The 72089-nt window shown below is 35.1% G+C and overlaps 2 long non-coding RNA genes, 1 other non-coding gene and 1 pseudogene across 5 annotated transcripts; 2 read left to right on the top strand and 2 right to left on the bottom strand.

Moving 5' to 3' along the window:
- Positions 1-30529: 30529 nt before the first annotated feature.
- On the top strand, positions 30530-33683 carry LOC127075249 (uncharacterized). 2 transcript variants are annotated; one of them, XR_007786285.1, is made up of 8 exons: positions 30530-30800; positions 30989-31089; positions 31196-31682; positions 31782-32165; positions 32313-32401; positions 32494-32800; positions 32948-33319; positions 33404-33683. It is a non-coding gene; the product is annotated as an uncharacterized LOC127075249 (long non-coding RNA). The 2 variants fall into 2 exon arrangements; XR_007786286.1 differs by having other exon boundaries at positions 30531-30800; positions 32948-33178.
- Positions 33684-42476: 8793 nt separating this feature from the next.
- LOC127075250 (uncharacterized) lies at positions 42477-45622 on the top strand. 2 transcript variants are annotated; one of them, XR_007786288.1, is made up of 8 exons: positions 42477-42739; positions 42928-43028; positions 43135-43622; positions 43722-44105; positions 44252-44340; positions 44433-44739; positions 44887-45117; positions 45343-45622. It is a non-coding gene; the product is annotated as an uncharacterized LOC127075250 (long non-coding RNA). The 2 variants fall into 2 exon arrangements; XR_007786287.1 differs by having other exon boundaries at positions 44887-45258.
- Positions 45623-51160: 5538 nt separating this feature from the next.
- On the bottom strand, positions 51161-62781 carry LOC127137229 (delta(8)-fatty-acid desaturase-like; annotated as a pseudogene).
- Positions 55588-55661, bottom strand: TRNAI-AAU (transfer RNA isoleucine (anticodon AAU)). The gene has a single exon. It is a non-coding gene; the product is annotated as a tRNA-Ile (tRNA).
- Positions 62782-72089: the final 9308 nt, after the last annotated feature.

Genomic DNA, 72089 nt, shown 5'->3' with positions numbered 1-72089 from the left:
TCTTTATCTTACTTGCTTTCAGTTATCTATTAATGTTATACATCATATATTATGGATATACTTGTTGTATTCTCTATTGTGGGATGGGTTTTTGATATTATTGAGTGATAAGCCCATTACCCAGGATTTGAGAAAACACATAAGATAAGATGGTGGTTGTGTAGTACTGACTTATCCGATGTAGTTGTCTTGATGGGTTGGTTCAAAAACCTTGCCTAGAGTAGATTCCTTATGAAGTATTATTGGCTTGTAAGTCACTTTGAATTGATAACCATACTTTCAAAGAGGAATTTGTGACTCTAGGGACCTTTAGCAAACCTGTGGCTTTTAAAGTCAAGGGTTAACCTCACTTATAGTAGATTCCCTTGAGGGTATCATTGGCCCACAAGTTATTTTACGATGATAACGGTATTATCAACCAAGGATCTATGACTCTAAGAATCTTCATAAAGCCTTAACATCCACCTGTGAAGGTATATGGTTTTTTGAAGGAAACCTAAAACTCAACCAACCTCGATAATCATTATTCAGAAGTAGCGCCAAACCTTTGAATCTGAAAAGGTCAACCTACTTTAAGAATCATATCGGGTTTATCCAAAATATACTGAACCTTTTAATCCAATGTATTGCATACCATTGCATCCTTAGAACCTAAAAAGAAACAAAGAATTTCATAACATTGCATTCTTCATGCATCCGTCTACGTGCATGCATATTTTCTCACCAAACAGAAAAACCTCATATCACCTCTCGTTTCCAACCAGCTAGTTGATTATCTGACACACGTTTTGAACTAGAAGCATGTCTCAATGGACAGTGGAAGAAATTTAGAGAGGCCATGAATTATTTAGGGAGGAGGTCAACCAGTTTAAAACTCATATGAGTCTGGTCATTGAAATCCTGCAAGCATTAATGAGAAAGGAAGGCAATCCCGCACTAACTTCTGCAGCAGACATGGTCACTCCTTTGCATCTGCCTGGTTCCACCTCATGTCATGGGCTATCTCATGTATATCATCCGTAACCCATACTTCTAAGGATTCCGTATCAATAACCATTTATTATTCCCCGACCAAGTCAGAGGAACAAAGCATAGGATTAGAATCAATATCTAAATCAACAACAAAACTCTTATGCTCATCAAGGCCAACGAAGACCAAGGAGGCCAGAGAGAAAGTTTGACCCGGTTCCTATGCCTTAAATTCAACTACTCCCTCATTTTCTCTGAAGCTCATTGGTCCAACTAAGGTAAAATAGGCTTCCTCCAACAACTCTTCCTCCAGGCTATGATATGAACTCTAGGTGTGAGTACTACTACCGAGCGCCTAGATACACAATTGAGAATTGTAGAGTCCTAAAGCACAAAGTGCAAGACCTAATCTATTCAAAGGCTATCACATTCACACCAAACAACATGGACATACTGAATAATCACATGCCCCCACATGAGGGCATAACTCCAATTCCTTAACCACTTCAAGTGGAAGCCCGGGTAGATCCGAAGAGGCTGCATTCGTTGGAAGAATCTGAAGAAGACCCTTCTTGAGAAATATGATATCAACTTATACAAGTACAATAACCCCATCATATGGGAGGATACAAAGGCTAATCATGCCAGCGGTTTTTAGGTTGTTTAATCATTTTCATTTGTAATCTTTGTTGTTTGTTGAGTGTTATTCACTTGTAAAAACTTGTTTGTTTTCAAATAATAACAAAAATGAAATGAATATGCATGTTTTGAAAAAATCCATTGGTGTTCACTCATATTTTATTCATCAATATTAAACTCTTGTTTAAGAAAAAATTAAAAAGAGAATGATGAAGTCAAAATACATAAGACTATTGGTTGTATGCTTTTGAATAAAACCTTGTTGACGATGTAAGGCATTGTTTCAAATACCCAAACACAAGAGGTATAAGGAAGATGATCCTTAGCCAACCCCTTTGGGCCTTAGTCAACCCCTTTGGGCCTAGTAGTAGGAGTTTATTTCTATACAAAAAACTCCCAGTCCGAACCAATGACGAATAATCTCATTTGTGGTATTATATCCAGTAAAAATATAGTTGTAATCCCTATTTGTTTCCTAGAGAGTTAATCCTCGATATGTTCATCCTAACCGATGACGGGTTTCCTTCTCTTTGTGGTCTTCTACCTAGTAACCGGTAGTTGTAAATCCTGCTTTTCTCCCCTTTGCAGAGTTTATCCTTGATATGTTCATCCTAACCGGTGGCGGATATCCTCTTTACGGTATTCTATCCAGTAACTGATAGATGTAATCCCTATTCTTCCCCTCGGAGTCTATCCTTGATATGTTCATCTTAACTGGTGACGGATATTCTCTTTGATGGTATTCTATCCAGCATTCGATAGATGTAATTCCTATTCTTTTTGTTCAGGTGGTTTATCCTTGATATGTTCATCCTAACCGATGACAGGTATCCTCCTTAACATCCCCAGGAAAGTCTATCCTTGATATGTTCATCTTAACCGATGACGGATTTTCTTTCCTTTGAGTCGATCCTTGATATGTTCACTTTAACCAGTGACGGGTATTCTCTCCCTTTGGTCTTCTGCCCAGTAACTGGTAGTTGTAAATCCTATTTTTAACTTTTTCCCAGCAAGTATATTCTTATCCACTAACCGGTAATGAATTCACCTCCTGACGGCCCTCAGTGAGTCATCCTTGATATGTTTACCCTAACCGGTAACGAATGTTCTCCATGTCAGATTTTATTATCTCCTTACCCAGTGACAGGTAGGGGATAATATGTTTTCTGCTCCTCCTGTGTTTGAGAATTTGTTTCTTCCCCAGTTGAGTTGAGTGCGTATTTCCTTAGTGGAATCGCTTTTCCTGTATAGTTCGAATATTTCAGTTTTATTATGATCTATTCGTTTCCCCTGCAAATGTTCTTTCCCCCCGGCTGAGTCTTTCCATTTTCGTAGAAATCCTCATGTCCCCCAGTAGTTTTTATGTCGTAGCCTAGCCTACGCACAACCCTTTATCCCCCAGAGTCTCTGTCTCCCCAATGAGTTTTCCTTACGGAATGCATAACGCTCTTGCGGACTTTCAGTCTCTCTGAATTCTTTTCCTTTGTGGCAATATTCCCCCACAGAGAGTTTATCTTTCGCATTCATATCATACGCATCATGAGGTCTCTTAGGGACCAAAGTTTGTTTCTATATGTTGTTATTTAAGCCCATTCTACTGAGTCGGTATGAAGATTTTAACCTTCACCTCCTTAGTTAGAATATCCTTAAATAGGGGCAGCTGTAAGACCCCAATTTTGACCCTAAGACCCCTCATGTTATCTTATCATATGCATTAGCATTGGGATCATACCTTGGCATTCTCCTTCCCCTCTCATCCATTGGGTTTTGTATTGGGATAGATCACCAAGCACCATATGATTGTATCATACTTTGTATTTTATCATTTCCTAACCAAAATACCAAAAATATATCTTTGCATTTGCCTAACTCTTTTGTAGGTAGGGAACTTGATCACCTTTGATCTATCAAGTTCACATCTAGGGTTTAAGACCCTCATTGCTAAGAGCTCAACCAAGGAATAATCCAAATTGACTCTAGACATCATATATGAGTCCCTATTATCTTTACATATTATTTTGATCAAGAATTCTTCAAGAGTTTGGGATTGGTTTGCCTTGGAAACCCTAGTTCATCTGGGTATCTTGTGTAACTTCTTCACCAAGCTTCTTCACCAATTGATCAAATATTTCAAGTGAAACTTAAAATTTCATCATATTATGCATATATGATCTCCCATGAGTCCCAAAAGTCAAGAGATTTGCAAGTTAACAAGGTGGTTGATGGTGGTTGATCAGAGGAATTCATCTGATCAAAACTGGGGTCCCCTAGACCCTATCTCCTACACTTTTCATCATATGAAAATTATTCCAAGAGCAAAGTTACTCTAAATGACATTCCAAACAACTTTCATGTTGAGTTCTAGAGCTAGGTTTTCTTAGAAAGTCAATTTTTATGTTGAAAGATTATAGGTCATTTTGTCTAAACCCTATTTTGGAGGTCAACTTCCCAAGGCCATAACTTGCTCAATTTTTATGATATGAAAGATTTCCAAGTTGTACAATAAAATTAAAGGTGTCTACTTAAACTTTTATGCTTGGAGGAAGAGATAATTCAACTTTTATTAGCATGTGATATAAGGATACATTATAGGTCATTTTGGACCAATACCATTGAACAAGTGATTTTCCTCAACTTCAAAAATGCATAACTCATTCATCCCAAATCCAAATGGGGTCAACTTTGTGACCATTTTGAAGGTTTTTGAAATATATACAACTTTGATGAAGACACTTTTCTCATTTGAATCTCACATAAAAAGTTAGCCAAGGTGGAAAAATTGAACATATGGTTTGACACTTAGAAAACTTTTTGGCATGTTGAAATTTCCAAACTTCCACCACAAAATTCATCATTATACAAGCTTCAAATAGAAAAGTGTTCAACATAAGAGTTGTTCCTCTTGATCTAACCTTTCCAAAGAGTCCAATTTCATCCATTTTGGATAAGGGTTGAGGGGTTTACGCATGGTTTGAACATGGATGCATCATTTGGCAAGGATCAAACTTCAAACAGCTGCACATTTTTGCCTTGCATCCCAATCCACTTTCAGACTCAATTGCATGTGATTATGGACTTAATTGAGTAGCTTCATGGGCCTGTACACGCCCATGGAAGCATGCTTCACTCATTTGCCAAATTTGGAAACATTTTGGAAGATTCAAATAACATTTGAATTGGCTATAAATAAGAGCCTCTAGCATCAGAAATAAGGACCCTTACGCACCAGCTTTGCCTCTCACACTTGAAACCCTGACATTTGAAAGGAAAACCTGAGAATTTTCACTTGAAAATTGAGTTTGAATCTCACTGTTTGAAGATTCAAAAACTCCATGATCCAAAGCTTTGTACCAATCCTAAGCCACTTCTGCAAGCTTCCTAAGCAAGATCAAGCACGAATTGAAGCAAGAGAGATCAAGTTCTGCATAGCATTGAAGGTATTTTCCACTTTTTTTCTTCTCTTCAATTCTCTCGCATTTCTCATCAATTCTCTTGGATCCTTGGTTGTCTGAAGTCCTACCAATGTAGGCAAGAAGATTGAGTTGCTTTGAGGCTAAATCGAAGAAACTCAGTTCATGTACCTCAAATTTCAACTCCATGTATATCTCAATATACTTGGAGTTAGGTTACATTGAGCTCAGATTCGTGATCAGTGCCATTTTTTCTTTAAGATCATGTTCTTCTTTTTCATTTTTGTGATGGTGATGAGTGGACCAGTCCGGCCAAGGTCGCCTGAGAAGACGACCGATGCTTTGCTTCGGCAATGAGGTGGTGAGGTCCAGAGCCACATTATCAGTTCAATTTGTCTTAATCATAGGCGTTCCTTTTGATTACCAACTGTGTGGCGCACTTACTTGAGTGTACCATGAAACGCGTGTTTTCATCCACTTGATTTGCCACCTTAATTAATGAGGGAGATCAAGTGGTCCACATTTTTTCTGATTAATTGATTTTCATTTTATTTGTTTTATTTTCATTAATTCATATTAAATTTAATATTGATCCAAAAAATATGAGAGTTTCACCAAAAAAATTTAAATAAATTCCTCTTTCATTTTTTGAATTAAAATTATTTTTTGGATCATTATTAATATTTTTCATGATTTAATTGATTTTGTGAATATTTCTCATGGCCATTCTTTGGTGTTTTGATGAGGTTTTAGGAAATTGACCAACCATAATTTAATTTAATGCATATTTTTATTATTTTTAATTGATTAAATGCCAAATAAATTGTGTAGAGCCATTTTAATTGACTTTGTGAGTTTGACTTGTGTTGTTGGGCCTTGGACAAGGTTGATTTGACTTTGCTAGGTTAAGATCATTAGATTTAGGGGATTGATGGAATGTACATTCCATTTCCCGTAATGAATGAATGATCTTAATTTGGTAAAAGTCCTCCTTTGATCAATTTGTGTTTGATACACTTCCCCTCCCTCTTCATCTCATTCCCCTTCTTTATTCATTCATGTCATGGACTTATAATATCTATATATCCTAAGGCTAGTTAATTGCAAAATCAACATAAGTATGGATGAGATTAGGCCCCCCACTTTGCATATTATTTTTGTGTGTGGTATGTTTCATGAGCATAATCCATTATACTATGTCTCTAACATGCATTAACACCAAAATTCTATTGCCCGACCTCAAATAGTTGTGACTTCTACATAAGTCCAATTACGATTGCTTAACATAGCGCTAAATTTTGACACAAAAAGCATAGAATTCTAGTTAGTGAGATTGCAAGTCTCCCCTCTTTCATGGTATTGTGTGGAAACTTGGCCTTTTTTCCTTCCTTTGAAAGATGTCTTGGTTCAAGGATCCATGCTTGTGATAAGTGGGTTGAGTGTTCTCCAAAGAATGACTTAAACAAAAGCAAAGCAAAAGTAATATTAACTTATAATCAACTAACAACTAACATTTAATTACAAGTCGTTTACTTTTAATGCACTTTAATTTTTTAAGCTTTATCCATTTGCCATTATTCATACCATTCAAGTTGTTTACTTTAATGTCATTTTCCCTTTGTCCACTTGGACCATATTTTGTGATATATTTTGTTTGTATATATTTGTTTGCTTGTGTGGTCTTTTTGATCTTAATGTACATAATAAGAACAAAAACCCTAAAAAACATCTTGTGTAGACTGTTTGTTTGATTTGAGACTATTGGACTTAGAATTTAGGCAACATTCCCTATGCAAAGGACTTGGCCAATGCCAACTTTCATGAAACCAAGTGCTTGTGAAGTGAACATTCATCTGATACAATATTGGAGATCCATTTGAGTTCATTTGCAACATGATTATAGTGAAGCTGTTATTTTGAACCTGTGTCTTATGCCATCTTTGAAGTCATTTGATACATGGGAAATCTTGAAGAAGATCATGGGGCTAATAAGCTTGGATGTGGCTATCTTTATTTGATGTCTTGCTCTTCAACTTGCTATTTGTATATTGATTGTTGCTTGACTCTAAAGTCCAAGGGAATTTTGGGTTTCTATATGACATTCTTGTCTAATGGACTGCAGCCCATTGGTCAGATCTTTTCAACTCTCAACTTTTAAATTTTTGCTTAGGATTAGTCTCTTCATCTCCTCCCCGTTTCTTTAATTTCAAATCTCTCCCTCCTTTTAAAATCTTCTTTGCTTGTGACTGTTTTCTAAACTTGACCATATTGCAAATTAGAAACTTTGGCCTTACGCCATTGCATTTTCAAAACTCTTTTCTTAATCAAATTTGTAAATAAACTTAACTATGCTTGACTTAAAATTTCAAAAGACAAAAAGAACTAACACTCATTTAAACCATTTTTAGGCCCTTGTGCCTTTGTTAAACTTAAAATTTTGTTAAAAGCAAATGCACTCACTTTGAAATTGATACCACAAACTACGAGGTCTTGATCCCTCCTTTTTATGTTGGTACGTAGGCACAAGTCCAAAGGTCTTGTCAAACAAAAATATAATTAATAAATTCTTTTCTCATCCCCCACTCTAGTTATTGCAAACATCTTTTGTACAAAAACACATATGCGCACAAAAAAGGGCTCCTTAGGAGTACCTAGGACACTTTGGATGCTAACACCTTCCCTCGGTGTAACCAACCCCCTTACCTGTAATCTCTGGCATTTTATTAGTTTTGATTTGAAAACTTCTTATCTTTTGGGTTTTGTTTGTACTTTTCCCTTTTCCCTTGGATACAATAAAAGCGCGATGGCGACTCTGATTTTATTGATGTCAAGCTTATCCATAGCTTGATGGTCATGAATTTACCGCTACAAACACCATGTACTTGATGGCGAACGCCATCTTTGGCTGGGTGGTAGATGGGCCTTAAGCTATGAACTTTTGGGCCTTGGGGTCTCTTTGTTGTATTTTTGGTCCCTTTTTGAGGAGTCTTTCCATTTTGTTCAAGACGGTTGATTGCATAGTATATTTTGACATAGATTTACCTTGAATTAGACATATTAAAAATAATATGAAACATAATATAATGCTAAAAATAAGTGAAAAAATAAAAAATAAATGTTAAATGATGCATAATGGAAAAAATATTTGGAAGTAGCTAGAAAGACAACTAGAAAAAATAAGTCTAAATAACTCTAATAGTAATAATAACGGTAGAAATAAATTCCTCTTCAATGATGAAAACGTATGCAGTGAATGCTACTGGCCGGACTACAGTGGGTGTTCCGGAATTTGGGGTGATCTGGACGCCTGAGCTGTAGTAATCTAGCCACGAAGGTTATGGATCTCCCTGCACAGGAAATTTGTCTCCACGGTGTGAGTGGCGTTAGCCACTTCCATCTGTGAAGTGAGGTCACAAACTTCTTCGCGAAGGGAAACAATTTCCTAGAGCATGACATTGAGCTCATAGTCAATGTTGTGCCTCTGTGTTGGTCATGTGGAGGAAAATTCAATGGGCCTATCTGAGAGAGGTGATGGGTGGTATTCTAGAGTGGGAGGGGCGGTGGGTCTAGCTGATGTTTCTCCTTGTCCTTCTAGATCATATTTCCAATTCTACCTATTATAAATGTTGGTTCTCTCGGAGTTCGGCAAGGTAAACTGGTGAACCATCTCATTATTAATGAGTAATTTATACTCCTTAATCATGAAGTACACTTGTCGTACCAGGCCATGGTCTAAGCAATATTCTATATCGAGGAGGGTAAATCCGCAATATGGAACTAGGTGGGAGAGTTGGTTTTTGAGTTTCAAGGCATATGTTATTTGCGTAACAGTTCCTCCAACATGGATTGGGCCTTCTGTAGACCTGGAAACACCTTCAAGGTTAGCTATTAGGAAAGTTCCAAATTCAAATGGTTCTTACTTGGTGATGCGATAGAGAAATATTAATTCTTCTGCACTAATAGGCTCGCTACCCTCACTCCTACCAAAGAAGGTTTGGGCTAAAATCATTTAGAAATACCTAAGTGTTGGGTTATGGATATATGTGGGGAACTGAGTGGATGGGTAGGGATTATCTTTTGTGGTAACAACTTCCCAGAAAGAATCTAGCTTATCATGTGTATCCCTATAATAAGATACTTTAGCTACAGCAACTGGGCCATACTGGAATCCTAACAGTTTTGCAAACTCCCTGTGGTTATAGGTATACTCATGTCCAAATAATCTGAATGTGATGTTACCTCTGTTAAATCCACGACCATTATAAGGCTCGTAGGTAAGTGAACTCATGAACTCAAGAGTAAGGTTCTGGTAAGTAACATATGGATTTGATGTTAGGCTCGATCCCTAGGGTCTCTAAGTAGTGAGAGTCAGGGTATCTGGTAGGCAACATGGGTCTCTCAGATAATGCCTCATAGCGTTTCTTCTGGATATTGTCTCTGGAATAAACATGCATATCATCCAAGTTCTGCATCCTAAAAGTATGGTTAGTAGGAATAAAGAACGCTGAGACCTGGAGTGAAATCAACCAACAGTTAGTATCGTTAGTAGGAAGAAAATAAATCATTGTTATATATAAATACAAAAATGAAGTCGTGGGTTGTCTCCCACACAACACTTTGTTTAATGTCGGTAGCTCGACAAAATGGAGAGATGTAAATGCTCATGGGGGTTCTTTAGAGGATAAATCCATTGAACTGGAAATAGTCTTTGGTTTACATGGCCATTTATCGAGCCATCTCTCATATCCTTCACCTTTTCTTTTTCCTTTTCTACAGGGTGGTTCAGGTATTCTTCTAGGTATTAACTTTTTGGGTTCAACTTTTTCTTTCCTTACCTTAAAAGTTAATAATTCCCTATTTTTATGCGTTTCATGGTCCTCTAATTTTCTATTCTTATGCGAGAACTTGGAGAGAGGTTGATTAGTGCGGATAGTTTTTAGAGTCTCTATTCTTTCCTCATCCAAATTTTTTTCAACCTCATTATCGCTCTCCTTAGAATTTTTGATCAGTTTTCACTACTGGTTGATTCTATAGTCGTATGTTTATCAGGGGAAGGGCCTAAACATGTTTGTGCAAGTAGGGAGATTGTAGTCTCCAATGCTTTGCTTCCTGTGACTAGGGAGACGACCAGTGTGTCCAGTTTCTTAAGGTTTTCTTTAGTATTAAAAATTTGGTTCATAAACTCTTTATTCCGTATGGTTTGTGTTGTCATAAACTTTTGCATGGTGCATTCTAGTTTGAAGAGAGTTATCGTCTCAACGTAATCATCCCATATAATTTTAAGATTGAATTTATGAGACTCGTGCGGTACTTCATAATATTGAGAGCGATAATTGTAAGAAAATTGTGTCGATGCATAGTGATAGAGACTAAGGTGCCTTGATCTAGATGGTGTAACAACAAGTTACGCAATTTTGATGTAATTGGTCCCCAGCAACGGTGCCAAAAACTTGATCGTGAGATTATGATTCTATCGAATTAACTAATTGCAAGTGTACAGTCTATCACACAGTTTTAAAAGATATCGATCCCAAAGAGACCAACAGTCAAATTTATCATTTCTAATTGTTACGATGTTTATCTAAGGCAATTAAATTAAGAATGGAAAAAGACGAAATAATAAACTTTAATAAATTCTAACAAGTAATACTAGAATATGGTTCACATCAATTAACGGTGTTCTAATTATTTCTAAATAAGATTACTTTACGGGGAAATATTTTCTGCTTTGAAAAGAATTTAATTAAACAAGAGCTATCACTTTCACGTATTCAGAACCGGATTTGACTCTCTAATTTATAGCATCCATTGTCACATGTGATCGGTAGTTATCGCGTTAAAGTAGTAAAACCTATTTTAAGGAATTAGACTTTTTGCTCAGTTGAAAAGTTATTTTGATTGGTAAGTTTAAATAAAAAGGGTCCCCAACTTCCGCTTAGGTGACCGGGTCCTAATCCTATAGGCGCGCGCGTTCGCAAATAGTTTTAAAACCACCTTCTAAAAATATTAAACCTCCTAAATAATTAATAAAGTGTTTTCGCATTATTTACTAAAAAAAAAATAATCCAATTTTAATCTTTAGTGTCAGACGACCTTCGATCTTACATGACATTATCACTATCCTACTTTCGTAGTAACAGATTAGATTAAGTTCAGAAAAATTGCATTAAGACCAAAACAACCCACAATTGTAATCCTAAAGAAATAACGGACAGAGTACCATCAAATGACAGTCTTCACATTCTAGTACAAACAAATTAGCTAGACATAATTACGGTAAACAAAAAGGCATTTTATTTGGATTTAGAATTAAACATATCAACAGATTTAATAAAAACTGTTTTAAGAACAAAAGCGAAGAAATTAATTTAGGGAAAATAAAATGCAGGAAATAAAATGCGAGGAAACTAAATTGACAAGGAAATTAAAACATAAATAAAGCTGAATAAAATAAGAATTTGCTCCAATCGGAGACTTGAATCTGGTACAATGCAAGTAGACGGAAATAAACTTCGAAGAAATGTAAATGCGGGAAGATAAATAACTTCAAAATAAAGGTGCTCCAAACTTGATACACGAACAAAATGTGATAACCCTTTGATGTAAGGCGTTAAAGCTCTAATGATACTAAACTTTATGGCTTATGTTTGTGCTAAGATTGGATGATTCAAAAAGTGAAATAAAACCAATAATTATAATGTTTCAAAACCCTAAAATGCCATATGAAACTTTCTTAATTAGTGGGAGGGAATATAGGAAAACATGGGTTGAGTGGGAGATCATGCAAGGCCCATTTTCAACTACATCGCAAAATAAAGGATGGAGAATGCCACCCCCTGCATGGCGAACTCCATCTTCATAACATGGTTGTGACTTAGTCTTTCAACCGTTGAGGCATGGGACACGTCATTCTCCTGGTGGCTATCTCCTTGGAGAACGCCATGCAGGTCACCTTGAGTGCAAATTTCCATTTTTTTCTTCATTTTGCATCTGAATTGCTTCATTTTTTCACACATGGCTGTTATATGGTCAAATACCTGAAATACAAACAAAGTACCCACATAACGGTGGAAATAGAGGTAAACGATAATAAACATGTACGAAATGAGTCAAAATAATGGTATAATTTAGTGTTATCAGTGCTCATGATCTTGCAATCATCAAGCTTGAACTTCTTTAGAAGCTCCTTTGTATACTTAGTCTGATGAACATAGACTCCCTCTTTGCATTGATTGATTTGAATACCAAGAAAGAACTTCAGGTCACCCATCATACTCGTTTCAAATTTAGCATGCATTATCTTTGAAAATTCTTGGCAAAGAAAAGCATTAGTTGAACCAAATATAATATCGACAAGATAAACTTGGACAGTTAAGATATCATTCTTAACTATCTTTCTGAAGAGTGTAGTGTATTTGCCCTTTATGAAATGCATGTTCTAACATAAAATTACCCAGTCTCTCATAACAAGCTCTAGGAGCTTGTTTGGTTCCATAGAGCAATTTCTTTAGTTTGAAAACGTAATTTAGATGGACTGAGTCCTCAAACCCATGTGGTTGTTTGACATACACTTGTTTAGAAATTACTCTATTTAAGAATGCACTCTTAACATCCATTTGGTATAAAATAATGTCATTATTTATAGCATAAGAGAGAAGTAACTTGATTGGCTTTAACCTTGCAACTGGTGCAAAGGTTTCAAAGAAATTAATACCTTCTTGCTGACTATAACCTTGATCTACAATTCTAGCCTTATTTCTTACCACTTCTCCTTAATCATTGAACTTTTTTCTGAATACCCATTTTTTTCCAATAATGTTCTTCTGCAAAGGTTTGGGTACCATATTCCAGACATCATTTCTTTGAAACTGATTCAACACTTCTTGCATAGCCACAATCCAACCATAATCAAAAAGTGCTTCATCAACAGAAGTGGGTTCAATCATGGAGAATAATCCTAACATTTAATGCTCTTCTCTAAAAGTGGGCCTTATCTTTCTAGGGCTATCTTTGTTTCCAAGAATTAACTCTTTTGGATGAGAAGACTTGTACTTGAAGGTCTTCTCGGATTGTGATGCATCTGAGGATCCATCTCGAGCTTCTTCAGAATCTTCAACATCTAGATAAGCTCCTGAGGTTGCATCAACGTCTAGACCACCAGCTTCTGAAGTTTTGATAGCTTCTGAACATATAGCTTATGATGGATTATTAGCTTTTGAACTTCCAGCTTCTGGACCTCTAGCTCCTGATGTTTCTTCAGATACACAAATTTCTAAAAAAGATTGACTTAGCTATGAAATTTTACTGACAGGCTCTTTGTTATCAAATTTGATGTGTATTAACTCTTCAACCGTGTTGGTTTTAGAGTTATAGACCATGTATGCCTTAGAGCATTCAGAGTATCTCAAAAATATACCCTTCTGAGCTTTGGCATCAAATTTCTTCATATAAACTTTATTGTTTAGGATGTAACATGTATATCCAAACTGATGAAAACAAGAAATGCTTGGATTTCTTCCCTTGAACAACTCATATGAAGTCTTGTTCAGGATATGTCTAATGTAGATTATATTATGAACATAACATGTTGTGTTTACAGCTTCTGCCCATAAGTACTTAAGTAAGTTGTTTCCATGGATCATGGTTTTTGCCAATTCTTGTAAACATATGTTCTTTCTCTCTACAACTCCATTTTGTTATGGAGTTCTAGGAGAAGAGAACTCATGTAGAATTCCACATTTTCCACAAAAAATTCAAATGGCTCATTTTGAAATTGACCAATATGATCACTTCTTACCTGTAAAAAAATTTATTCCTTTTTAGTTTGTACTTGTATGCAGAAGATGATGAACACATCATATGATTCATCCTTGCTTATAAGGAATTTAACTTAAGTCCATCTACTATAGTCATTAATAATGACTAGTCCATATTTCTTCCAATTGATTGATGCAGTACTAACTGGATCAAGCAAATCAATGTGAAGCAATTCTAAGGGTCTGGAGGTAGAGACATTGTTTTTAGTTTTGAAAGAAATTTTACTAATTTTCCCTACTTGGCATGCTCTACAAAGAGCATCTGGGTGATGATTGAGATTTGGAAATCCTTTAATAAGTTTCAACTTGTTAAGTTTAGATATTGATCTCCAGTTAGCATAACTTAACCTTATGTGCTAGATCCACTTCTCATCACTCATTGATAAAAGGCAAAGTACCTTCTAATCAACCTATTCAGAAAAATTAATTTTATACACATTACCTTTCCTTCTACCTTTGAATATTATGGACTTGTCAAATTTATTCATGACTATGTAGTTTTACTTATTAAACATGACTTCATAACCACTGTCACGAAATTGAGTAATGATCAGTAGGTTATGTTTAAGTCCATCTACAAGCCAAACATTACAAATTGAGATAGAGAAGTTACCAATAGTACCCATACCAGTGATCTTTCCTTTCTGGTTTCCTCCAAATGCCACAGTTCCTCCTCTTTCAGAGTTAGGGTTTGGAACATAAGCCTTTCTCCTGTCATGTGTCGTGAGCAGGCATTATCTAGGTACCAAAATTATTGTTTTGATTCTCCCTTGAAGCATATTTGTAGCAAAATAAAATTGAGATTTAGGTACCCATAATCTTATGGGTCCTTTAAGGTTAGTTATGACAGGTTTCTTCTTGTTTTGTACCTTTGCTCTCATATGATAAGGCTTAGAATCATTCAAGACTTTTGATTTGAAAGTTTATTATCTTGAATTGACCTTGGACTTAGGTTCTAAACCTTTCAGAACATTAGCTCCTGTTATCTTAGATTCTGGCTTCTTTAAAACCTTTGACTTTAGAGCCTTAGGCTCTGGTTTCTTCAGAACCCTTGACTGAGAACCTTTACAATTTTAGCAGCAGGTATAAAATAAGAGTCAAGCTCTTTCTGAGCAGAGCTTGAACAAGAAGGATATGTTGGTTTACTCAAGGTTTCAAACCTTGGATTAAAAGATTTATGAGTAACCAAGACCTTATTCTTTTCTTTTACTTACTCCATAAATCATGGAAGCAAGTTTAGTTATATTGAAGCCAGTCATGATAAATTCTTGAAAAGTCATTTCATGTTCATCAAGAGGTTTATTAGACACTTCCTTTACTAGACCAATATGATCTTTCTCTAGAGATTCATTTTTATTTGAACATAATTTAATTTTTCTTTCAAAAGATCATATTGCTTTTTCTATATTTTCACGTGTTTACTTTTATCTTACCATGAGACTTTTCTTGAATTTGTTTCTAAAGCTATCTTTTCTAAACATTCCCTTCTTTTACTTGTCCTTTTGTAGTTCAGAATATTAAACAATGAAGTAACTATGCTTCTTGCAGTTGAAGCATTTTTTCGGATCATCCTTCTTTTCTCTAGAACTAGATCTTCTAAAGCCAGTGCTTCTGCCAGAGAATCTCTTGTTCTTCTTGTCCATATACTGAAACCTTTTGATGATAAAATCCATTTCCACATCATTTGAGTCATCTTCAGAACCTTCTATATGAGAAGTTTCTTCAAAATTCCGTATTTGAGGAGCCATTGCAGTTTTAGCAATAGATTTCAAAGCCCGGGGCTTTAACTTTTTGACAGGTTCGTCTCCATTGAGCTACATCTCATGGCTCTAAAGATTGATGATAAGACTTTCAAGACTTAATGTGTTTAAGTCTTCAGCCTCCTGAATAGTTGTCACTTTAGGTTTGTATCTGACAGGAAGACTCCTAACAATCTTCTTGACATGATTAGATCTAGTGTAGCTCTTGTTCATAACCTGAAGTCCAAACACAAGAATTTGAAAGCTAGAAAACATGGTTTCAATGTCTTCTTCCTCCTTCATTCTAAACAACTCATATTGTTGAATCAGAAGGTTAGCCTTAGCTTCCTTTACCTATTGATTCCCTTCATAAGTGGCACATAGGGATTTAAAAATGGTCTCAGTATTAGATTTACCAATGATTTTGATGTACTCTGAGTGAGGTAGAGAATCAACCAGGATTCCTTTAACTCTATGATGTTTTTTATAGACCTTCTTTTGAGCTGGTGTGAGGATTTTTCTATCAGACACCATTCCAATTCCATTAACTAGGATATTAATGTCATATTCTAGAATATCCTACAACTCATCACCAGGACCTGTGATATGAGTATACATATTGCTCTTCCACCATTCAAACTCAGTAGAGTCTCCACTAAAAGTTTGAGTTTAGTTGTATAATTATTCTTTTCTGAATTGCTATAATCATGATTAATAGCAGCATGTGGATTAAGAGTACCACTACCAGATTCAGAAACTCTATACATGATTCAATATGTTTTTCTCATGATATTTTATGTACTACTATTAAGTGTTTAGTACAGACCGTACTCTTATGCCAACTGAAAGTGAGAAAAATAAAAGAAGGGAGGTTGAATCATGTTGACTTTTTCTTTCTTTTTGGAACACTTGGTCAGATTCTAAACACAAGTTATAGAATATGATTCAATCAAAGGTATGAAACACAGAGTTATCCTGATTTCTCTCACAACTTGAGAGTAATCTAGTCCCCTTGTACTTACAGAAGATTTTCACAATAATCACACAGGATTACAATTTGGCCAAGCACACAAGCAAGAGACTTCTAATGCTCAAGCACATAAGTAAGAGATTTTCAAATGCTCAAATACTTAGTAATATACTTATAATAATCTCCCTATAAGATAAATGATTGTTTGGAAAAATACACTTGATATACAATCAGAAATGCATACGAAATACAAAGAAAATAGACTCTTTTAAGACATACGAATTTATAAGATCTACAAGGATAAGAAATGTTAAGTTTAACCCGTGTTTTTATGTTGACATGGTAACTTATCTGTGAGTGTCAATTGGTGTAACTTTCTTCAAGTCTTTAGCTCCTTAAATAGAGAAGAAAAATATTCGTAGAAGATCCATCACAATAAAGTCCTTTGAAAAGCTTTAAAAGAGACATTGGGATGTTTCCCTAAATAGTCAAGGTAGGTGAAGGCTAGTTTGAAAATCATTTTCTATAAAATAAATTATCATGTGTATCCCAATAGACTCTATGAATAAAATAGAATTTAGGTCTTTACGTGACAAAGTAGACTCAGAAGTTGATAGAGACCTATCAGAGTCACATTGGTCTTTGCACTTTGGCTGACTCATGTTCTGATCATCAGAAGCAGACTTCTTCAAAGACTAGTCTTCAGAGGCTGGCTCATTCATAGATTGACCTCTTCAAAAGTTAAATTCTTCAAATTCTGATCTTCAGCTTCTGATCCATCAGATTTTGGTCTTTAAGCTTCTCTTTGGATGTTCATAGTCAGAACCAATACTTGGATTCTATATGAAATTTTAGTTTATGATCCTGCATACTTGAACAAACATTAGTATACCTAATTGTTCTTTAAATACTTTGTTATAATAAAAACCTAAGGGATATGGGACAAACCAAATTTGATCCAACATAAAGATTGCAACTCAGGAAAAAGCCATCACCATGTCCTGTGTACATATGCATTTATGCAAAAAGATGTTTATCAGAGTTATCTTCTTGTTTTAAATCTTCATGGGACTTCTTCAGGTTACTATTAGCTAATCCTTTCCCTTCTCATATGAGCATATATTTTCTAATAATTACCTTCTTAATAGGTCATGTTGTACACTTTTGAATTTAAAAGAATATAGTACTATAAATTTGCTTAAGTGCTTATTTAAGATATATTTTTATTTTTTTAAGACTCAGTATCCAATCCCAAGTCCCCTACTAATATCAGGAACCAATTTCATTGTCTAATTATAGGGGCCCAATTAAATTTAGAACAATGTTTATATGGACTAGTCCAACACCAAAATTATTGGCACATATATGATTCAATTTTAATATCTAGAGAGGAGTGTACTCCAAGATTTGAAGCTTTTAGAACCAAATTAATTCTTAGGGGCACATTTGATTTGCAAATTAAGAAAAATTGGACAAAACAGTACAAGACAACTTTTTGTATTATATTGTGTTTGATGGTCGATGCCCTAAACAACTTTTTTCTCTATTTTCTTTTATATGTCTATGCACCAGCCAAAATAATTTAAATTTTACTATAATATTATTTATTGAATACAAAATATTAATATTTATGAATCAAAATATTAAATCACGAGAAGGAGAAAAAAAGACGATGATATAGATTTTGTTATTGTAGTTTGTTTAGTATGTTATTGTAGTTCCTTTAAATATATTATTAAAAATGTACAAGAAATCAAAAAATTTAAAAATGTTTTAACTTTCTTTTCAAAAGATATATTTTAAAAGGTTTAATTCCACATTTAGTCCTTCTATTTTAATCCCAACACATAATTTTAATTCCAAAAATTTATAAAGCCTAAAAATGGTGATTGTTGGTGCTAAAAATGATATTTAATAAATCACCATTTTAAGGATTCCAAATCTAAATTTGGACCAAAATTACAATAAATATGATAAATGAAGTACCTTAAAATTTGATTTTAAGAAATAGAAGGGTGTTGGATAGGAGAAGAACACCCAACTAAAGGAAGACGATCCCAAACATACCTCTCTTTTATAGGGTCCAAAATAGGTGTTATCAAATTTTAAAAGAAACATGATTTCTAAAAATGTCATAAAGAATATTCATATGCTATGCAAGTAAAATCTAGAATATGTGATAAAGAACATTCATATGCTATGCAAGTAAAATCTAGAATGCCATCTGCAAAATCAATGTTATGGAACCTACACTTTATTTATTATGGCAAATATCTGGTTGGATTCCATTAACTTTGTTTTATCATCATGATACCGACAGTGGAATCCCAAAGGAGAGAAATTTGTTTTCATCTATATACCATTGAGCATCAAGCTTTTTTCATATTAATAGAAAAAACAGAAAAATAAACAGTGCAAATATTTAAGGATTTTCTATGGTTTTTGTTCCCTTTTGGTCAAAGATCTTATTAACCAAGAAACATGTTTGAGAAGTTAACACAATAATAAACATGTGTTCTTGAAACACAACCAAAAATGTGATTTGGGTCTAACTTATCCATATAAAATTAAAAACTGACTTATAAGATGAGGATTTCCCCCATTTACACTCAAAACTTGACATCTAAACCGTATTTTGACAGTGAAAATTTGATAGCAAATGGTCCACTGGTTCTAAAAATAAGCTTAAATTAAAACACATGGTTTAAATCTAATTCATTCCTACAAAATCGACTTATAAAATGAAGATTATCTTAACTTATAATTGTTAGAACAAGATTTTGGTTCTACAATATATCTCTAGGTTTTGATGATAACAAAGAATGAGACAATTTGGTACCCTAATAAATTTCTCTAAGTGTGCAGGTTTCTAAGCAAAAATGAATTTGATAAAAACATATCTAACAACTAACGAAGTCCATAACAACTAATCCAGAAATGAAGAAATCATATATGACTCCGAACAAGAACGCTTCTGAAAGAATTACATACAGAAGTTATCATTAGTTTACATCTGAAGACTCTAAAGACTTTACATCTGAAGACTCTGAAGACTTTACTTCTGAAGACTCTGAAGACTCTACATCTGAAGACTCTGATGCCAACATCAGAAGACACTCTATCTGAAGATCAGTCAAGTTGACACTGAAGAATACTCAACAACAACTATCTAAAGAATACAAGTTCTACTCAAAGACTCTAAATTCCGCTCACTCTGATTTTCGCTCAAAAAATGATCTGAATCATCAAAATCAGAAACTTAATTAAGAAGTATTCTAAATATGGTAAAGATCTATATAAGGATGGTATGGATTATAGTCCAAGACGGCTATGGAAAAGACAAGAAAATTAATGTCATTAAGTCTCATAATTGTCAAGATATCTCCATTAATTTTTTCTCTAACGGTATCTTCTCCAAACTCTATATAAAAGCCTCATCATCATGATGCAGACACCAGGAAACAATACAAGAATTCTATAATACTCTATAATTTATACACTCAAAATATATTCATTGTAAATTCAGTAATCACACAAGAGTTGTTGCTCATAGTGTGAATATTGATCGGCCTTCTTAATTGTGTTCGTACTGCTTACCTAGAAGCACTCAGACAAACACTTTTAATTCTTTATAGTTGTTGATTTTCCTCAAGTGACTTATTGAAGTCTGTAGACTTGAGAGGGCTAATAGATTGTTGAACTCTTAGACGTTTTTGTAATATATTGAGATTATGGATTAAGTCCTTATTGATGGTGAAATCACCTTTCCAGGTGGACTGGAGTGCCTTTGATTTTCAAGCGAACCAGGATAAAATTATCGTGTTGTTAGCAAATACTTTCGTGTGTGTGGTTTTGCAAAAAAAAATTGATTATTGTAAAAACAATTCAAACCCTTATTTCTTGTTTTTCTCTACCTTCAATTGGTATCAGAGCTTCGACTCTGTTATTGATTTTTGAATCAAACACTTAACAGTGTAGAGAGATCTAGTGTGAGAAAAACATCATGGCCAACACAAATGATAGAGATAGCTACAATGCTAAACCTCCAGTTTTTTATGGAGAAAATTTTCAATATTGGAAGGACAAAATTGAAAAAAAAATTATGGGCTACGACGCTGATCTATGGGACATTGTTACAAATAGTTATGAACCACCCATATCTGCCCTTAGTATTGCTATTCCAAGAAGCAGAATGAATGATGATAAGAAGCATGATTTCAAGAATCACCATAAAGCCATAACTATTTTGTTGAACGATATCTCCTACAATGAGTACGAGAAGATCACCAACATGGAAACAACTAAAGAAATCCTTGATTCCTTGAAGTATGAAGCCTTCAGAATGGAATATGATGAAGCTGTTGAGGTAATGTTTTCTAGATTCCAAACCTTAGTAGTAGGACTCAAGGTTTTGGACAAGGGATACACTACAGCAGATCATGTCAAGAAGATAATCAGAAGTCTTCCTAAAAAGTGGAGACTAATGGTTACTGCTCTGAAGTTATCCAAAGATCTGAACAACATAATCCTTGAAGAACTTATCATCTCCCCCAGGAGTCATGAGATAGAGCTAGAGGAAGATGAACCTCAGAAGAAAAGAAAATCAGTAGCTCTAAAGTCTAGATCAGAAAGAAGAAAGTCAGAAAGGAATAAAGCCTTCCAAGATGAAGAAGAAGACGACGATGACTCTGAAAATAAAGATTTTGATGATGAATAGGAGTTATCTCTTCTATCCAGAAGAATCAAATAGCTCTGGAGAAAAAGAAATAACAACTTCAGAAGGCCCATACAGAAGGGAGATCGTCCAGAGTCAACCTCCAAAGGTAGACCCAACAAAGAAGTGACCTGTTACGAATGCAAAGAACCTGGATATTACAGAAATGAATGTCCAAAGCTCAAGAAAGACAGCTCCAAAAAGGAAGGTTTCAATAAAAACTCCTTAAAACCAAAGAAGAAGGGACTCATTTCAACTAAAAAATGTTCAAAACTTGAAGAAACTCTTTCTAAAGCTCCACCTACTTCTGACACCATCATATACAAATATGAAAAGGCTTTTCAAATATTTATGAATAACAGACTTGAAAGAAGAAAAATGGCTTCTATGATCTTTGGTGTTAGTCATAATAAGATAAGAGGAATTGGATATGACTCTGATGAAGATGATCTAAAATCTTCTGCAGAAAACAAACTTAAATCTCCCTTTTCTTATCATTACACACCTGCACAAACACAGAAATTTAATAATGCTAGAAAATCCAAAGTTTTTAGAAACTCTGGGAGAACTAATCCTAAAGGACCCAAAAGATTATGGGTACCAAAAGATAAAATAGTGTATGTTGCAGATGTTGGTGTAAGCCCTAGAGGCCAATACTTTCGGTACTTTTATCGAATTGTTTATTAATAATAAAAGGATTTTTATTTATTATGTTTGTTTAATAAAGTCCCTAGAATAGATAGTCCGTTTAATGTATTAAGTGTGACTTAATCATGAGATCACATTAAACATAAGGACACTATTCTTAAAGTATCCGTAGTCGAGCTTTATTGTGAAGTGGGATAACATTAAAGCATTAAGACTATTATGTATATAGACTGATGATCACATCTCATGGATCATGGATAAGGAGTTATTAAGTCTTAAACATAGGTATGAATATTAAGAGTAATATTTATACTGGATTGACCCGCTATGAGAATACTATATAGAATGTTATACAAAGTGTCATAAGTTATTCTCATGGTGATAATGGTGTATACCACGACCTGAAACCACTATGGACCCTATATGTAGAGTCGAGTGCCTTATTATTGATCAAACGTTGTCCGTAATTGGATGACCATAAAGACAGTTGATGGGTACTCCACGAAGCATGCTAAGGGACATGAGTGATCTAGATGGAATTTTCCCATCCTGCGTAACAGGATAAATGTCTATGGGCCCAATATTAAACTGGACAAGGATGACACGGTCTATACCTTGTGTTGAATATAGACATAAGGGCAAAAGGGTAATTATACGCATAAGTATTATCACAGAAGGATTTGTCAAATCACATGACATTTTCGTGTCTTGGGTAGAAGTGATGTGTTGCTAGATACCGCTCACTGTTTATTATGTTAAATGTGTGATTTAATATAATTGCCAATGTCGCGAAAACCTACAGGGTCACACACAAAGGACGGATTGATGAGAGATAGAGTAACTAAGGAACATCGTAACGGTGCACTTAAGTGAATTATAGAACATCGTAAGGTACATTGTAATTAAGTAGAATACGAAATATGGTAAGGTACCACACGCTTAAGTGATTTTGGCATATTATAAGATATGGGCCACATACACTTAAGTGGGCTTTTTAGCTTATAGCCCACACAAGTGGTTCTATAAATAGAACCCTTGTGCAGAAGCATTAGTGCAGTTGCAATTTCGTTTCTCTCTCTCTCTCTCTCACTCAAAGCCTTCATTTGTAGCAGCTAGCACTAAGATTGAAGGAATCCGTTCGTGTGGACTGAGTAGAGGCGTTGTCATCGTTCAACGTTCGTGATCGTTCCGTATATTTGCATCAAGGTTACAATCTCCACAAGAGGTAATGATTCTATCACTGATCATGCCCATTCGTAAGGATCATTAAAGGAGAAATTTTAAATTCCGCTGGATTTTGGATCGCCCTTCTCCTTCAGCAGATATCTTGTGCAACAGAGTTAAAACACCAATCATGGTACTTGGACTCTGTATGCTCGCGAAAAATGATGGGAAGAAAGCATATGTTCCAAAACCTGGAATTTAAATATGCTGGCTTCGTAGGCTTTGGAGGAAATCAGAAAGGAAGAATCAGAGGATCTGGTACAGTTGGTAATGGATCTCTTCCCTCTATTTCTGATGTTCTTTATGTTGAAGGATTAATGCATAACTTGTTATCCATAAGTCAATTAAGTGATAACGGTTATGATATAATATTTAATCAAAAAACTTGTAATTCCGTTAATTAAAAAAATGGCACAGTCCTTTTCACTAGAAAGAGGAAGAACAACATTTACAAAATAAAGCTTTCAGTTTTAAAAGATCAAAACGTAAAATGTTTAATATCTGTAAATTAAGAGCAATGGGTGTGGTATAGACGCTTGGGTCACATTAGCTTGAGGAGGATTTCTCAGATAAATAAATTTGAGTTAGTCAGAGGCCTACCTAAGTTGAAGTTTTATTCAGATGTTCTTTGTGAAGCATGTCAGAAAGGAAAATTTTCTAAAACAATTTTCAAAAACAAAAATGTTGTTTCTACCTCTAAGCCTCTGGAACTTTTACACGTTGACTTGTTTGGACCTGTTAAGACAGCGTCAGTCAATGGTAAGAAGTATGGACTTGTCATTGTTGATGATTATAGTCGTTGGACATTGGTAATATTCTCAAGGCACGAGAATGAGTCATATTCTGTGTTCACTAGCTTCTGTTCAAAAGTGAAAAATGAATTTGACTCTAAAATAATCAGAGTCAGAAGTGATCATGGTGGAGAATTTGAAAACAAACTTTTTGAAGAACTTTTTGACTCAAATGGAATATCCCATGATTTCTCTTGTCCTAGAACTCCATAACAAAATGGAGTTGTAGAAAGGAAGAATGAGACTCTCCAAGAAATGGTCAGAACCATGATAAATGAAAAAACGTGGCTAAGCACTTTTGGGCTGAAGTTGTGAATACAACATGTTACATCCATAATAGAATCTCTATCAGATCTATTTTGGAGAAGACTCCTTATGAACTGTACAAGGGAAGAAAACCAAACATTTCATATTTTCATCCTTTTGGATGTTCTTGTCTTATTCTGAATACTAAAGATAATCTGAACAAGTTTGACTCTAAAGCACAAAAGTGTATTATGTTGGGATACTCAGAATGTTCTAAAGGATATAGAGTATACAAGACAGAAACACAAATTGTGGAAGAATCAATACATGTCAGATTTGATGATAAGCTTGACTCTGAAAAGTCAAAGCTAGTTGAGAATTTTGCAGATTTGGAGATAACACTTGCAGGTTCTGACGAAAAGACCAATGAATCTGAAGAAGTAGAAAAGGAAACGTCATGAGCACCTGAAGTCACAATCAATCACAAAATATCAAGAAATAGACAAAATGTTTCTGAGGCACTGATTTTGGGAAACAAAAATGAATCTGTCAGAACAAGATCAACATTCAAAGATTTTGAAGAAACACTTGTGGGACTAGTATCTCTGATAGAGCCAACATCCTGTGAAGAAGATCTTCAAGACAAAGAATGGATTTTGGCAATGAAATAAGAACTTGATCAATTTGCCAAGAATGATGTCTGGGATCATGTACCACGGCCCAAGGGAACCCATGTGATTAGAACTAAATGGGTTTACAGAAACAAACTTAATGAAAAGGGTGAAATGGTCAGAAACAAATCACGACAGGTAGCATAAGGTTATAGTCAACAGGAAGGTATTGACTACAATGAAACATTTGCTCCAGTCACCAGGTTAGAATCTATTCGTCTTCTTGTATCTTTTACTATAAATTATTCCATCAAATTATATCAGATGGATGTGAAAAACGCGTTCCTGAATGGGTATATTTCTGAAGAAGTGTATGTCTATCAACCTCCTGGTTTTGAAAACTCAAAATGTCAAAAACATGTTTTTAAACTTAAAAAATCTCTTTATGGTCTGAAACAAGCTCCCAGAGCTTGGTATGAAATACTTAGTTCATTTCTTCTGGAAAATGATTTTATTAGTGGCAAAGTGGACTCCACTCTCTTCTGTAAAAACCTTATAAATGATCTAATGATATGTCAGATATACGTTGATGACATAATATTTGGTTCTGTTAACCCCTATGTTTATCAGAATTTTCTGAGCTAATGCAGGCAGAATTTGAAATGAGTCTGATGCAAGAACTAAAGTTCTTTCTGGGGATTCAAATTAACTAAACTTTAGAAGACATGTATGTATATCAAATAAAATACATAAAAGACATTCTGAAGATATTTGAAATATCATAAAGCAAACCAGCCAAGACTCTCATGCATCCCACTTGCATTCTGGAGAAAGAAGAGGTAAGTCAAAATGTTTGTCATAAACTCTATCGTGGTATGATAAGTTCTCTTCTCTATCTTACTGCTATGCATCCAGATATATTATTTAGCGTATCTCTATGTGCTAGATTTCAGTTAGATCCAAGGGAATCTCACTTAACAGTTGTTAAGAGAATTCTAAGGTATTTGAAAGGAACACCTAACCTTGGATTGATGTATAAGAAAACATCAGAGTATAGGCTTTCTAGGTACTGTGATGCAGATTACGCGGGAGACAGATTGGAACGCAAAAGCACATCTGGGAACTATCAGTTTCTGGGAGGAAAACTCATCTCATTGGCTAGCAAAAAACAATCAACCATTGCACTATTAATTGTAGAAGCAGAATACATTTCAGCTTCACTATGCAGCACTCAGGTGCTCTGGATGAAGAATTAGCTTGAGGAATTTCAGATCTATGAGAGTAACATCCATATCTTTTGTGACAATATTGATGTTATATGTTTAAGTAAGAATCCAATTTTACATTCTAGAGCGAAGCACATAGAAATTAAACATCATTTTATCAGAGGCTATGTTTAGAAAGGGATAATAATTTTAAAACTCATAGATACATATCATCAATGGGCTGACATCTTCACAAAACCCTTAGCTAAAGATAGATTTCTTTTCTTCTAAAACATTTAAATATGGCAGATTGCTGATGCGTAGTTTCGCAAGTGTACGAACGCGTCAGAGTAATATAAAAGATTGTCGAATCCACAGAGACCAAGTGTCAATCTATCGTTATCTATTGTTATGGTGTTTATCAAAGGCAATCAAAATAGGTGTTTTTGTAGTGTGCAATGAAAAGTAAAGTGTTGAATAAATATTAATTAATAAGGACAGGGTCGAATGTAATTCACGCAATTAATTGATAATCCAAGTACTTGCTAGTAGCGCTACTCATGGGCAGTGTTTCCTACTTTGAAAAGAACTAATTTAACAGGAACTGTCGCTTTCGCGTATTCAGAACCGAGTTGTACTCCCTAATCAAACCCTCTTATTGTCACTTATAAAAAGGCGCGCATTGCGTTAGAGTAGTAAACCTATTTTAAAGAAATATAGTATCTTGACTAGGTTGAAAAGTATTATAACCTGGATTTCTTAACCAAAAGAGGTTCTTACGAACCAGACTCTAAACTTATAAACGCGTCCGAAAATAGTTTTAAAATCTCTTTTCTTCTTAATGTTAAAATCTCCTAATGAACTAAACAAAGCGCTTTCGCTGTTTTTGAAATAGTTAAAAACAATTAAGTTTAAAAAGACGTTGGACGGCTTTCGATCTTACCCAACGGAATTGAAGTGCGGGAAAACTTAATTTGAAAGTTAAAATAGCCATTAAGTGTTTCTACGAACAATTGTACGGATTATCGGTTCAATTATGATCCTTACATTCTAACCTTATAAATTTAGCTAGACATGGTAAAGTAAAAGTGCATTAAAATAAATAAAAGTAGTGCGAGTGCGGAAAGTAAATAAAAGTAGTGCGAGTGCGGAAAGTAAATAATTTAAAGCGAGTGTGAGGAAATAAATAAAAGTAAAGAGAGTGCGAGGAAATAAATAAAGTAAAGCGAGTGCGAGGAAATAAATAATTTAAAGCGAGTGCGAGAAATAAATAAAGTAAAAGCGAGTGCGGGAAATAAATAAAAAATAAAAGCGAGTGCGGGAAATAAATAAAATAAAAGCGAGTGCGGGAAATAAATAAAATAAAAGCGAGTGCGGGAAATAAATAAAGTAAAGGCGAGTAATAAAAACCTGCTCCAATCGGAGGGCTGAGTAAATTGCAATGCGGAAAAGAAAATGGCGGCAGGATAAACTTCCTTCCAAAGTGCTCCAAACTCGATTACAGACTCTATCACAGACTTGATTACACGATTGTGGTAACACTCCAATGCGAAGCGATTACCACTATAAAATACTGAATATATGCCTAAGTGAAACAAAGTTGCTTCTGAGTTTGCCTCTGCTCTAAGTTTGGATGATTGTAAAAGTGAATTCGCGTTTCTATTTATAGGCAAGTAAAAAGATGGAAATGACTTGGATGCCCTTCAACTCGAAAATAGGAGGGAACCGTTTTTTCTCTTGTGGCGTCCGCCACAAGGCCATAGCGCCCGCCACAAGCACAATATGGGGCGCCTTAGTGGAAGTAGTGGGAAAACGTGGGAGTTGATAGAAGTTGAATTTGACACGTCATGGCTTGGTCTGTGGCGCCCGCCATTGGGTAGGCCATAAGAGCAAAATGCTGAATTTTAGGGTTTTTGGCTCTTTTTCGCTCCTTTTCTCGATCGGGGCTCCGATTAAAGTGAAAACCTGAAAACAAAGGAAAACATACCAATAACACAACAAAATGATAATAAAACAGCTAGAATGCATGTGAAATTGGAGTCGAAAATACGTAAATTTTAGTGTGATCAATTGCCCAAAATGAATCTGAACTTGTGCTTCTCCTCTCTAATGTTAAAATAGACTCTGACTTGAATATATGTTGTTCACCTGGTTCTGATACTTATACAAGTTAGATGTTATTTGGGCTATGTCGCACCTCGAAAAAATGGGGATACGACTTCAAAGCAAAGCGCGATCGCACGCTCGCAATGATGGACTGAACAGAGTCGCCACCGAACTTTATTTATTCCTAAAAAGGAAAGGGGAAATATCGATAAAACCCAAGACAAAGGAAAGGATAAGATATGGTCATCGCAACCAATATCAGGGTTCGGGAGTCGATTACGCAAGGGGAAGGTATTAGCACCCCTCACGTCCGTTGTACTCAACGGGAACCATTAGGTCAGTTGTGTGCGTTAGTATTAGTTTAAATGTTAGGCTTTTCAGTTTATTAAGTGGGAAAAGAAAGAATATAAGAGAGAAGAATATTTTTTGGATTATTTAACGAAGGACTAAACCTAAGTTTTTTATTAGTGGGCCTGACAAGATTTACAAATCCTGCTCCTACGTATCTCAAAAGAGAAATCAAGGCTTACGTAGTTCTGGGTAGAAAAATGTTTGTTTGTTGGTCGATTTTAGCGAAAGCTATATTGTATTAATCGACGAAAACATCGTTTTACCCAAAACAGATGAGGAGTGGACGCATACCACACATCGAAAGGATTTATAGATCTACATTCGGAAAAGCGTCACTTATCTCTACTCAACAATCGTGGCCGAAACATTGTTTTGTATCACTTAAGACAATATATCTTTCATTTATGAAAAAGGTTTTTGATTAATCGCACGGCGGCGAGAAAAGAGTTTGATTGGTTGGATGTATTTTGAATGACGGCGAGAACTGGGATGAGCGAGATATACATCTCGAATCCTAGCCTCAGGAGTGCATGATATACATCATGTTCCATTTCCATCTTTATTGAAAAAAGTTAAGATAGGAATTAAGTATTTTGGAATTTGATTGAGAAAGGGTTTGAAGAAACCGCATTGACAATTTTTAGGCGATGGCGAGAGTTAAGATTGGCGAGATATACATCTCGAATCTTAACCTCAGGAGTGCATGGTATACACCATGTTCCATTTCCACCTTTATTGAAAGAGTCTTAAATAAGATTTAAGTATCTTAGATTTGATTGAGAAAAAGGTTTGACGAAACCACATTGACAATTTTAGGCGATGGCGAGAGTTAAGATTGGCGAGGCATACGTCTCGAATCTTAACCTCAGGAGTGCATGATATACATCATGTTCCATTTCCACCTTTATTGAAAAGGGTTTGAATATGAATTAGGTATTTTGAGTTTTATTGTGAAAATGGCTTGACCTAGATCAAGTATTGATGGATGTTTGAGAAAGATTTGACTGAGTGTTTGAGAAAGCAAAGTGGGTAAATTTGGATGATGGCGAGAGTTAAGATTGGCGAGGCATACGTCTCGAATCCTAACCTCAGGAGTGCGCGGTATACACCACGTTCCATTTCCACCTTTATTGAAAGGTTTAGATAGGGATTAGGTATTTTGAGTTTTTATTATGAAAAATGGCTTGACGTTGGATCAAGCATTTGATGAAAGTTTGAAAAAGATGGGATGGAATAGGATGGAAAAATGAATTGATTTGTTTATTGAGAAAATGCTCGACGTTGGATCGAGTCTTTATTTTGTATTTTTGAAATTTGTTGATTTTATTCTTGTGTTAGTAGCTAATTAAACAACCAAACAAATAAAGAAATAAAAAGTACAAAATTATTACACATTGGGGAGTGGGGTACATTTGTCAAATGGGGGTTAAACAATCATGAAATAAATAAAATCGGGCCCAAACAAATAATGCATGAGTGTAAGTGCAAGGGAACCGGCTCATTGTAAGAAAGCCCAAGAGTAAGCTATGTGAGGTTGACGGTGATGCTTTAAAAAAGCAATCGACTTACAAGGGTGTGAAAAAGGGCTCGATATTAAATCGAGAAAAATATGATTTTTATAATTTTAAAATGGTTTTGACTGGATGATGCAATTAAATAAAGAAGCATGGACATAAAAAAGATATTACAAGAAACAAAATACTAAAAGACAATAAAATAATAAAAGATAAAAGCTAAAAGAAAATGAGATACTAAAAAAAAATACTAAAGAAAATGAAATACTAAAAAATACTAAAAAAAGCTACGTATGAGTATCGAACTCACTCCACCTAAGACTATGGAACTACCCTCTCTCCACCAGACCACTTAACAACTAATTGATATTTTAGTACTAATTTAAATATATAAACCAAGGTAAAGAATAAAAATAGAAAAAACTAATAATAAAAAAACTAGTGGACTACCCTAATTAAACCCAGCCATTTGGCTGTTGGGTTTCCAAAGGGAAGAAATTGGAAATATAAAATACCACTATTAAATACTATCCTAGGAAAAATGAATGTTTTTTATTATTTATTATTTATTCTATTTGAAATAAATTAAAAGAAAAGGAAAAAAGAAAACGTAACAGAAGCTCAACGTATCTCTCCCTCCCGGTATCACTCTCTCTCACTCCACCGTTCAAACGCACTCTCTCTCACTAACCTCACTCACCCATCGCTCTTCTGCGTCTCACTCTCCTGCGTCTCACTCTCTCTAACAAACTACCTCCAGAAGGATTCAAGCCAAAAGAAATCTCACCTTCGGTTACGGCGACGGTGATGATGGAGTTTGAAGCTTCGCTATTTCGCCTCCCTCTCGGTATGTTCGATTTTGGATCTAGGGTTCTCAAAAGTTCTCGCCGCTCTCTCTGAATCCTCTTTCTGACTAGGGTTTTTTTCTTTTGGAATTGATTTTGGGTTTCCTTAAGTTTTTTTTTGCCGTTAACTCTCAAAAAATTCGTCCCCTACTGATTTCTCTTTGCTTCCTATTTATCCTCTTCAATTTAGGGTTTGCAGGATGGCCCATGGAGCTCAAAAGAGTATCCTGCAAAACCCCCTTCTGGATGGCCAGGCTTTGGTACCCCTAATCGATGCTTGTGTTGGAACAGGTAAACTGAGCTTAAGCTTTTTCCAATCGCTTTTTGTCCCAATTCCAATTTGGGAACTTTCTTGAATTTTCAACGCTTTACTGATTACCTTATTTTGTTACTGCAGTAAAAACATTGAAGATTCCAAAAGCATGTCCGGTTTTGACCACAGCTCAGGTTGCAGTTTCGGTTGACATGGTTGATGGTCATGGAAGCATCAGAATTCACCTTGGAAGATAGAGATTTCAATTGTTCTAAAGCTTTATGTAGACGGAACTTTTGAGTTTGATTCAATTGTAACTGAATTCCTCCGGGTTTTTTTTATGTTTCAGGATGTTCCTGTGCTACAAATGCCTCAACAAGCTTCTGCACAGTTTCGACGTCGTAAGCTGGACTCAAATATATTCAGAGCCGGAACCCATGTGCCGAGAAGAATTTCAGTGTGGAGATTGTTAAGGTAGATCAGCTTTGACAATGCTCTCATCAACGGTTCATTATCCTGCATATGACCAGCTGTATCAACAAGCACCACATCCGAACCATTACGAGAAGCTTCCTGAATGGCCCATTTTTGTTTTGCAACAGCTTATAGCGAAAATGCAACATGTACCAAGGTATACGGAAAGCATACTTAAATCTTATGTCTTTTTGTAACTTCAATGAGTTTTCTTGTAACACAAATATTTAAGCATGTTTTGTCTTGCAATATACAGCATGGTCCTTGTGCTGCAGGTTTGAAGATTTAAAATCAGAACCACAGAGATTATCATATAAGCGGGGTAACAGCTGACCAGGTCGAGAATACACGGTCCACTTCTTCGAGCCAAAAAATTTGGCAGACAAATACACAGTAATTATCAAAGTGACGGGCCAAAACCTTGCGAGTTAGGTGGTGTTAAGTACAAATTGGCATCTACAGAAGGTTGGTCAAACAAAAGTGCTAACGTATCAGCAATAGCAGCAATATCCGGATACCGAAATTTCAAACCACGCAGAGCAACTGTACAACCATCTTTATAATCTTGCTCATACTTTAAGATATCTTCAGTAGTTAAATACAGAGGTTCTTTAAGGCTGTCCGGATGAAAGTCCTGAAGGTAAGGTGTCTCTTTTCTCGATTGGCTCTCGGTTCTTTTTTGCAACTCGGATATCCTGCTGATTTGTTATAACTCTACGCATTAATTCCTTTATATCATGACCATGGTTCTGTTATGATTCCTCTTGTTTTTTTTTTATGATAACAGGCCTTCTAAAACCATTTTGCTTCTTCTTCATGGTGTGAGGCGGGTTGTATCGGAGATTAATACCGGCGCCGGCTAATGAACAGCACAAGGTTAGTATCAAAACATTTTGGAACTGAATTTGAAACTTTTGGATTAAACATTGAATCTTTTGATGATCCTTTGAGTTTCCTCTTTCGTGCAGGTTCGGCTGGTTATTCGGCATTAAAAATGCTTCACTTTTCACACATGCCAAAAACTTGTAATATCTTCATTAATACCACTTCTTCCGATCCTGGATCAGTCACCTCAAATCTACAACTTGTGACGGCATCAAATACCAAGTGCATTCGTAACGACGTAGGACCCTTAGCCATCTTCATTCCTAACTCGTCGGCAACACGAAGTGCAACTAGTGTCGGTACTGCTGCATCGAAAGCATGGGCTTTTGTCAACTGCAGCAAAGGCAGCAATGAGTGCGGTGACGGAAACCCGGTTGTTGTAATTTTGTTGTGGGTTTCAATAATTCAGCTCTCATACCCTTGTTTCTTTTAATACTTGCATTAGATCTTCCATGAATGAATGGTGGTGGCTGTTGTGTTTCAAAACATATTTAATAGAAACACTAAAAATATGGTTTGTTTCAACTGGTTTTGCAGGTGGTTGCTGCTGGATATTCTTACTGTCACGGTTGCTGCAGGATATTCTAGCTGTGACCTCGCTTCCATCTGATACATAATTGGATAAATCCGGATGTTCAACTACATAACTTGACTTCAACATATTGCATCCAAATTCCACAAGAATATCCTGTACTGCATTCGAGAGATTGCTTCCATTTATCATTTTCAATTGTTTGGAAGGTCTTGAAAGAAATCCAGACGCGGATGGTAAAATTGGCCGATCCCTAAATAGTTGCAATGTTCTGTCTGTTACTGCAATCCACATTCAATTCTGATAGCTTCCAACAGTTCAGGAGACACACTTGGCTTTCTTTTTCCAGCAATCGAAAGCCTGCTTTTTTACTTCCTGTCTGTTTCTTTCCTGGAAATATCACATATCTTTGTACTCTTCTTTCTCATGTGATGACTTAATTTGTGGTTGGTCCTTTGTAGATCACACACATACGAAAAGAGTTTGGCATGAACACTCTCGCTTGCAACTGCTGGATAATTAAACAAACTGCTTTTGGAACGGGGAACAATGACGGCTGCGCATCGGTGTTTGAATGGATCTTATTTTTGGTTATTCTTTTTTGTAAAAATGATCACAAATATTCGGAATTCTCTTGATCATATGCTCTTGTGTAGACCGTGCAATAATTTTAACTCTATTCATTTCGTTAACAAATTACATCTTTTCCAACCAAATGAAAAACACTGTGTTGAAGTGTAACTTGTAAGTGATGAACTTCAAATAATTTATGCACTTCAGAGAGAGAACTTCTGGAATAACTTCTGAAGAAAGATTAGGAACAACCAGATTTATTATGTTTAATATATGCAGGGCTTCCGAATGCTCATGATGTATGCCATGAAGTTTGATGTATGTAGCATAAAATGTATATGAATAACCAATGAGGCATAATGTAATGCTTATGTAAAATGCTTGTTTTAATATGTAAAATGTGCTCATGATATATAAATATTAATGGAATGAAGTGTATGAGAATGTAGCATTTATAAAATGGAAAGGATTTTTAGGCATAATCCAAAACTAACTTAAATATCAATTTAAATAATAATAACAAATCAGTAAAAAACCAAATTAAAAAATCAAATTAATTTATAATTCATTTAAAATTACTTGGATATCAACTCTAACATTCATTTGGAAATAAAAATCGATTAGAGCTTTAATCATTAGTAAAAATAAACAATTAAGATTAAGTTGACAATTGGAATTAAACTTAATTTGAAATTAAAATCAAATTAAAAATAAAAAAGAGTCAAGATATTAAAATCCATTTTATATTGATGAATGTATGCAAAAATGCAAAATAAAAGAAAAAATGAAAAAATTCAGGATCAAAATCGGGGTATGACAGTTGTCCCTATTTAAGTATCTTCTACTAGAGAATATGAAGGAGGACGTTCTTCATATGATCAAAGTGGGAGATGATTAAATACTAAGAAGACCCGGATTTTGATCCTGAATCCCTATGACATGATGTGATATGATATGATATGATATGATATGATATGATATGATATGACATGATTTTTCTTTTTTTATTTTTATTTTTTTTTTATTTTTTATCTGCTAGGGATATGATGGACCCTTAACAGGAGATGCTACTAGACAGACCAAAACTGTGGGGAATGCTGATGATCCACAGGGGGACAGACAAACGGTAAGAAACAACTTGCTGGGAAAACAGTCCTGCTGGCGAATCAGACACACACTGGGGAGTATTCAAAGTGAGATTTGATAAACGGCACTTAGAATACAACCAAATAAAGAAAAAGATGCTATGACAGGTTCATATAAGACCTGACAACGCTGGGGAATAATCAAGGAGAAAACTCTTCAGAACAGGTTCATGTATGACCTGACACCGGAATAAGGGTTCAATGACAGGTTCGTACATGACCTGAATAGGATTGAACAAAGAATCTTCAGAGTAGGTTCAAGCATGACCGGACCCCGGAATAAAAAGGTTCAATGACAGGTTCGTATAAGACCTGAATAGGATTGAACAAAGAATCTTCAGAGCAGGTTCAAGGATGACCTGACCCCGGAATAAAAAGGTTCAATGACAGGTTCGTACATGACCTGAATAGGATTGAACAAAGAATCTTCAGAGCAGGTTCAAGGATGACCTGACCCCGGAATAAAAAGGTTCAATGACAGGTTCATATAAGACCTGAATAGGATTGAACAAAGAATCTTCAGAGCAGGTTCAAGGATGACCGGACCCCGGAATAAAAAGGGTTCAATGACAGGTTCATATAAGACCTGAATAGGATTGAACAAAGAATCTTCAGAGCAGGTTCAAGGATGACCGGACCCCGGAATAAAAAGGTTCAATGACAGGTTCATATAAGACCTGAATAGGATTGAACAAAGAATCTTCAGAGTAGGTTCAAGGATGACCGGACCCCGGAATAAAAAGGGTTCAATGACAGGTTCATATAAGACCTGAATAGGATTGAACAAAGAATCTTCAGAGCAGGTTCAAGGATGACCGGACCCCGGAATAAAAAGGTTCAATGACAGGTTCATATAAGACCTGAATAGGATTGAACAAAGAATCTTCAGAGTAGGTTCAAGGATGACCGGACCCCGGAATAAAAAGGGTTCAATGACAGGTTCATATAAGACCTGAATAGGATTGAACAAAGAATCTTCAGAGCAGGTTCAAGGATGACCTGACCCCGGAATAAAAGGGTTCAATGACAGGTTCATATAAGACCTGAATAGGATTGAACAAAGAATCTTCAGAGCAGGTTCAAGGATGACCGGACCCCGGAATAAAAAGGGTTCAATGACAGGTTCATATAAGACCTGAATAGGATTGAACAAAGAATCTTCAGAGCAGGTTCAAGGATGACCTGACCCCGGAATAAAAAGGTTCAATGACAGGTTCATATAAGACCTGAATAGGATTGAACAAAGAATCTTCAGAGCAGGTTCAAGCATGAACGGACCCCGGAATAGCAACAATTGGACTTTGACCGCAAGCAATGGACTACAACCAGCTTTTAACGGATTTTGCCAACAACAATTGGACTTGAAAATGACTGCGAAAACCGGATGTTGGTTTAAGGGCAACAAATACAAACTGGAATCAAAGGTCAACGGATCATAGGATCAACAACAAGACCTAGGTCAATGCAAAATGAGCATGAAGTACATTTCGGCTATGCATGATTTGAATGCATGATATATGAATGATCATGATTATGAGAAGGCTGACACTTGGCAGACTGGGAGTTTGTAAAGGCTTTTTATGGAAGCTCATGATTCCTCAACACCGAGAACTCAACCAAATATTTGTGATAGATGTTGTCAAAGGAGAATTCTATCCAGCTTGTTGGCCACAACTTTGCCAATGGGATCCTTTTGGAGGATTAATGAATCGTGCTAGCATAATTTTCGGGCACTCGTCTTAAACTCAATAGTTGTTGACATATGGCAGAATTTGTTTGAGCAGTTTGAAAGCACGAAGAAAGAGGTTCTGCCCCTCTGTGGCTCATCTTGCCCCAGTTTGTTGGGACTTTGGAAATGTTCACCTTGAAAGTGGATTTGGAAACGACTTTCCATGAGACCACCTCGAGATGGCTTGCCCCAAGTGTTTGTAACTTGCAGCAGTCTGAACTTGACTAACCAAATGTTGGAATAGCAGACTCTTGGTTGACTGTCCTTTGGATAGTTGGACTTATTGAGCTCTGAGGTGGCTTGCCCCGGTCTGATTCTTGAAGCAGACTACTCTTGGCTAGATGAACCATGGGTGACTAGCTCGAATTAACTGATGCTCAAAATGATTTGCCCCCGAATAGACTTCTTTCACTCCATCAAGTTCTTCAACTGTAAATGGAATTTCTTTGATGCTAAGTGTTGACTCGCAAATAAGATTGTTCATTCAAAAAATGGTAATTTTAATGCAGTGTTTATGCAAAAATTTGAAATCAAAATTTATTGATATGAACGGGTGAAATACAGTGAACGAGTCGTTGATCAAGTCATTCACAGTACGCAAGTTGGTGTCATCAAAATGATTAACAAAAATCGTTTGGAGTCAGGTTAACACAACCTTGTTGTAGTATGCTTTCAAAATAAACCCTGCCTCAATTAGGTCTTTTAAGGGTTATAACGTGGTCTGGTTCGCGGTTTCTTGAAACAAAAGGATATAAGGCTCAAAATTTATTTTTACCCACCCCTTCTTCTTGATGATCTCCAGTTCCTATATTCAGTCAATTCAATACACGCATTCGACTTCCAAGAGGGTTCGAAGGTGTGATGAGGATTCAAGACGAATTTTCTTGAAATGGCAGTCATCTTATTTTATTTTTGTTGAGGATTTAATGACCTCCTTTTTTTGTTTTTCTTTATCCCTTATTTTGCCTGGACCACTTCTTTGAAGCTTTCGGTCCATCGGGATGCCCTAACTTTTGCCTAAGTCATTTTGTGGTATTTGACTTAGCGAACTTTTTTTCAATCTTTTTTTTTTTTTAAGGTGTTGACTGCCATATTATTGGTGGATAAGGATCAACCAACACTAATTTTAGCTTTTCTTAACTTCTTCGACACTTCAACATGTGCGCGAAGGATAACATGTGGTTGAACCTAATTGGAGGGTGTTCATATGGACGATTTTTTTTGAAAGATCGAATGCATGATCAAACTATCTGAACGCAACTACCCTGCCCCAGGTTAAGATTAAGGGTTTTAGATCCAAAATAAACACCAACTTCTAGGCTCAAAGTGGTTGTCTAGGGATTAACTCCTTATAACTTCAGTGTTTGGGGATTTGAAACAATGCCCTACATCATCGACAAGGTTTTACTCAAAAGCATACCACAACACGTTCAGGTGTTTCGTTTTCATCATCCTCCCTCCAATCTTTGTTAACACAACAGTTCGATAAACAAAAGTGAATGAGAGGAGTATTTTTGTTTTTTAACATAAATGAAAAACGAGTGAATACGAATGGATCAATTCAAAAGATGCATAAACATTTCATTAATCCTACCAATTCAAAGAAAACAACAATGCTTAAGAAGCAAACAACAGTCAACATGCAAGGAAACTACAAAAGAAATGCTGAAACAGCCAAATGATTGCCAGCTTTAGGGAATTGATTTCTTCAAACTTGAAGATTGGGATCAACCACCTTTTTGACATGATGATCTTCAAATTCTTTTATTTCAATCTCATCGTCGAACGCAGCCCTCTTGGATCCACTACTCACTTCTCCTTTCCTTTCATTGGTATAGGTCGTGACATTGGAAATCCAAGGCGGTATCTCCATGCTCTTACCAGGAAACAATGATAGCTCACTAGCCACATCCCTGACATCTTCCTTGTGGTACAAAACCTTGAGGGGTATCAAGGGTCCTTTCCCTTTATCATTACTTGGCCCAGAGATCAAGGTATATGTACTTGAGACTTCCTCCTTGAGTGTTGGTGACCTGATGTCAATCAATCTTTGCAGCTTGAGCTTAAAACTCACGCATTCCTTGATGGAGTGCCCCATTGTTCCAGTATGGTATTCACACTTGATCTTCGGGTGGTCTTCTTCAAAGACTAAGCTCTTCTTGTTAATCAGTCCTCGTACCAAATATTTTAGCGCACAGCAAGAATCTAGGTCATGTCCCAATGCCCCTTTATGGAATTCACATGTTGCATTTGGATTGTACCATGGTAGGTCTGGTGACACAGGCGTGAGAGCTCGAGGGGTCACCAAAGCATTCTGGATCAGTAGCGGGTAAAGCTTGCTATATGGTACCGGAATCGAGTCATTGTGATCCTGGTTCTTCTTGCTCTGATTCTGACTTTTGTTTTGAACCTGACTTCGGTGATTTTGAGGAGGAATGGCCAGAGGATGTTGATGATGACGCCTTGAGGGAGGTCTATATATTGGTAAATGAGGGGTTGCCACATAGAATTTCCCTTGACTTGGGGTAACACCAAATGGTTGTGGCGTAGTAGCTCTCTTTGTTGCAGCAGTGTATATTGGGTGACCCTCTTTTCTCAACAAGACTTGCAGGGTTTCCAAGACCCATCTCATTTGGCTCTTCAAAAGATTAAGTTCCCCCTTCAGTGCTTCTTGGCCTTTCCTTAGCTCGTCCATCATCTCCTGAGACATGGTTCTTTGTTCTAAACGCGTGTTGAGAATCACTTTGCTTCACGGACAAAAGATGGATGAGTTTTTTTTGGTAATTTGTCTGGAGAATGACATGCATTATGATGCGATGCAAATGCAATGAATGAATGCAATGCAAGCCATGCATATTTGTGTTTTTTCTTTAATACACGGGTTCAAAAGTCCGAGGTACTGATAAATCTGATTGCTTTTCCAAAACGGGGTTCTCACCGGGTATGATCTAGGGCTTTGTTACAAAGGATCCCCAGAGTCATTGATTCACAAGACTGTTTGACGCTTACGGGAAATACTTCCCGGTCGTCAACTCCATCAAGGGAATCTATTCTGGGTGAGGTTCTCGTACCGACCCTTACGAAGTATACACCTCGCGAGTCCGTACTACGTAACCATCGACTGGGTTCTAGACAGGGTACTCAGAGTCCTGGATTCAAAAGACTGTTTGACGCTTACGGAAAATACTTTCCGGTCATCAACTCCATCTAGGGAATCTATTCTGAGCGAGGTTCTCGTATCGATTCTTACGAAGCATACACCTCGGGAATCCATACTACGCAACCATCATTTCTAGTCGGCCAAAGGTTTAATGTTCTAAAAGGTTCTTAGAGTCATGGACCCCTTTGAAACATCGCCGCTTACGAGGTATACACCTCGGGCGACAATATTTGCAAAAGGATCTACTCTAAGTGAGGTTCTCGTACCGACTCTTACGAAGTATACACCTCGGGAGTCCGTACTACTCAACCATCGTCCTATCTTATGTTTTTTCACTCTAGACTCGGGTGTAGAGTCTTTCCCACATGGTTTGCAATCAAATACCCAAGTACCAACAATCACGATAGAACCAATATACAACAGATATCAATATAACAATAAAGATATTAAAAGCAATAAATAAGGGAAAAGCTATAAAATTAAACAAACAAAGGCACACAAACGTCCTAACTAGGCTTGACTCGCTTAGAATTTACCGTTTTCCCCAGCAGAGTCGCCATCTGTCGCACCTCGAAAAAATGGGGATACGACTTCAAAGCAAAGCGCGATCGCACGCTCGCAATGATGGACTGAACAGAGTCGCCACCGAACTTTATTTATTCCTAAAAAGGAAAGGGGAAATATCGATAAAACCCAAGACAAAGGAAAGGATAAGATATGGTCATCGCAACCAATATCAGGGTTCGGGAGTCGATTACGCAAGGGGAAGGTATTAGCACCCCTCACGTCCGTTGTACTCAACGGGAACCATTAGGTCAGTTGTGTGCGTTAGTATTAGTTTAAATGTTAGGCTTTTCAGTTTATTAAGTGGGAAAAGAAAGAATATAAGAGAGAAGAATATTTTTTGGATTATTTAACGAAGGACTAAACCTAAGTTTTTTATTAGTGGGCCTGACAAGATTTACAAATCCTGCTCCTACGTATCTCAAAAGAGAAATCAAGGCTTACGTAGTTCTGGGTAGAAAAATGTTTGTTTGTTGGTCGATTTTAGCGAAAGCTATATTGTATTAATCGACGAAAACATCGTTTTACCCAAAACAGATGAGGAGTGGACGCATACCACACATCGAAAGGATTTATAGATCTACATTCGGAAAAGCGTCACTTATCTCTACTCAACAATCGTGGCCGAAACATTGTTTTGTATCACTTAAGACAATATATCTTTCATTTATGAAAAAGGTTTTTGATTAATCGCACGGCGGCGAGAAAAGAGTTTGATTGGTTGGATGTATTTTGAATGACGGCGAGAACTGGGATGAGCGAGATATACATCTCGAATCCTAGCCTCAGGAGTGCATGATATACATCATGTTCCATTTCCATCTTTATTGAAAAAAGTTAAGATAGGAATTAAGTATTTTGGAATTTGATTGAGAAAGGGTTTGAAGAAACCGCATTGACAATTTTTAGGCGATGGCGAGAGTTAAGATTGGCGAGATATACATCTCGAATCTTAACCTCAGGAGTGCATGGTATACACCATGTTCCATTTCCACCTTTATTGAAAGAGTCTTAAATAAGATTTAAGTATCTTAGATTTGATTGAGAAAAAGGTTTGACGAAACCACATTGACAATTTTAGGCGATGGCGAGAGTTAAGATTGGCGAGGCATACGTCTCGAATCTTAACCTCAGGAGTGCATGATATACATCATGTTCCATTTCCACCTTTATTGAAAAGGGTTTGAATATGAATTAGGTATTTTGAGTTTTATTGTGAAAATGGCTTGACCTAGATCAAGTATTGATGGATGTTTGAGAAAGATTTGACTGAGTGTTTGAGAAAGCAAAGTGGGTAAATTTGGATGATGGCGAGAGTTAAGATTGGCGAGGCATACGTCTCGAATCCTAACCTCAGGAGTGCGCGGTATACACCACGTTCCATTTCCACCTTTATTGAAAGGTTTAGATAGGGATTAGGTATTTTGAGTTTTTATTATGAAAAATGGCTTGACGTTGGATCAAGCATTTGATGAAAGTTTGAAAAAGATGGGATGGAATAGGATGGAAAAATGAATTGATTTGTTTATTGAGAAAATGCTCGACGTTGGATCGAGTCTTTATTTTGTATTTTTGAAATTTGTTGATTTTATTCTTGTGTTAGTAGCTAATTAAACAACCAAACAAATAAAGAAATAAAAAGTACAAAATTATTACACATTGGGGAGTGGGGTACATTTTTCAAATGGGGGTTAAACAATCATGAAATAAATAAAATCGGGCCCAAACAAATAATGCATGAGTGTAAGTGCAAGGGAACCGGCTCATTGTAAGAAAGCCCAAGAGTAAGCTATGTGAGGTTGACGGCGATGCTTTAAAAAAGCAATCGACTTACAAGGGTGTGAAAAAGGGCTCGATATTAAATCGAGAAAAATATGATTTTTATAATTTTAAAATGGTTTTGACTGGATGATGCAATTAAATAAAGAAGCATGGACATAAAAAAGATATTACAAGAAACAAAATACTAAAAGACAATAAAATAATAAAAGATAAAAGCTAAAAGAAAATGAGATACTAAAAAAAAATACTAAAGAAAATGAAATACTAAAAAATACTAAAAAAAGCTACGTATGAGTATCGAACTCACTCCACCTAAGACTATGGAACTACCCTCTCTCCACCAGACCACTTAACAACTAATTGATATTTTAGTACTAATTTAAATATATAAACCAAGGTAAAGAATAAAAATAGAAAAAACTAATAATAAAAAAACTAGTGGACTACCCTAATTAAACCCAGCCATTTGGCTGTTGGGTTTCCAAAGGGAAGAAATTGGAAATATAAAATACCACTATTAAATACTATCCTAGGAAAAATGAATGTTTTTTATTATTTATTATTTATTCTATTTGAAATAAATTAAAAGAAAAGGAAAAAAGAAAACGTAACAGAAGCTCAACGTATCTCTCCCTCCCGGTATCACTCTCTCTCACTCCACCGTTCAAACGCACTCTCTCTCACTAACCTCACTCACCCATCGCTCTTCTGCGTCTCACTCTCCTGCGTCTCACTCTCTCTAACAAACTACCTCCAGAAGGATTCAAGCCAAAAGAAATCTCACCTTCGGTTACGGCGACGGTGATGATGGAGTTTGAAGCTTCGCTATTTCGCCTCCCTCTCGGTATGTTCGATTTTGGATCTAGGGTTCTCAAAAGTTCTCGCCGCTCTCTCTGAATCCTCTTTCTGACTAGGGTTTTTTTCTTTTGGAATTGATTTTGGGTTTCCTTAAGTTTTTTTTTGCCGTTAACTCTCAAAAAATTCGTCCCCTACTGATTTCTCTTTGCTTCCTATTTATCCTCTTCAATTTAGGGTTTGCAGGATGGCCCATGGAGCTCAAAAGAGTATCCTGCAAAACCCCCTTCTGGATGGCCAGGCTTTGGTACCCCTAATCGATGCTTGTGTTGGAACAGGTAAACTGAGCTTAAGCTTTTTCCAATCGCTTTTTGTCCCAATTCCAATTTGGGAACTTTCTTGAATTTTCAACGCTTTACTGATTACCTTATTTTGTTACTGCAGTAAAAACATTGAAGATTCCAAAAGCATGTCCGGTTTTGACCACAGCTCAGGTTGCAGTTTCGGTTGACATGGTTGATGGTCATGGAAGCATCAGAATTCACCTTGGAAGATAGAGATTTCAATTGTTCTAAAGCTTTATGTAGACGGAACTTTTGAGTTTGATTCAATTGTAACTGAATTCCTCCGGGTTTTTTTTTATGTTTCAGGATGTTCCTGTGCTACAAATGCCTCAACAAGCTTCTGCACAGTTTCGACGTCGTAAGCTGGACTCAAATATATTCAGAGCCGGAACCCATGTGCCGAGAAGAATTTCAGTGTGGAGATTGTTAAGGTAGATCAGCTTTGACAATGCTCTCATCAACGGTTCATTATCCTGCATATGACCAGCTGTATCAACAAGCACCACATCCGAACCATTACGAGAAGCTTCCTGAATGGCCCATTTTTGTTTTGCAACAGCTTATAGCGAAAATGCAACATGTACCAAGGTATACGGAAAGCATACTTAAATCTTATGTCTTTTTGTAACTTCAATGAGTTTTCTTGTAACACAAATATTTAAGCATGTTTTGTCTTGCAATATACAGCATGGTCCTTGTGCTGCAGGTTTGAAGATTTAAAATCAGAACCACAGAGATTATCATATAAGCGGGGTAACAGCTGACCAGGTCGAGAATACACGGTCCACTTCTTCGAGCCAAAAAATTTGGCAGACAAATACACAGTAATTATCAAAGTGACGGGCCAAAACCTTGCGAGTTAGGTGGTGTTAAGTACAAATTGGCATCTACAGAAGGTTGGTCAAACAAAAGTGCTAACGTATCAGCAATAGCAGCAATATCCGGATACCGAAATTTCAAACCACGCAGAGCAACTGTACAACCATCTTTATAATCTTGCTCATACTTTAAGATATCTTCAGTAGTTAAATACAGAGGTTCTTTAAGGCTGTCCGGATGAAAGTCCTGAAGGTAAGGTGTCTCTTTTCTCGATTGGCTCTCGGTTCTTTTTTGCAACTCGGATATCCTGCTGATTTGTTATAACTCTACGCATTAATTCCTTTATATCATGACCATGGTTCTGTTATGATTCCTCTTGTTTTTTTTTATGATAACAGGCCTTCTAAAACCATTTTGCTTCTTCTTCATGGTGTGAGGCGGGTTGTATCGGAGATTAATACCGGCGCCGGCTAATGAACAGCACAAGGTTAGTATCAAAACATTTTGGAACTGAATTTGAAACTTTTGGATTAAACATTGAATCTTTTGATGATCCTTTGAGTTTCCTCTTTCGTGCAGGTTCGGCTGGTTATTCGGCATTAAAAATGCTTCACTTTTCACACATGCCAAAAACTTGTAATATCTTCATTAATACCACTTCTTCCGATCCTGGATCAGTCACCTCAAATCTACAACTTGTGACGGCATCAAATACCAAGTGCATTCGTAACGACGTAGGACCCTTAGCCATCTTCATTCCTAACTCGTCGGCAACACGAAGTGCAACTAGTGTCGGTACTGCTGCATCGAAAGCATGGGCTTTTGTCAACTGCAGCAAAGGCAGCAATGAGTGCGGTGACGGAAACCCGGTTGTTGTAATTTTGTTGTGGGTTTCAATAATTCAGCTCTCATACCCTTGTTTCTTTTAATACTTGCATTAGATCTTCCATGAATGAATGGTGGTGGCTGTTGTGTTTCAAAACATATTTAATAGAAACACTAAAAATATGGTTTGTTTCAACTGGTTTTGCAGGTGGTTGCTGCTGGATATTCTTACTGTCACGGTTGCTGCAGGATATTCTAGCTGTGACCTCGCTTCCATCTGATACATAATTGGATAAATCCGGATGTTCAACTACATAACTTGACTTCAACATATTGCATCCAAATTCCACAAGAATATCCTGTACTGCATTCGAGAGATTGCTTCCATTTATCATTTTCAATTGTTTGGAAGGTCTTGAAAGAAATCCAGACGCGGATGGTAAAATTGGCCGATCCCTAAATAGTTGCAATGTTCTGTCTGTTACTGCAATCCACATTCAATTCTGATAGCTTCCAACAGTTCAGGAGACACACTTGGCTTTCTTTTTCCAGCAATCGAAAGCCTGCTTTTTTACTTCCTGTCTGTTTCTTTCCTGGAAATATCACATATCTTTGTACTCTTCTTTCTCATGTGATGACTTAATTTGTGGTTGGTCCTTTGTAGATCACACACATACGAAAAGAGTTTGGCATGAACGCTCTCGCTTGCAACTGCTGGATAATTAAACAAACTGCTTTTGGAACGGGGAACAATGACGGCTGCGCATCGGTGTTTGAATGGATCTTATTTTTGGTTATTCTTTTTTGTAAAAATGATCACAAATATTCGGAATTCTCTTGATCATATGCTCTTGTGTAGACCGTGCAATAATTTTAACTCTATTCATTTCGTTAACAAATTACATCTTTTCCAACCAAATGAAAAACACTGTGTTGAAGTGTAACTTGTAAGTGATGAACTTCAAATAATTTATGCACTTCAGAGAGAGAACTTCTGGAATAACTTCTGAAGAAAGATTAGGAACAACCAGATTTATTATGTTTAATATATGCAGGGCTTCCGAATGCTCATGATGTATGCCATGAAGTTTGATGTATGTAGCATAAAATGTATATGAATAACCAATGAGGCATAATGTAATGCTTATGTAAAATGCTTGTTTTAATATGTAAAATGTGCTCATGATATATAAATATTAATGGAATGAAGTGTATGAGAATGTAGCATTTATAAAATGGAAAGGATTTTTAGGCATAATCCAAAACTAACTTAAATATCAATTTAAATAATAATAACAAATCAGTAAAAAACCAAATTAAAAAATCAAATTAATTTATAATTCATTTAAAATTACTTGGATATCAACTCTAACATTCATTTGGAAATAAAAATCGATTAGAGCTTTAATCATTAGTAAAAATAAACAATTAAGATTAAGTTGACAATTGGAATTAAACTTAATTTGAAATTAAAATCAAATTAAAAATAAAAAAGAGTCAAGATATTAAAATCCATTTTATATTGATGAATGTATGCAAAAATGCAAAATAAAAGAAAAAATGAAAAAATTCAGGATCAAAATCGGGGTATGACAGGCTAGAATCCTTCTGAGTCAGAAACCGCTTGGTATTCTTGACTCCAGAAACATAAACATGTGGTCTCTCAAACGTGTGCCTTTGGATCTTCTAGACAACTGTCTAGCTCAGAACTCAAGAGCCAAACTGTTGAGATCCTCTCGATTAGTATGCATATTCTTGATATTAGACAACCATCATTAGCTGCATTTAATTCTCCCCATGCTTGCCAACTCAGATTTTAGAAATCATAATTATTTTTTGTCCCCTATTGATTCTAACGTTGTCGCTTTGCATGTGTTTGGTATATGTATATATTTTACCATAATTACCATTTTCACACTTCTCACTCTCACAACATACATAAAACCTTTGCCTTGATTCTCTCTGCAACCTCAACATCCTTGCAATCTTCATCTTCATCTTCATAGCAACATCATCGTCTTCTACAACTGCAAATTGATCCTCAACAACAACAGGTCTTTGAATACTCTCAACAGATGAATATTATTGAGCAAACAGTGGAAGCTCCATAACAGGTTACAACCCTTGCTGCTACACGCACAACAACTTCATACCAAGAACCCCATGTTCTTGATCGCCCCTCTCACATCAATATTGCCACTCCGTTTGAAAAGTTGGAAGTGTTATGTGAACTGTTGGTTGATTTTGACAACCTTAAAAGAAATAGAATATACCTAACTGAAGAACTGGAAAATCAAGGTTGGGGAAACTACTTCAAAAGGCTCTATGCTCCAGTTTACACATTCCTGGTAAAGGAATTCTGGAGGTTCGCTGACTGCGGCGACCACTGCATTATCTCCTACGTCCTAAGGGTCAAGATGGTAATCACAGAGAAGTCTATTGTGAAGCTTCTAGATATGGAAACTTCTGGGGGAAGAAGGATATACAACATCAACCCTAAGGAAAAGTATATGTCCCAAGAAATCATCCCTACAATATTCAATCAGAACCCAGAAGGGAAAACCTCTAAGAACAAAGAACTTCACCAGAATCTGAGGGTTTGGTTGAAGATCATTCTGGGAACTATCCACCATCGTCCAACATCCAGCTCCTCTGACTACATTAATACAGATCAGAAGTTCATTTTGTACTGTCTGCACAAAGAAGTTCAGAAGCTGAATCTTCCCTCCCTCCTCTTCAAATATCTGAGGGACTCCGCCAAAGATACAAGGAACAATATGAAGCCCATAAATTACATCCCTCTAGGGAAGTTAATTTTTGATGTGTTGATAGAGAGTGGGATGGTGGGCCGCCTAATCTCTATTAACATGACGGAAGATATTACGGTGGATGTGGGAAAGCCTCTGAATGCCAAGAATCTGAAGAGCATGGGGATTATTGACAAGGTCAAATTCAAACCCACCTTTGACACCTCCTGGGATGCTTTTAACGATCATAGGGAGCTATCTCATGGGATGTATCTATTCTCAAAGATTGATCCCCCAAAGGTAATCACTCACTACCTTCAATATCTAGCATCCCAGGGTATTGACATCTCTTGATTCACTATGGACTGGCTACTAGAACAACCACCTAACTTCATGATGAGTAAGAGAGAGCCCTCTGAGTAGAAGAAGAAGAAGAAGAAGACTCATAAGCTGGGAGAGACTTCAGCATCTCAGAAGCAACCTGTGCCTCTGAGCTCCTCCGTTCCAAGTAAGTCTCATATTTCTGAAGCTCTCTTAAGTTCTAGATCTAGGCAAATTCTATCATCCTTACCTCAACCCCTCAAATAATATCTCCTTTTGAACCTCCTATCTCCATCCCAATTCTTTCAGAACCCCACACCTCTGAAACCCACAATTTTGAACCAAACACATCCTCATACCCAATATAAAAGTTTGATCTCAGAACCACAACAATCCATGTATCTGAGGCTATTTTATTCAATGAACTCATATCACATCCCTCATCTACTCCCTCATCTCCTCCATACTATGACCTAACCTCAAACTCTAAACACTCAGATGTCCCTGACCCAATCTCCCCCACTCTAGCACAACTACAAGCCACAAAGAAAATTTGAACAGACTAAGTATGTACCATAAACCTCTGAACCAATACCTCCACCCTCTGCATCCACTTCAGAACCCTCTAAAACCCTTCCACCCACTTCATAACCCTCTGAAACCATTCCTCCTACTTTTGAACCCTTCTTTGAACCCACTACTGCACCCATCTGAACCTATCCCTCAAACCTTTGAACCTGACCTCGCCTTTCCAACCCTGGATGAAGTTTATGCCAAGTTCTCAGATAACACTGCTACGAAGCTCAGACGGCTATCTGAAGAGTCCAGACGAAGTGACAATCCTTCTAAAGTAAGGACTCACTGGAATGAATTTCTCATGTGGATGACATATGAGGTCTTCATGCTCAAGGGAATCTCTGAACAAGTCAGAAATGACTATATCATAAATGTTAAGGAAAGGCTAGAGGTGCGTCTGGCATAGGAAGTCGAGGAATGGGCCAGGAAGGAAGTTGAGGAAAAGGCCAAAATAGAAGTTGAAGAGATAGTTGTTGCTGCAGAAGCTGAAGCTAAAGCTAAAGCTGACGCTGAAGAGGCTGCTGGTATAGCTGCAGAAGAAGTTGCGAAGACTTCTGAGGTTGCTATGACTCAAAGTGAGTCATCAACATTTGATCTAGCTCCTCTGGTTCTCAAGACTCTAGAAGAGCTTCAAAAAGAACATCAACTTGTGAGAGCCAGACTCGACCAGTAAGATCAAGTCAACTCCAGCATCTAGAGCCTGCTTTTCCAGCTACTTCAGAGGATGTCTCCTCCTCTAAACCCTTAGGCACTCTAGGATTAATTAATTATACTTTTTATTTCTAAGAGTTTTTGGCTCTGAGGCTTTCTTATTCTATGTTTTTCCTCCGTGTATCTCTCTGACTTTTCAATGAAATTTTGGTTGGCTTCTATGATTTACTTTTATCTTTGTTTACTTTTTGAGTCTCACAAAAAGGGGGAGAAATAAATAATAGCCTTTCTGATGAAATAATATATCTAACTCTCAGAATGCACTGCTTACATTCTAACATTAAAAATCAATTGTGCGGTCTAAGTGTTTTACAGGACATATCTGAACAAGGAAAACTGAATCAGTATCTGAGAAACAAGTCAAGCAACCTAAAAAGCTCTGGTAAGAAACGTTCTACCCCAGAAACCCTTTTCTGATACAAATTTTCTAAGTATCATACTTAGGGGGAGAATTCCAATCTCAGGGGGAGTCATACTATATTTGACTCTGATTCATTTAAATTTGTATCCTTGTGAAGTACCATTGTTTCATCAAAAAGTCTAAGTTTTTGTCATCATCAAAAAGGGGGAGATTGTTAAAACAAGATTTTGGTTCTGCAATATATCTCTAGGATTTGATGATAACAAAGAATGAAACAATTTGGTACCCTAAAAAATTTATCTAAGTCTGTCAGATTCTAAGGAAAAATGAATCTGATAAAAACATATCTGACAAATAATGAAGTCCAGAACAAATGATCCAGAAATGAAGAAATCATATCTGACTCCGAACAAGAACTCTTCTGAAAGAATTACATACAAAAGTTGTCATTAGTTTACATATGAAGACTTTACATCTGAAGACTCTGAAGACTTTATATTTGAAGACTCTGAAGACTTTACATCTGAAGACTCTAAAGGCTTTACATCTGAAGACTCTGAAGACTTTACTTATGAAGACTCTACATCTGAAGACTCTGATGCCAATATCAGAAGACACTCTATTTGAAGATCAGTCACGTTGACACTGAAGAATACTCAACAACAACTATCTGAAGAATACAAGTTCTTCTCAAAGACTCTAAATTCCGTTCACTCTGATTTTCGCTCAACAAATCATCTGACTCATCAAAATCAAAAACTTAGTCAAGAAGTATTCTAAGTATGGTACAAATCCATATAAGGACAATATGGATTATACTCCAACACGGCTATGGAAAGGATAAGAAAATTAATGTCATTAAGTCCCATAATTGGCAAGATATCCATTAATTTTTTCTCTAACGGTATCTTCTCCAAGCTCTATATAAAGGTCTCATCATCATCATGTTGCAGACACCAAGAAAAAATACAAGAATTCTACAATACTCTGCGATCTGTACACTCAAAATATATTCATTGTAAATTCAGTAATCACACAAGAGTTGTTTCTCATAGTGTGAACATTGATCCGCATTCTTAATTATGTTCATACTGCTTACCTAGAAGCACTCAAACAAACACTTTTAATTCTTTATAGTTATTGATTTTCCTCAAGTGAGTTATTGAAGTCTATAGACTTGAGAGGGCTAAGAGATTGTTGAATTCTTAGACGTTTTTATAATCTATTGAGATTATTGCATTAAGTCCTTATTGAAGGCGAAATCACCTTGGCCGGGTGGACTGGAGTAGCTTTGATTTTCAAGCGAACCAGGATAAAATTCTTGTGTTGTTAGCAAATACTTTCGTGTGTGTGGTTTTGGAAAAAAATGATTACTATAAAAACAATTCAAACCCCTCTTTCTTGTTTTTCTCTACCTTCAATAATCCCATGTTTAGGGCATGTCATACATTGTCCGCTATGGGACAAACAGACAAAAAAGAAAGAAAAAAAAGAAAGAAGATAGGTAATAAGAAAATGGACATGTAACCTGAATATATATATATATATATATATATATATATATATATATATATATATATATATATATATATATATATATATATTTGTTCGGATGTAATAACCCACATAAACAGTGATCATATCATCAGTTATTACAATAAAACAGGCCTAATATAAAAGAGAGAAATAGAACTCAATACATAATTCAACATAATGACAATAACATGAATGTTTGATAATAATAGAAAAACTTTAAACCTTCTCTGCACAACTCAAAATCCACATGCTTCTTTCTCTCTTCTCAAGCTCAACCATAAGTATTAAAAGCTTCCCACAACAAGTTCTGTGGAGAAGCATTAGTAAAATCCCTAGCTTGCAGTGCAACAGTTCTGAGAGTCTTGAGAGTCCAAAGATTTGCATCAACAAATGTCAAACTTCTATAAGGAAAATTATGTTTCTTGCAAAGATAAGTCACCAATGGTAAAACCTTCTTCATTAAGCCCTAGGTAGCCTTGGAAATAAATGATGTTCAAGCTGAAACTGAAAACCACAAAAGAACCAATCCATCCAGGTTGAACATGAGATATCTACTGTTCTGCTTGTGTGCTTCTCAAACCAAACGTTTCCACTTGGTGGACCGACGTACACATTTGCAGCAAAATGGTTCAAATAGAATTGAAGATGTTGGATGGAACACACAACAAAACAAGCAAGAGCAAACATCAACCTTTCCGGCCAACTAGGTAGGCATGACAATAAAAGAGGAAACCAAGTCCATAACACGGCGGTCCCCAATAGCGCCTATTATCGACATATGAGTGTTGATGAAAGTAATATGCTCATGTCGATCGCTTTTTCTGTGGAAGGATATCAATTATGGCGGTTTGAAGTTCGTAGTAATGGTGCGTCCCAGATTTTTCGGAGAGGGGTTAGGAATCTAGGATATTTGTACCCTCTAGATTTTAGACCTCTAATCTCGTTATTGTTGAACATGCAAAACATTATCTTGCAGGATTTCATTTTGGCAACATAACTCTTCCATAACAGCTTGCATCCTCACTATGGCTTCTTGGTCGTTGTTGTTGTTATTGTCTGTGCGAATCATAATTGTGGAATGGTGGCCGTCCAGAAAAATGATTTAGATAAGAGTGTGGTCCATGTTAATTTTACCATACTCCAAGGTGTGTGCCAATTTTACTTGCGGTGAGCAAAAAATATGCTACCGTATCTACAATAATGACAAATGGGCTTTAGACATAACATTCAAAATATTTTCATCATTAACCACCAGTTATTATCCAACAGCAAATAAACCATGTGTCATAAAACCTTTCAAATTCATGACACATAGGTGAGCAGATGTCAAAACTAAATTTTTTCACTTATATGTTATCATAGGCAACTAATAAAATTCTGAGCATTTGAGGCTGAGTTGTATTAGACGTAACTATTCATCAGAAGCTAGTTGAGAGCTTCTGACCACGGTAGCTTCCGATCATCATCAGACTCTGATCCTCCATTCAGAAGTAAGCACTAAACTTTAACAAAATGCATGTTCAGATTCTTTTTGATAAAATCAAATTTATCAATAGTAAGAGGCTTGGTAAATATATCAACCCATTGATGTTATATATCAATGAACTGTATATTTATCTGAGGAGCCATCAATTATATCTTTCTTCAAGTCATTATCTCCTTAAATAGAGAAAAAATAGTTGTTGAAGATCCAGCATAGTAGAGTCCTTTGAGAAGCTTCAAAAGAGACATGGGGATGTTTCACTAAATAGTCAAGGTAGGTGAAGGCTAGTTTGAAAACTCTTTGCTACAAAAGGAATTATCAATTGTATCTCAACAGACTCTATGAAGAAAATAGAGCTTAGGTATTTACGTGACAAAGTAAACTCAGAAGTTGATAATGACCTATCAGAGTCATCTAGGTCATTGCCCTTTGACTTACTCATGTTCTGATCATCAAAAACAAACTTCTTTAAAGTCTGTTCTTCAGAGGCTAACTCCTTCAAACTCTGACCTTCAGACATTGACCTCTTCAGAAGTTGACTTCTTCAGAGTCTGGTCTGCAGCTTCTGATCCATTAGATTTTGGTCTTTAAGTTTCTCTTTGGATGTTCACAGTCAGAACCAATACTTGAATTCTATATGAAATTTTAGTCTATAGTCCTGCACAGTTGAACAAACATTAGTATAGCCAATTTTTCTTTAAATATTGTGTTATAATAAAAACCAAAGGGATATGGAACAAACCAATTTTGTTCCAAAAGAAAGATTGCAACTCATAAAAAAGCTACCACCGTGTCTTGTGTACAGGTGCCTTTATGTAAAAGGATATTTATTATAGTTATATTCTTGTTTTAAATCTTCGTGATACTTTTTTAGGTTACTATTAGCTAATCATTTTCTTTCTTATTGGATCATATATTTTCTAATGTTTACTTTCTTAATAAAATGTTATAACATATAGTCTCGTTAAACGAGTTAAGTTGATAGTTATGTATCGACATATGATTGCAGGGGAGAAAATAAATTAAAAAATTAGATAAAGGGTTGCAAAATATAATATATAAAAACATATAGTCTCTTTAAACAAGTTAGGTTAATAGTTTTTTATGGACATGTGATTGCAGGGGACAGAATGAATAAAAAAATTGTCATTTTCACTTTTAGTCCTTCCAAGGTTGCAAGGGATATAAATATAAAAAAGGTTTAAATAACTTTTTAGACCTCATAAATATTGTCATTTTCACTTTTAGTCCTTCCAAAAAATTTCTTTAAAAAATAGTCTTCCTAATATTTTCCGTCCATATTTTTTGTCTCTCATAGCAAAGTATGTTAACATAAACTGGCGTGGCGTGCCACTTAAGTTTTTTTGTGATTGAGCATATATGTGATAATGCCAACGTGGCAAGATGCTGACGTGATATGCCACATGGCTAAAATACACTGAGACATAAATAATAATTTAGTTTCCCGTGGTATAGTATGCACGCCAAGAAATATTGCCGTTTAAATTTTTTTATAAACTTGAATCAAAAGAAACAACATCACATAAGAGATGAAAATCTTATAAATACTAAAATGTTAACCCTATTTTCAATGCTAACAAAAGGCATATCAGTGTTTAGTATTAGTGAAAGGAAACACGCAACAATTTGATAGAGGCGGCATTAAAAGTTACATTTTTGTTGACAAAATTATGAGAGACATTACAATAAACAAATATGCTTAAATTAACAATGCATAAGAACTTACCCCATATGTTATCTAGTATCTTGATCAATGGTATTCAATGTATTCCAAAGAATGGTAACAAGAACCCAGTGAAGAGGACATTTGAATCGAGCAAAATCCAATAACAATACCATATCTCTTTCAGCGTGATATCCTCCAAGCGGTGAAAAATGCACGGTTCTAGTCTGTTTCTCAATAATATGAAGTTTCCATCACGTATATATATCATGTCTAAGTATAAATGATGTTAAATAGTGAATTCCCAAAGTCTTGTGAAATTAAAAATGGACTTGACCTAGACTGGGAGGCAGTTCGGATATACTTCTCATTAAACTTTTACAGGAAAAAACTACGAACATCCAACTTCTAGATTATGCCACGTATACCTAGGAGACTCCCATTTCTCCCAACATCCAACCTATGACTTTCTCACTCTATTTGTGTTCAGCCCTACCCCATTAAATATACCCTAAAACTCAACTTTTGTAGAGAAGCATTTCTATTGGATCTGAACAATATTGTAACAACTTCTTCATTACTTCCGTATGGCCTTCATAAGATGCTAGGTGGATTGGGAAATAACCATATTTGTCCCTTTGAATGCTGCAAAATTTACATAATCCAAGTAATAAATCAACACCTTCAAATTGGACTTGTCATGACAGATTTTTGCATGTCTGGGATGAGTGGCTATGATTTACTTAAAAGAGTCAAGGTCATCATCATTTACTCCGAAACATTCCCTAAATTCATTCTCTTTTTTTTAACTTCAATAACATGCATGCACATCACACTATAAAAGATGCCAAACATTCCTTTCTCTTTCTCACTAAATACTTACAGTACAATTTTTAGTTAGATTTTGATATAAAAGTGGTTATTAGAACTAGTTATGATTAATTAAAGTTAAACATTTTTTAATAGTTTGGATTATATTATACCAATAGTTAGACACTACAAAATTTGTACATCTACAATTTTTAGTAGAAAGCCTGAAAAAGAAAAAGTTTCGTAAAACTTTCTCAATGATCAGGTTTTTGCATTGAATTTGTTACATATTAATTACAATTTTAGCTATCGATTAGCTGCGATTTTTTTTGGGTTCATGAATAATGTTTCTTTTAGCCATGTGGATCAGCATCTTATCACGCTGGCATTGTCATGTGTATGCTCAGTCACAAAAAACTTTCATGTGGCATGCCACGTCAGCTCCTCTTAAAGACCATTAGCAAGAGAGACCAAAAGTGTGGATGAAAAATATTATGAAGATCATTCTAAAAGTGAAACTGGGCATATTTAGAGAGATCAAAAACTTATTTAATCCTATAAAAAATGTATAAAAGGTTGTAAAATATAATATTAGAAACACATCATTATAGGGGAGTAAATAAATAAATTGGATAAAAGGTTGCAAAACATAAATAAATAAATAAAGAATTACTAAATATTGGCCCATGCAGGTCTTGAACCTGCGACCTTCGCGTTATTAGCACGACGCTCTAACCAACTGAGCTAATGGGCCATGTTGTACACTTTTGAATTTGAAAATATATATTACTACAAATTTGTTTAACTACTTATTTAAGATATTATTTTTTTTAAGACTCGGTATCCAATCCCAAGACCCCGACTAATATTAGGAACCAATTCCATTATCCAATTATAGGGGTCAAATTAAATTTAGAGTAATGTCTGTATGGACTAACCCAACACCAACATTATTGGCACATAGAGGATTCAATTCTAATATCTAGAGAGGAGTGCACTCCTAGATTCGAAGCTTTTACCATCCAACTAAATCCTATGAGCTAATTTGATTTGCAAAATAAAAAAAAATTGGATAGAGCAGGACAAGACAACTTTTTTTATTATACTGTGTTTGATGGTCGATGCCCTAGATAATTATTTTCTCTATTTTATTTTATATGTCTATACATCAGCAAAAATAATATAAATTTTACTAGAATATTCCTTATTGATATAAAAAATATTAATATTTATGAATCAAAATAATAAATCATGAGAAGGAGGAAAAAAAGGTGAAGAAGGAGATTTATTTTACTCTACTATGTATGATATGTTGATGCACCAAACAAAAATAATATAACCTTTACATTACATTTTTTACTGATATATAAAATATTAATATTATATTTATGAATCAAAAGGTGTGTGTGTGTGTGTCGCGATTATCTAAGTGTTGGGTTATGAATATATGTGGGGAACTGAGTGGATGGGTCGGGATTATCTTCTGTGGTAACAACTTCCCAGAAAGAACCTAGCTTATCCTGTGTATCTCTATCATAAGATACTTTAGCTACAACGACTGGGCCATACTGGAATCCTAACAGTTTTGCAAACTCCCTATGGTTATAGGTATACTCATGTCCAAATAATCTGAATGTGGTGTTACCTCTGTTAAATCCACGACCATTATAAGGCTCGTAGGTAAGTGAACTCAGGAACTCAAGAGTAAGGTTCTGGTAAGTAACATATGGATTTGATGTTAGGCTCGATCCCTAGGGTCTCTAAGTAGTGAGAGTCAAGGTATCTGGTAGGCAACATGGGTCTCTCAGATAATGCCTCATAGCGTTTCTTCTGGATATTGTCTCTGGAATAAACATGCATATCATCTAAGTTCTGCATCCTAAAAGTATGGTTAGTAAGAATAAAGAACGCTGAGACCTGGAGTGAAATCCACCAACAGTTAGTATCGTTAGTAGGAAGAAAATAAATCATTGTTATATATAAATACAAAAATGAAGTCGTGGGTTGTCTCCCACACAACACTTTGTTTAATGTCGGTAGCTCGATAAAACAGAGAGATGTAAATGCTCATGGGTGTTCTTTAGAGGATAAATTCATTGAACTGGAAATAGTCTTTGGTTTACATGGCCATTTATCGAGCCATCTCTCATATCCTTCACCTTTTCTTTTTCCTTTTCTATAGGGTGGTTCAGGTATTCTTCTAGGTATTAGCTTTTTAGGTTCAACTTTTTCTTTCCTTACCTTAAAAGTTAATAATTCCCTATTTTCATGCGTTTCATGGTCCTCCAATTTTCTATTCTTATGCGAGACCTTGGAGAGAGGTTGATTAGTGCGGATAGTTTTTAGAGTCTCTATTCTTTCCTCATCCAAAAAATTTTCAACCTCATTATCGCTCTCCTTAGGATTTTTGATTAGTTTTTCACTACTGGTTGATTCTATAATTGTATGTTTATCAGGGGAAGGGCCTAAACATGTTTGTGCAAGTAGGGAGATTGTAGTCTCCAATGCTTTGCTTCCTGTGACTAGGGAGACGACCAGTGTGTCCAGTTTCTTAAGGTTTTCTTTAGTATTACAAATTTGGTTCATAAACTCTTTATTCCGCATGGTTTATGTTGTCATAAACTTTTGCATGGTGCATTCTAGTTTGGAGAGAGTTATCGTCTCAACGTAATCATCCCATATAATTTTAAGATTGAATTTATGAGACTCGTGCGGTACTTCATAATATTGAGAGCGATAATTGTAAGAAAATTGTGTCGATGCATAGTGATAAAGACTAAGGTGCCTTGATCTAGATGGTGTAACAACAAGTTACGAAATTTTTATGTAATTGGTCCCCAGCAACTGTGCCAAAAACTTGATCGCGAGATTATGATTCTATCGAATTAACTAACTGCAAGTGTATAGTCTATCACATAGTTTTAAAAGATATCGATCCCAAAGAGACCAATAGTCAAATGTATTGTTTCTAGTTGTTACGGTGTTTATCTAAGGCAATTAAATTAAGAATGGAAAAAGACGAAATAATAAACTTTAATAAATTCGGACAAGTAATACTAGAACGTGGTTCACATCAATTAATGGTGTTCTTATTATTTCTAAATAAGATTACTTTACGGGGAAATATTTTCTGCTTTGAAAAGAATTTAATTAAACAAGAGCTATCACTTTCACGTATTCAGAACCGGATTTGACTCTCTAATTTATAGCATCCATTGTCACATGTGATCGGTAGTTATCGCGTTAAAGTAGTAAAACCTATTTTAAGGAATTAGACTTTTTGCTTAATTGAAAAGTTATTTTGATTGGTAAGTTTAAATAAAAAGGGTCCCCAACTTCCGCTCAGGTGACCGGGTCCTAATCCTATAGGCGCGCGCGTTCGCAAACAGTTTTAAAACCACCTTCTAAAAATATTAAACCTCCTAAATAATTAATAAAGTGCTTTCGCGGTATTTACTAACAAAAAATAATCCAATTTTAATCTTTAGTGTCAGACGACCTTCGATCTTACATGACGTTATCACTATCCTACTTTCTTAGTAACATATTAGATTAAGTTCAGAAAAATTGCATTAAAACCAAAATAACCCACAATAGTAATCCTAAAGAAATAACGGACAGAGTACCATCAAATGACAGTCTTCACATTCTAGTACAAACAAATTAGCTAGACATAATTACGGTAAACAAAAAGGAATTTTATTTGGATTTAGAATTAAACATAACGACAAATTTAATAAAAATTGTTTTAAGAACAAAAGTGAGGAAATTAATTTAGGGAAAATAAAATGCAGGAAATAAAATGCGAGGAAAGTAAAGCGAGGAAACTAAATTGACAAGGAAATTAAAACATAAATAAAGTTGAATAAAATAAGAATTTGCTCCAATCGGAGACTTGAATCTGGTACCATGCAAGTAGACGGAAATAAACTTCGACGAAATGTAAATGCGGGAAGATAAATAACTTCAAAATAAAGGTGCTCCAAACTTGATACACGAACAAAATGTGATAACCCATTGATGTAAGGCGTTAAAGCTCTAATGATACTAAACTTTATGGCTTATGTTTGTGCTAAGATTGGATGATTCAAAAAGTGAAATAAAACCAATAATTATAATGTTTCAAAACCCTAAAATGCCATGTGAAACTTTCTTAATTAGTGGGAGGGAATATAGGAAAACCTGGGTTGAGTGGGAGACCAAGCAAGGCCCATTTTCAACTACATCGCAAAATAAAGGATGGAGAATGCTACCCCCTGCATGGCGAACTCCATCTTCATAACATGGTTGTGACTGAGTCTTTCAACCATTGAGGCATGGGACACGTCATTCTCCTGGTGGCTATCTCCTTGGAGAATGCCATGTAGGTCGCCTTGAGTGCAAATTTCCATTTTTTCTTCATTTTGCATCTGAATTGCTTCATTTCTTCACACATGGCTGATATATGGTCAAATACCTGAAATACAAACAAAGTGCCCACATAACAGTGGAAATAGAGGTAAACGATAATAAACATGTACGAAATGAGTCAAAATAATGGTATAATTTGGTGTTATCAGTGCTCATGATCTTGCAATCATCAAGCTTGAACTTCTTTAGAAGCTCCTTTGTATACTTAGTCTGATGAACATAGACTCCCTCTTTTCATTGATTGATTTGAATACCAAGAAAGAACTTCAGGTCACCCATCATACTCGTTTCAAATTTAGCATGCATTGTCTTTGAAAATTCTTGGCAAAGAAAAGCATTAGTTGAACCAAATATAATATCGACAAGATAAACTTGGACAGTTAAGATATCATTCTTAACTGTCTTTCTGAAGAGTGTGGTGTATTTTCCCTTTCTGAAATGCATGTTCTAACATAAAATTACCCAGTCTCTCATAACAAGCTCTAGGAGCTTATTTGGTTCCATAGAGCGATTTCTTTAGTTTGAAAACATATTCTAGATGGACTGAATCCTAAAACCCATGTGGTTGTTTGACATAAACTTCTTTAGAAATTACTCCATTTAAGAATTCACTCTTAACATCCATTTGGTATAAAATAATGTCATTATTTATAGCATAAGAGAGAAGTAACTTGATTGCCTTTAACCTTGCAACTGGTGCAAAGGTTTCAAAGAAATTAATACCTTCTTGTTGACTATAACCTTTATCTACAATTCTAGCCTTATTTCTTACCACTTCTCCTTAATCATTGAACTTGTTTCTGAATACCCACTATTTTCCAATAATGTTCTTCTGCAAAGGTTTGGGTACCATATTCCAGACATCGTTTCTTTGAAACTGATTCAACACTTCTTGCATAGCCACAATCCAACCATCATCAAAAAGTGCTTCATCAACAGAAGTGGGTTCAATCATGGAGAGTAATCCTAACATTTAATGCTCTTCTCTAAAAGTGGGCCTTATCTTTCTAGGGCTATCATTGTTTCCAAAAATTAACTCTTTTGGATGAGAAGACTTGTACTTGAAGGTCTTCTCGGATTGTGATGCATCTGAGGGTCCATCTTGAGCTTCTTCAGAATCTTCAACATCTAGATAAGCTCCTGAGGTTTGATCAACGTCTAGACCACCAGCTTCTGAAGTTTTGATAGCTTCTGAACATCTAGCTTATGATGGGTTGTTAGCTTCTGAACTTCCAGCTGCTGGACCTCTAGCTCCTGATGTTTCTTCAGATACACAAATTTCTAAAAAAAGATTGACTTAGCTAAGAAATTTTACTGTTAGGCTCTTTGTCATCAAATTTGATGTGTATTAACTCTTCAACTGTGTTGGTTTTAGAGTTATACACCATTTATGCCTTAGAGCATTCAGAGTATCTCAAAAATATACACTTCTGAGCTTTGGCATCAAATTTCTTCATATAAACTTTATTGTTTAGGATGTAACATGTATATCCAAACTGATGAAAACAAGAAATGCTTGGATTTCTTCCCTTGAACAACTCATATGAAGTCTTGTTCAGGATATGTCTAATGTAGATTATATTGTGAACATAACATGTTGTGTTCACAGCTTCTGCCCACAAGTACTTAAGTAAGTTGTTTCCATGGATCATGGTTTTGGCCAATTCTTGTAAAGATATGTTCTTTGTCTCTATAACTCCATTTTGTTGTGGAGTTCTAGGAGAAGAGAACTCATGCAGAATTCCACATTTTCCACAAAAAAATTCAAATGGCTCATTTTGAAATTGACCAATATGATCACTTCTTACCTGTAAAAAAATTTATTCCTTTTTAGTTTGTACTTGTATGCAGAAGATGATGAACACATCATATGATTCATCCTTTCTTATAAGGAATTTAACCTAAGTCCATCTACTATAGTCATCAATAATGACTAGTCCATATTTCTTCCAATTGATTGATGCAGTACTAACTGGATCAAACAAATCAATGTGAAGCAATTCTAAGGGTCTGGAGGTAGAGACATTATTTTTAGTTTTGAAAGAAATTTTACTAATTTTCCCTACTTGGCATGCTCTACAAAGAGCATCTGGGTGATGATTGAGATTTGGAAATCCTTTAATAAGTTTCAACTTGTTAAGTTTAGATATTGATCTTCAGTTAGCATTACTTAACCTTATGTGCTAGATCCATTTCTCATCACTCACTGATAAAAGGCAAATTACCTTCTAATCAACCTATTCAAAAAAATTAATTTTATACACATTACCTTTCCTTCTACCTTTGAATATTATGGACTTGTCAAATTTATTCATGACTATGTAGTTTTTCTTATTAAACATGACTTCATAACCACTGTCATAAAATTGACTAATGATCAGTAGGTTATGTTTAAGTCCATCTACAAGCCAAACATTATTAATTGAGATAGATAAGTTACCAATAGTACCCTTACCAGTGATCTTTCCTTTCTGGTTTCCTCCAAATGCCACAGTTCCTCCTCTTTCAGAGTTAGGGTTTGGAACATAAGCCTTTCTCCTGTCATATGTCGTGAGCAGGCATTATCTAGGTACCAAAATTATTGTTTTGCTTCTCCCTTGAAGCATATATGTAGCAAAATAAAATTGAGATTTAGGTACCCATAATATTATGGGTCCTTTAAGGTTAGTTATGACAGGTTTCTTCTTGTTTTCTACCTTTGCTCTCATATGATAAGGCTTAGAATCATTCAAGACTTTTGATTTGAAAGTTTGTTGTCTTGAATGGACCTTGGACTTAGGTTCTAAACCTTTCAGAACCTTAGCTCCTGTTATCTTAGATTCTGGCTTCTTTAGAACCTTTGACTTTAGAGTCTTAGGCTCTGGTTTCTTCAGAACCCTTGACTGAGAACCTTTACAATTTTAGCAGCAGGTATAAAATAAGAGTCAAGCTCTTTCTGAGCAGAGCTTGGACAAGAAGGATATGTTGGTTTACTCAAGGTTTCAAACCTTGGATTAAAAGATTTTATGAGTAACCAAGACCTTATTCTTTTCTTTTACTTACTCCATAAATCATGAAAGCAAGTTTAGTTATATTGAAGGCAGTCATGATAAATTCTTGAAAAGTCATTTCATGTTCATCAAGAGGTTTATTAGACACTTCCTTTACTAGAACAATATGATCTTTCTCTAGAGATTCATTTTTATTTGAACATAATTTAATTTTTCTTTCAAAAGATCATATTGCTTTTTCAATATTTTCACGTGTTTACTTTTATCTTGACATCTTCCCATGAGATATTGAATGAAAGTGATTAAATCAGAACGAGATAGTTTAGAAAATACCTTATCGTCTTCCTTAGACTCTGAACTAGAATCTGAGTCAGATTCTGCTTGAGAAGATGTAAGAGTCATCGAAGCATGGTTGGCTTCCTCTTCATCCTTTTCAGAGTCTTCTCCATTATCAAGTCCAGTGAATGTTACCATGAGACTTTTCTTGAATTTGTTTCTAAAGCTATCTTTTCTAAACATTCCATTCTTTTACTTGTCCTTTTGTAGTTCAGAATATTAAACAATGAAGTAACTATGCTTCTTGCAGTTGAAGCATTTTTTCTGATCATCCTTCTTTTCTCTAGAACTAGATCTTCTGAAGCCAGTGCTTCTGCCAGAGAATCTCTTGTTCTTCTTGTCCATATACTGAAACCTTTTGATGATAAAATCCATTTCCACATCATTTGAGTCATCTTCAGAACCTTCTATATGAGAAGTTTCTTCAAAATTCCGTATTTGAGGAGCCATTGCAGTTTTAGCAATAGATTTCAAAGCCCGGGGCTTTGACTTTTTGACAGGTTCATCTCCATTGAGCTACATCTCATGGCTCTGAAGATTGATGATAAGACTTTCAAGACTTAATGTGTTTAAGTCTTTAGCCTCCTGAATAGTTGTCACTTTAGGTTTGTATCTGACAGGAAGACTCCTAAGAATCTTCTTGACATGATTAGATCTAGTGTAGCTCTTGTTTATAACCTGAAGTCCAAACACAAGAATTTGAAAGCTAGAAAACATGGTTTCAATGTCTTCTTCCTCCTTCATTCTAAACAACTCATATTGTTGAATTAGAAGGTTAGCCTTAGCTTCCTTTACCTATTGATTCCCTTCATAAGTGGCACATAGGGATTTAAAAATGGTCTTAGTATTAGATTTACCAATGATTTTGATGTACTCTGAGTGAGGTAGACAATCAACCAGGATTCCTCTAACTCTATGATGTTTTTTATAGACCTTCTTTTGAGCTGGTGTGAGGATTTTTCTATCAGACACCATTCCAATTCCATTGACTAGGATATTAATGTCATATTCTAGAATATCCTACAAATCATCACCAGGACCTGTGATATGAGTATACATATTGCTCTTCCACCATTCAAACTCAGTAGAGTCTCCACTAAAAGTTGGAGGTTTAGTTGTATAATTATTCTTTTCTGAATTGCTATAATCATGATTAATAGCAGCATGTGGATTAGGAGTACCACTACCAGATTCAAAAACTCTATACATGATTCAATATGTTTTTATCATGATATTTTATGTATTACTATTAAGTGTTTAGCACAGACCATATACTTATGCCAACTGAAAGTGAGAAAAATAAAAGAAGGGAGGTTGAATCGTGTTGACTTTTTCTTTCTTTTTTGAACACTTGGTCAGATTCTAAACACAAGTTATAGAATATGATTCAGTCAAAGGTATGAAACATATATAAAATGCAATAAATAATAATAAAACACAGAGTTATCCTGATTTCTCTCACAACTTGAGAGTAATCTAGTCCCCTTGTACTTACAGAAGATTTTCACAATAATCACACAGGATTAAAATTTGGCCAAGCACACAAGCAAGAAACTTCTAATGCTCAAGCACATAAGTAAGAGACTTTCAAATGCTCAAATACTTAGTAATAGACTTATAATAATCTCCCTAAAAGATAAATGATTGTTTGGAAAAATACACTTGATATACAATCAGAGATGCATACAAAATACAAAGCAAATAGACTCTTTTAAGACATGCGGATTTATAAGATATACAAGGATAAGATCCATCATAATAGAGTCCTTTGAAAAGCTTTAAAAGAGACATTGGGATGTTTCCCTAAATAGTCAAGGTAGGTGAAGGCTAGTTTGAAAATCATTTTCTATAAAATAAATTATCATGTGTATCCCAATAGACTCTATGAATAAAATAGAATTTAGGTCTTTACATGACAAAGTAGACTCAGAAGTTGATAGAGACCTATCAGAGTCACATTGGTCTTTGCACTTTGACTGACTCATGTTCTGATCATCAGAAGCAGACTTCTTCAAAGACTCGTCTTCAGAGGCTGGCTCATTCATAGATTGACCTCTTCAAAAGTTAAATTCTTCAAATTCTTATCTTTAGCTTCTGATCCATCAGATTTTGGTCTTTAAGCTTCTCTTTGGATGTTCATAGTCAGAACCAATACTTGGATTCTATATGAAATTTTAGTTTATGATCCTGCACACTTGAACAAACATTAGTATACCTAATTGTTCTTTAAATACTTTGTTATAATAAAAACTTAAGGGATATGGGACAAACCAATTTTGATCCAACATAAAGATTGCAACTCAGGAAAAAGCCATCACCATGTCCTATGTACATATGCATTTATGCAAAAAGATATTTATTAGAGTTATCTTCTTGTTTTAAATCTTCATGGGACTTTTTCAGGTTACTATTAGCTAATCATTTCCTTTCTCATATGAGCATATATTTTCTAATGATTACCTTCTTAATAGGTCATGCTGTACACTTTTGAATTTAAAAGAATATAGTACTATAAATTTGTTTAAGTGCTTATTTAAGATATATTTTTATTTTTTTAAGACTCATTATCCAATCCCAAGTCCCCTAATAATATCAGGAACCAATTTCATTGTCCAATTATAGGGGCCCAATTAAATTTAGAACAATGTTTGTATGGTCTAGTCCAACACCAAAATTATTGGCACATATATGCTTCAATTTTAATATCTAGAGAGGAGTGTACTCCAAGATTTGAAGCTTTTAGAACCAAATTAATTCTTAGGGGCACATTTGATTTGCAACTTAAGAAAAATTGGACAGAACAGTACAAGACAACTTTTTGTATTATATTGTGTTTGATGGTCGATGCCCTAGACAACTTTTTTCTCTATTTAGTTTTATATGTCTATGCACCAGCCAAAATAATTTAAATTTTACTATAATATTATTTATTGAATACAAAATATTAATATTTATGAATCAAAATATTAAATCACGAGAAGGAGAAAAAAAGATGATGATATAGATTTTGTTATTGTAGTTTGTTTAGTATGTTTATGTACCAGACAAAATAATATACAATTTACTATAATATTTTTGTATGTATAAATTATTGATAATTATGAATCAAAATATTAAATAATTAGAAAGATGAGAAAAAGGATGAAGAAGGAGATTTATTTTACTCTACTATATATGTTATGTACCAAACAAAAATATATAACTTTTACATTAATATTCTTTATTGTTATACAAAATATTAATATTATATTTATGAATTAAAATATTAAATTATTATAGAGAGGGGGGAGGGGGAGGGAGGGAGAGAGGTAAAAAAAAGTTGTCAAGTCCCTTGCTATATATTTTGTCAAGTCTCATAATTGATTTCTACATCAAACAAGGTACACAAAAAGTTGTCATGTTCAGTCCCTCATTTTTTAACGAATCAAACGCATCCCGGATGTTTCTTTGTTTAGGTATTTTGTTGCAAGATACCCCAACAAACTAATATTAGGCCTAAGGCTAGACATAACCCACAACCCAAATAAATTTGTTAAAATTGAATTAAAATAGAAGTGGGTAGTTTAAAATAAGCATGCAGGTCCATCAAAAAAAGGAAAGTTATAAAATGTTTACACAAGAACTAGTTATTTGTTATTTTGTTACAACTCCATCAAGTAATCATTTAGGCGCAAACATAAAAACTATACATCCTTTAAATATATTATTAATATATATTAATTAATTAGTTTTCTTTTTTCAACCTATAATTATTCTTTCATTGTCTCTTTACATACCCGTTTCTTTTCTTCTCGGTCTCTTGTTTCCTTTTTAAAACTCACATCAATAGAAGATACAACACTTAAAACTATGATGTAACTAATAATGTAAGGGATATAGATCATTCTTCTTAATCATATTATTTCTCTTATCCTTATCGAATCTCAACCTATTTTTTTATTCTTATATTTTCAATTTCTTAGTTGATATAGATTTAATGATACAAATCTTAACTTTACCGTCATTTGTGCTTCACTTTTTTTTCATTTTTTTTATCATTTAAAATCATACTCATATCAATCCCTCCCAAAATCATAATTTGTACAAAATATCGCCCTCCCAATTTATTGAGAAAAAATAGGTGTAATTAGGTCTCTATTTACCACATGTAGCTTAGGCAAGATTGGAATTCTGATAATGTACATGCCACTTGTCCACCCTTAGTTGTATCCTTAGTAAAATGATCATTTGAGAAGCTTTTTTTTTTCAAGAAGACCTTTTTGGTAAATATAACATTCAAACTCATATTTCTTTCTTATTTTAGCTTTTCAATAAAATTAAACTTCCAAAATACTCAAAACCCCAAATTATGGAAATCTTTACTTAAATCTCATTTTTTCCTCTTAAAACTAACTTCTAAAAACTCATATTATTTACACCGAGAAGTCCTTATTAGCTAGTAAATATTCGATTTCTTATATTGATCGTTACCACATTTATTTACTTTTTTGATTTATCATTCGTGTCAAAGGACTCATCTGATACAATGATTTTCTCTAATTTACGGTCCTTTTGACAGGTCATATTTCCATATTTTAAATACTTTTTCATCATATAAGTTTAATTGGTTTTATTTTTTTATCACAGTAATAGATAGATAAGACCATCTTAGATATGGTAGGTGGATTCTAGTTGTGTTTGTTTGCAGAGATCGTGCGGTAAAACAAATAAATAATAAAGAGAATTTAAAATCTCACCACATAATCCACTTTGAAGGGAAGCCCACCAAATGTGGTATATTCTCAAGTCCGTTTAGTCCACTTTGAAGGCAAACCTCAAAGAAATACATATATCAAATAATTTTAATCAACTACACAAAAGTTTCTCCAAAGTCTACCTTGAAAAGAATAAATTTTTCTTCGATCTTGTGGCTTCATGGACAAAGCACTTTCTATTATAATATCGTCAAGGATTTGATACCTTTAAATAAAAGCATATTGAGATTCATAGATGGCCGAACTAATGACTTTCTTCAACCTATATCCCATTGAAGATGTATGTCAAAACTCTGAAAAACTTTGGAGACAAGCTTCTTTAGGGATAAAATCGATGGAGGTGTAATTGGAACTTTTCACCAATTACTTATTAGCATGAAAATTTAAGTGAAATCTCATGAAGTTATCCTTGGTGTGAACCTAAAGTCTATAAGAAAGTCGAAGTTAATTCTTCCTGGTTCTGGATTCTAAAAACTATCACAATTGCACATAACATTTTAGTTCTCCTTCGCTAAAGATAAATTTCAATATTTGATCTTCTGAAGTATTTAAAGACTTGAAATAAAAAATTTACATGCTCAATTTATCGAAAGAGGCAAATTTTAATTGAATACTAAAATGGTGGAAATTTGAGTTTATGATACCTTCAACGTAACAATTTGAGCTCTGTTGACATCAACGCTAACGATGTTGTTCAGATATTTTCTACTAGAAACTACTCTATAAAAAAAGGAGAATCGGCATCTCCTTTGAACTAATGAAGTTGCGACTTTTATCATTAATGCTACAACTTATATTTGACAATTGAGAATAAATGAAAAACTCGAAGACAATTTTCAACAAACTTTACATCTTCCGCCTTAGTTATAAGAACAAATACATATTTGTTAGTTTCAAATATAGCAAATGTTATCTAACATATTCATATTTAATATTATCGTGACATTAACTATTTAATGTTATGAGGGGATGATCATTAAATAGGAGCAGATTAGTAAATGGTATATTTTTGCTATTTTCGTTTATGTACAAGAAATCAAAAAATTTAAAAAGGTTTTAACTTTCTTTTAAAAAAATATATTTTAAAAGGTTTAATTCCACATTTAGTCCTTCTATTTTAATCCCAACACATAATTTTAATTCCAAAAATTTATAAAGCCTAAAAATGGTGATTGTCGGTGCTAAAAATGATATTTAATAAATCACCATTTTAAGGATTCCAAATCTAAATTTGGACCAAAATTACAATAAATATGATAAATGAAGTACCTTAAAATTTGATTTTAAGTAATAGAAGGGTGTTGGATAGGAGAAGAACACCCAACTAAAGGAAGACAATCCCAAACATACCTCTCTTTTAGAGGGTCCAAAATAGGTGTTATCAAATTTTAAAAGAAACATGATTGCTAAGAATGTCATAAAGAATATTCATATGCTATGCAAGTAAAATATAGAATATGTGATAAAGAACATTCATATGCTATGCAAGTAAAATCTAGAATACCATCTGCAAAATCAATGTTATGGAACCTACACTTTATTTATTATGGCAAATATCTGGTTGGATTCCATTAACTTTGTTTTATCATCATGATACCGACAGTGGAATCCCAAAGGATAAAAATTTGTTTTCATCTATATACCATTGAACATCAAGCTTTTTTCATATTAATAGAAAAAACAGAAAAATAAACAGTGCAAATATTTAAGGATTTTCTATGGTTTTTGTTCCCTTTTGGTCAAAGATCTTATTAACCAAGAAACATGTTTGAGAAGTTAACACAATAATAAACATGTGTTCTTGAAACACAACCATAAATGTGATTTGGGTCTAACTTATCCATATAAAATTAAAAACTGACTTATAAGATGAGGATTTCCCCCATTTACACTCAAAACTTGACATCTAAACCGTATTTTGACAGTGAAAATCTGATAGCAAATGGTCCACTGGTTCTGAAAATAAGCTTAGATTAAAACACATGGTTTAAATCTAATTCATTCCTACAAAATCGACTTGTAAAATGAAGATTATCTTAACTTATAATTGTTAGAACAAGATTTTGGTTCTGCAATATATCTCTAGGTTTTGATGATAACAAAGAATGAGACAATTTGGTACCCTAATAAATTTCTCTAAGTGTGCAGGTTTCTAAGCAAAAATGAATTTGATAAAAACATATCTAACAACTAACGAAGTCCATAACAACTAATCCAGAAATGAAGAAATCATATATGACTCCGAACAAGAACGCTTCTGAAAGAATTGCATACAGAAGTTGTCATTAGTTTACATCTGAAGACTCTAAAGACTTTACATCTGAAGACTCTGAAGACTTTACTTCTGAAGACTCTGAAGACTCTACATCTGAAGACTCTGATGCCAACATCAGAAGACACTCTATCTGAAGATCAGTCAAGTTGACATTGAAGAATACTCAACAATAACTATCTAAAGAATACAAGTTCTGCTCAAAGACTCTAAATTTCGCTCACTCTGATTTTCGCTCAATAAATGATCTGAATCATCAAAATCAGAAACTTAATCAAGAAGTATTCTAAATATGGTAAAAATATATATAAGGATGATATGGATTATACTCCAAGAAGACTATGGAAAAGACAAGAAAATTAATGTCATTTAGTCTCATAATTGTCAAGATATCTCCATTAATTTTTTTCTCTAATGGTATCTTCTCCAAGCTCTATATAAAAGCCTCATCATCATGATGCAGACATCAGGAAACAATACAAGAATTCTATAATACTCTATAATTTATACACTCAAAATATATTCATTGTAAATTCAGTAATCACACAAGAGTTGTTGCTCATAGTGTGAATATTGATCCACGTCCTTAATTGTGTTCATACTGCTTACCTAGAAGCACTCATACAAACATTTTTAATTCTTTATAGTTGTTGATTTTCCTCAAGTGACTTGTTGAAGTCTGTAGACTAATCAGAAGTCTTCCTAAAAAGTGGAGACTAATGGTTACTGCTCTGAAGTTATCCAAAGATCTGAACAACATAATCCTTGAAGAACTTATCATCTCCCCCAGGAGTCATGAGATAGAGATAGAGGAAGATGAACCTCAGAAGAAAAGAAAATCAGTAGCTCTAAAGTCTAGATTAGAAAGAAGAAAGTCAGAAAGGAATAAAGCCTTCTGTAGCGGGGTATTCGTTACCTTTAGAGATATTGACTAAATCTAAGGTAAACCATACAAGTCGAGTCGTCACCGCACTTCTATTTATCCAAGGGAATGGTTAGAAAGCGAACAAAAACCTAAAAGTTTTATCAAATCAAAAACTAGTAAAAATGTCAGAGATCTGGGTAAGGGGGTTGGTTATGCAATGGGAAGGTTTTAAGCACCCAAAACATCCTAGGTACTCCTAGGGAGCCCTTTTCATACTTGTTGTAAGGTTGGTATTTTGTGAAAATTTGTTTGTGCAAACATGACTGGAAAGATGAGAAGAGAATATACAAGTTTATTTACATTTTGTGTTTGGATGGATGAACCCATTGCCTACGTACCATCTTAAAAAATATTAGGATCAAAACCTCGTAGTTCGGGGTAAAAATCTCAAAATGAGTTGGTGAATTGATTGGTCCAAAAGCCTTAAGGTCTTTTGTTATCCAAGGGAGAAAACTCAACCTAAAACCACAAATCCACCATGTGACGATAGCTTCAACATGCTAGTGAGGAGGTTAACCCTATAATAAGCATGGAAGACTCATTGTCCATCACTAAGGATATAGGTGAGTATTACATCTACCTCAAGGATAACTCAAACCTAATAGCTAAAGGTTATGAAAAATTTTGATTAAGGAAGTGGCCATTGAAACCACAAAAGTATTTGAATGAGTGGTATTTACCAATGAAAAGTATGTACAAAATATGGTCAAAGTTGACTTAAAGTTCAATTCAAGATAAGTGTTATGAAAAGAAAGTTTGAAAATCAAAAGCATAAGGCTTAGGTTTCTAATGTTTGAAAAGAAGTGTTAAATGTTTGCACAAAACTTTTGGCTTGGGTTAGAGTGGAGGGAAGAAGAAGAATGGCTAAAGTCCTAATCATACAAGAGATAAGGGATAAGAAACAAGACCACAAATGGAGTTCGTCTCTTGAGATCATATTGATGATCCAAGTAGCTCCCATCCTTTGGAATATGCAAGCAAAATAATAGTAAGCTCAAGCAACAATCAAACAAGTCTCTTAAGAGATCCTCAATGCATCTTGTATCTTTCACTTTGGATGATCATGGCAATGGTTCTTCAATTTGGGCTCTCATAGGATTCCCTAACATAAGAGCACACACATCAAAAGTTTTATGAAACAAATCAAGAATGGACAAGAGTGAGTTTAGAGGTTTGGTCCTTCTAATCCATCTTCACATTAAGATCCTTTTACTCCAATTTGCATAGGGAAAGTCCTAGAAAACTAAGTCCATTTGTCCATTTCTTTGTATTTTGGTCCACAACAATCAAAACAAAAGCACAAGCACAATAATATATATACAATTATGTGCTCAAGTGAGCAAAAGGCAAATTGCATTAACATAAACATGTGCTCAAATGAGAAAAGGAAAAAGCAAATGAATAATATGTACAAGAATAGTAAATTGCATAAAAGTAAAGAGCAAAAAGTAAATGTTAATTTTTAATGGTTAGTGTTAGTAGTTAGTGTGCCATA

This window comes from Lathyrus oleraceus, chromosome 4 (assembly GCF_024323335.1).
Source record: "Lathyrus oleraceus cultivar Zhongwan6 chromosome 4, CAAS_Psat_ZW6_1.0, whole genome shotgun sequence".
NCBI classification, from domain to species: Eukaryota; Viridiplantae; Streptophyta; class Magnoliopsida; order Fabales; family Fabaceae; genus Lathyrus; species Lathyrus oleraceus.
Note: the sequence above shows the minus strand (reverse complement) of the source record. Positions and strands in the feature narration are given on the sequence as shown.